The 67,343-nt window shown below is 29.6% G+C and overlaps 7 protein-coding genes across 18 annotated transcripts in view; 4 read left to right on the top strand and 3 right to left on the bottom strand.

The window, feature by feature from the left end:
* LOC114164501 (PP2A regulatory subunit TAP46) overlaps positions 1 to 2,482 on the top strand; it is a 4,326-nt gene extending 1,844 nt beyond the window's left edge. Inside the window, exons 3-9 of the mRNA XM_028049199.1 lie at positions 1 to 9; positions 141 to 245; positions 339 to 500; positions 893 to 928; positions 1,009 to 1,080; positions 1,424 to 1,701; positions 1,941 to 2,482. The exon at positions 1 to 9 is cut by the window's left edge and continues 78 nt beyond it. Coding sequence (XP_027905000.1) covers positions 1 to 9; positions 141 to 245; positions 339 to 500; positions 893 to 928; positions 1,009 to 1,080; positions 1,424 to 1,701; positions 1,941 to 2,187 — 909 coding nt within the window. The 3' untranslated portion in view covers positions 2,188 to 2,482. The remainder of the gene's footprint in view (positions 10 to 140; positions 246 to 338; positions 501 to 892; positions 929 to 1,008; positions 1,081 to 1,423; positions 1,702 to 1,940) is intronic.
* Positions 2,483 to 4,312: 1,830 nt separating this feature from the next.
* LOC114163812 (myosin-11) lies at positions 4,313 to 8,698 on the top strand. Of its 5 annotated transcripts, none has more exons than XM_028048160.1 (5): positions 4,314 to 4,693; positions 5,163 to 5,598; positions 5,867 to 7,050; positions 7,142 to 8,052; positions 8,253 to 8,698. In XM_028048160.1, exons 3-5 carry the CDS (start codon positions 5,904 to 5,906, stop codon positions 8,595 to 8,597), a joined length of 2,403 nt encoding a protein of 800 aa, XP_027903961.1. In that variant the 5' UTR covers positions 4,314 to 4,693; positions 5,163 to 5,598; positions 5,867 to 5,903; the 3' UTR covers positions 8,598 to 8,698. The 5 variants fall into 5 exon arrangements, with proteins under 5 accessions (XP_027903962.1, XP_027903961.1, XP_027903960.1 ...); XM_028048159.1 differs by having other exon boundaries at positions 4,314 to 5,059; positions 5,170 to 5,598; XM_028048157.1 differs by having other exon boundaries at positions 4,314 to 5,059.
* Positions 8,699 to 19,342: 10,644 nt separating this feature from the next.
* LOC114196283 (uncharacterized protein At4g00950-like) lies at positions 19,343 to 21,363 on the top strand. 4 transcript variants are annotated; one of them, XR_003606653.1, is made up of 3 exons: positions 19,343 to 20,092; positions 20,726 to 20,851; positions 21,046 to 21,363. XR_003606653.1 is itself a non-coding variant. In XM_028086881.1 (3 exons), exons 1-2 carry the CDS (start codon positions 19,547 to 19,549, stop codon positions 20,308 to 20,310), a joined length of 609 nt encoding a protein of 202 aa, XP_027942682.1. In that variant the 5' UTR covers positions 19,343 to 19,546; the 3' UTR covers positions 21,046 to 21,363. The 4 variants fall into 4 exon arrangements, 3 of the variants coding, with proteins under 3 accessions (XP_027942682.1, XP_027942681.1, XP_027942680.1); XM_028086881.1 differs by lacking the exon at positions 20,726 to 20,851 and adding an exon at positions 20,248 to 20,310; XM_028086880.1 differs by lacking the exon at positions 21,046 to 21,363 and having other exon boundaries at positions 20,726 to 21,039.
* A 9,698-nt stretch (positions 21,364 to 31,061) lies between these two features.
* Positions 31,062 to 32,802, bottom strand: LOC114164648 (protein RKD4). The gene is made up of 3 exons (XM_028049385.1): positions 32,536 to 32,802; positions 31,819 to 32,356; positions 31,062 to 31,458 (listed from the first exon to the last, which is right to left on the bottom strand). The coding sequence occupies exons 1-3, from the start codon at positions 32,631 to 32,633 to the stop codon at positions 31,294 to 31,296; spliced, it is 801 nt and encodes a 266-aa protein (XP_027905186.1). The 5' UTR covers positions 32,634 to 32,802; the 3' UTR covers positions 31,062 to 31,293.
* Positions 32,803 to 42,820: 10,018 nt separating this feature from the next.
* Positions 42,821 to 47,422, top strand: LOC114196182 (protein ABIL2-like). Of its 3 annotated transcripts, XM_028086740.1 has the most exons (11): positions 42,821 to 42,891; positions 42,977 to 43,107; positions 43,776 to 43,907; positions 44,117 to 44,199; positions 44,302 to 44,452; positions 45,787 to 45,886; positions 46,168 to 46,260; positions 46,356 to 46,398; positions 46,485 to 46,573; positions 46,745 to 46,890; positions 46,984 to 47,422. In XM_028086740.1, the coding sequence occupies exons 3-11, from the start codon at positions 43,803 to 43,805 to the stop codon at positions 47,152 to 47,154; spliced, it is 981 nt and encodes a 326-aa protein (XP_027942541.1). In that variant the 5' UTR covers positions 42,821 to 42,891; positions 42,977 to 43,107; positions 43,776 to 43,802; the 3' UTR covers positions 47,155 to 47,422. The 3 variants fall into 3 exon arrangements, with proteins under 3 accessions (XP_027942541.1, XP_027942540.1, XP_027942543.1); XM_028086739.1 differs by having other exon boundaries at positions 42,825 to 43,107; XM_028086742.1 differs by having other exon boundaries at positions 42,825 to 43,230.
* A 1,657-nt stretch (positions 47,423 to 49,079) lies between these two features.
* Positions 49,080 to 53,351, bottom strand: LOC114163798. 3 transcript variants are annotated; one of them, XM_028048124.1, is made up of 4 exons: positions 53,270 to 53,351; positions 53,084 to 53,149; positions 51,318 to 52,284; positions 49,080 to 50,008 (listed from the first exon to the last, which is right to left on the bottom strand). In XM_028048124.1, exons 3-4 carry the CDS (start codon positions 52,220 to 52,222, stop codon positions 49,528 to 49,530), a joined length of 1,386 nt encoding a protein of 461 aa, XP_027903925.1. In that variant the 5' UTR covers positions 52,223 to 52,284; positions 53,084 to 53,149; positions 53,270 to 53,351; the 3' UTR covers positions 49,080 to 49,527. The 3 variants fall into 3 exon arrangements, with proteins under 3 accessions (XP_027903925.1, XP_027903924.1, XP_027903926.1); XM_028048123.1 differs by having other exon boundaries at positions 53,084 to 53,318; XM_028048125.1 differs by lacking the exons at positions 53,084 to 53,149; positions 53,270 to 53,351 and adding an exon at positions 52,821 to 53,071.
* Positions 53,352 to 54,321: 970 nt separating this feature from the next.
* On the bottom strand, positions 54,322 to 58,395 carry LOC114162242. The gene is made up of 9 exons (XM_028046070.1): positions 58,303 to 58,395; positions 57,678 to 57,911; positions 57,220 to 57,451; positions 56,468 to 56,618; positions 55,978 to 56,200; positions 55,802 to 55,893; positions 55,339 to 55,474; positions 54,829 to 55,160; positions 54,322 to 54,612 (listed from the first exon to the last, which is right to left on the bottom strand). Exons 1-9 carry the CDS (start codon positions 58,347 to 58,349, stop codon positions 54,362 to 54,364), a joined length of 1,698 nt encoding a protein of 565 aa, XP_027901871.1. The 5' UTR covers positions 58,350 to 58,395; the 3' UTR covers positions 54,322 to 54,361.
* Between the last annotated feature and the right edge of the window lie 8,948 nt (positions 58,396 to 67,343).

The raw sequence follows: 67,343 nt of genomic DNA, 5'->3' as shown, positions 1-67,343 counted from the left end.
AAGTTAAAGGTGAGAGATGATGATCCATAGAAAGGAAACGCCTTTCATCAACAGCCAATTCAACATAATACGTAGCATTACTAATTAAACTTTTGAAATATTCATTTCAATCAAATCTTAGTGAAGACATCCTTTTGTAGGAATTTATCTCATTTTGTGAAGCAATGGAGCTGGTCCCAAAAGAGGAGTTAGAATCTTATATTGAAGGAGCACCAAAAACTGTTGTGGATCAGAGAGCTAGGAAGGTGTTATTTTTTCTTCATATTTTTTTGTTAGTTTAGTTATATAACATGATTTATATAGATTCAGGCACTGTAAGTTTGTATCCTGTTGTGCAGATTGCTAGGTTCAAGCGTCAGAGAGCTGCAGAATCAAAGTTGTTAGAAATAAAAGAGCGAAAGGAACGGCGTGGGCGTTCTACTAAAGCAGCTGCACTGTCCACACCTGTTGAGGCGGGAGAGGAAGAAGTATTGGATGATGACGGTGAAGAAGAAAGAGAGGTTTGTGTCTGACCTGCTATTTGTTTTGTGTGAAACTGTTAGTATTCTGTTACTACTATTTTGTGAGCATATGCTACATGCCTGTATAACAAAAAATATGTTTTAATTGATTCATTTGCTCCACACAATATAGGCTTAAATTCTTCTTACTTCTGACAGGACAACATATGTACTTAGCACCCACTGGGTATGTTTAAAGGGTTTGGATAAGTTCTTAAAAGTTGGTTGCTGGGACCTGTATTGGTTTTACATGTACTTGACTCTGGCTTGTGATTTATGAAATGGATTTTAGCTGTTTCAAAATGCCTGAAAGAATTTGTGTTTGTGATTGCAATATCGTGATTTCTATGAAGTATGAGTTATATCTGCTCATTCATTTATTTATTTTACAGGCTTGGACCACCACCATATCTTTGGCAATCTGTAAGGTTGGTTTGTACTTAGCAGTTTCTGTTTAAAACTTCTATTTCCATTGTTCTCATGTTTATCTTGTGCCATTTGAACCCAGGCACTAGATCTACTGGATATGTTGAAAAAAGAGGAAGAGATGCTTTCTGCTGTGAAGGATAGACAATCCAAGGTAGTAAAATGCTTGGTGTGTCAAATACTTCTGAAGCACTGATCTGTTACCTAGTCAGCTGGGGGCCTGTTGCTACCATTTTACATTGATATTATTACACAGTGAAATATTTAGTATTTTATGAAATGTTGTGTTAATCAAAACCTGAAGACGTGTTATAAAGTAGCAGAAATTGATACTCGTTAACTTTATTAAGACATCATAGCATGTTTCTCAAGCTAATTCTAGAACTCGGGCCAAATAATAGGCATATTTTACTTGAAATTGGAACAGAAAATTGTACATTCTTTCTGATTTAGGTTTAGTTTTATTTACTATTACTTGTGACTTTGCCATGTTTTAGGATGGGGCTGAGTTCTCCAGGGATGTTTTGGATGAACGTGCCAAGAAAGCAGAAGCTTGGCATCGTGATGCTGCAGTTCGTGCTCGGTACACTAAGCCCTCACCACCAATCACATGTGCCACTTTTGCCCAAGATGTTCTAGAAGGAAGAGCAAAGGCTTCAGAAGCACACGATCACAAGCACCAACCATTGATATTTGGACCTGCCAGCCTTGTGAATGGAAGCTTAACAACAGAGAGAGAAAGAATGGCAGCTCAGGTCTTCCAACCTAGTCATAGGTACGCATTATCCCCTTTATCAATAAAATGCACGCAGCCTTGCTAATGGAAGGCCTCGGAATGGGGAAATATTAGTGGGCTTTTAAACAGACATATATGCCTGAAAAGAGATGAAATAATTTTTATTTCCTTGTAACTTGGTTGAGTTTCACAAATCCTATGGGAACAAGGTTTAAGCTAATGATACTTACACTCTGCTTATATTTTTTGAGATGCTAAGTTGAATATTTTTTTGAAAGGATGCCAACTATGAGCATTGAGGAAGCTGGACTAAAAGAAATGGAAATAATGAATAAATGGCAAGAGAGAAATGTCAAACTCATGGAAGAAGCCAATTCATCTTGGCACAATGATAGGAAGTCAAAGCCTGGAGAAGACGATGATGAAGATGACGATGCAGCACAAGAGAAAGCAAGGGCTTGGGATGATTGGAAGGATGATAATCCACGAGGTGCAGGAAATAAGAAACTTACCCCTTGTGGGTAAACTCAGTTCTTCCCTGTCTTGTGAGTAAACGGGGTTAGGATAAATGTTTTTGGACGAAATCTCGTAATCTATAGTTGATATACTCGTAATTAGATTGTGTCAAGATTTTACGTGTACCATGATTTCATTTGATTACATGTGCATATTCTAGGAGTGCAACTATGGTCTTACTCTATCTTGCTCACTTTTTTTTTTGTAATTTGCACCAAAGGTATGCCTTGTTAATTGTTATATCAACCGAAGCTCATTATATTAACAAATCATGACCATCTTTCTTATCGAATTACTGAATAAATTTTTTATTATACCCAGAGAACCGATCCTTTTCTCGCTAAACAGCAAGAATTAACCATGGATCATATTCCCTCTCTTTGTTAATTTCTATTGCACTAGCCATCATGGTTCAGATTTTGCAGCATTGTGGCTGTAGAGTATTTTGGCTGCAGAAGACCAAGACCCTTTGGAGAATAAATTTCATCTGTTCATGTAGTGACACCTCAACTTCCGTTATCCAAAATTAGTTCTCATTTCACTGAAAAATTGTGAGAAGACAATGAAATTATTAATCCTACCTATTGGCCTACATATGTGTACAGTAAATGTGTGCGCATCTCTATGTTATAATAGAATATTGTATTTTCAAGTTTCGGCTTCAGTAGTTCTGTTCGATCATTCCACTACAAGCGTGCACAAAGATTTATGTATTTTGTTATGCATCATGATTTATTTTAGCTGATAGGTAGTGACTAAAACTACTTTTATAGGTAACCCATTTTTTTTTTCATTTTGTAGTACGCCTAACATATATTTGTTAGTTATACAAAAGTTAGAAAAGGGAATTTTAACTTATTCTCAGACCATAGAAAATTGCAAGAGATCTGCCTGGCACTTTCGCGAGATTCATCATAAAATTGTTATTTAAACAACAAATTATATAAAATAATTTATATTTAGATAAGTTAAGCACAAATGATTAACATATTAAACCGTCTAAATCTTATTGTGAAAAAAAAATTGAACGCAAGTTACTGAAGAGTATGCGAGTAGTTTTTTCTTGTTCCACCGATCATATTTTAATCTTTGAAAAAACCTTAATCTAAGCTCGTCGAGAACTAAACCTTTTACCTGCGGTGAATTCATCTCTACACAAAATACGTCTCCTTACATTTAAGAAAAAAAATTAAAAGAGGGATGTTAGTAGATTTCTTCCCAATGCCCAATTTATATACTTTTGAGTTAAATATATTTTTAGTCTTAAATTTTGATATTCAGTTTTTGTCTTCAACTTTTGATATATTTGTGTTTTCAAATTTTTAAAATAAATGAATATAATATTTTTAATTTAATTATGTTAATTTTTTATAAAATAAATTAACATAATTAAATTAATAGAATTATAATTATTTATTTTTTAAGTTTATAAATCAAAAATATATCAATGATAAATTCTAATTTTGTATTAAAATAATATATTTTGACATTCACTCATCAACGATTCAACGCTGCTACCATATCAATTTGCATGGGCCCAATATAAGCATCACCAAAAATTCGAGATCCCTGAAGGGAACAAAGGCTACGATTTTCTTCCTCTTAGGATCAAAATTTTCTCACACTTCGTTGTCATACTAAAACTGCTGTACTCAATAAGGTGGATAAATATCACATCAGCCTTTAGCCCCTCCAATCTTCTTGTCTTTGAAGTTCTTAAATCAAAATTAAAATAAAGAAAGTACATTTCTAAAATTCATGTATGGGAGAATTTGAAGCCGGCATTGCCGAGTTCACACTCCAATAACAGATCTTGAATTTTCTGCAAAACGTTAAAATTTTACATAGAAACTGCAAAAGCTCCGGTGAGTGATCTTCAGGTCAATAATAAAGGCAAAAATATAATATATGATATTGCTATACGCAAACAATCATTGTCTTTCCTCTTGATTCCAATAAAAATAAATCTTATAAAAATATCAGTGATACTTATTATGTCTGGCTGACTCTCCTATTAATTATTGAATAATCATTGAAAGAGTCTTCTAAACAATTTATTTCCACAGGTTTATCATTGGTTGCTTCAACTTAAGAAAGTGGTTGTGACTCAAAAAACTCAAAGTAAAAAACATGACTTTAACTATCGAAAGATCATTGCAATGCATTACATAAAAAAAGAACACATTTTTACCATAAAATTCCGCAGAAGTTCTGATTTTTTTTTCCTTTAGTTGTTTTACTATGAGCCCTGACATTCATAATTGATTTAGTTTGTTGTTGTATAGCTTTTGTATAACAGGGTGCAGCTTTAACAGATCTCTACTGTGAAAAGGAAACAAGTTAAAGAGAAGCATATCCCTCTAGTGCATTTGGGGTTCATGATGACCCTTTAACAACTTTATTGCTTGGAATATGTTTTGAGAGCGACATTTATATATTTTTGCCCCACAACCATGAAGGATCTGAGATTGTAGAATTGGTGAAGAAGATATTTGAAGTTCCTAACTTGTGAAAGGTATTATATTTATATGGATGCAAACAATTGGGCAGTAATAGTGGGATTAATTGACGGATAAGATAACTGGGTGGTCCAGAAAAAGATATCAATTCACTTGTTTGTATTGTTGTTTTTATACTACATATACTACCAATCACAAGAGGGACCAATTTTTCAAATTGGGTAAACCAAGTTACGAAGCAACCCTTCTTCTTCTGGATTTGTGTTACTTGTATACTTATACGAAGAAGGGAAATTCAAAAATATACTTCTTGTACTTTCAAATAATATGATAAGATAACTTATTTATGTCAAATTTTTTATACCCTGGTCTTGCAAATCTATTATTAATTATTCTTCTGTATTTTGATCATCACTAGACAGGTAAGCGACTCTGATTTAATTGAATATTCCATAGGCAAATTGATTTTGGATATGCATTCTTTTTGTTGCTGAGTTTCTCTCTCTTGCAATTAATGGTGACAAGCATCCAGGAATCGTGTGCCTTTTGCTTGCGAAAATGGTGAAGGAGTGTGAAGAGAGGGGGTTGGTGGTGGTTGGAGAAGAAGGGGAATTAAATTAAAATAAAAGAAAGGGAGGAGCATGTGGGGTTGAAATAGGGCAGTGTTTCACTGAAAACCAGGGAGCACAATTCATAGTTTTCTTTCTATTCATCAGTGTAGAGTAGTAGAGTGCCCTTTTTCAACCGAATGTGCAGTGTTACACGTGTAAGAGGGCATCCATCTTTTATGCATATTTGTATGGTCCTTTCTTTGGAAGATAGCTTTCACATCAGTTACATGAGGTTTGCTGTTTGGTGTGACGGGTGGAGTTAAATCGTCCACTGGGATCATGCTTTTTCCCTAGCTGCAGTTTCTGCTTCAGTGGCTTGTTTTTTCCCTGGAAGTTGCAGCAGTGGAAGTGTAAGTTGCTGAATGTTTTTTTAAGGAAACTGTTGCTTTAGTCACATTCTGCACCCATCAATTTCACCGGGTATTGCTGTTCCTCAATTATTGGACTGGCAATGTACTAAGCCTAGTTGGTTCCCAATTATTGAATCATTTTGTGATCTGTTTTAAATCAGAAGTGGGTCTATGCTTTTCCCCATATATGTGGTCTGAATCATGTGAGTTGTAAGGTAATGTGGGACTTAAAGTTTGCTGGTTTTGTTTTTTAACTTTTGGTTTTCAGTTGCAGAGGTGCCAGAGAATCCGATCTCACAGGAATAATGGGTGAGGAGGAAATTTCTGTTTTGGATAGAGTTGGGTGTGACAACAAGAGTGACACTGAAAGCATGTATCCCATGTATTTTGGTGTTTCTTGTGCATTCTTTGCGCTCCAAGTGCTCGCAGAAGTGCCACAGGTTGAAGTTCAAAGATGGTGTAAAATCCGTGACACCATGCTTCAAGGGAGCGCTCAGCTCTTGGGGTTGGTAGTGTGGAGGCTTCAGAAGGGAATGCCGGAGGGAGGAGAGTGCCGACTCAAAAGGGCCGAGAGAGAAATCGAGAATCTGAAAAGGATGAGGCACGAGGATGCCAAGGCCAATGAGAAAGTTGTGGGAATCTTTGCAGCACAGGAGCAAAGTTGGTTGAGCGAAAGGAGGAGACTCCGCCAGCAGATTGGGGCTCTACTCACTGAGTTGAGAGTTTTTGAGAGAAACAAGGATGCTGCTATTTGTGAATTGAGTCAGAAATTGAAGAACATGGAGGGTTTGGTGGAGTCAAGAGACAAGGAGATGGAACAGGAGGAGCAGAGGAGGAAGGAGCTAGAAGAAAAGCTGAACAAGGTTGAGAGGGATGCTGAAGAAATGAGAGACTCCGCCAGGCGTGAAGCTCAAGAGCATTCTTCTGATCTAAGGAAGCACAAAACTGCTTTCATTGAACTGGTGTCAAACCAGAGACAGCTTGAGGCTGAACTTGGTCGCGCAGTTAAGCAAGTGGAAGCTACTAGACAAGAACTTGCTTCTGTGGTGGAGAAGAAGGAGGAATCAGATTTGATGGTACAGAAGTTGTCTTTGGATATTGCAAAGTTTCACAAAGATTTGGAACAGAAGGATAAAATTTTGTCAGCCATGTTGAGGAAGTCTAAACTGGACACTGCAGAGAAGCAAATGCTGCTAAAGGAGGTTAAGTTATCAAAAGCTAGGAGGAAGCAAGCAGAGCAGGAGACACAACGATGGAAAGCAGTTTCAGAAGGAAAACACGAAAGACATTCCTTAAAAAGCATGTTGGTGAACTTGAGTTCAAGGATGGATGTTTTCCCTAGTGCTAGAGGTATGCAGCATAGTTCCACAGGGTCCTCACACATTGCAAATGAACCAGACCAACCTCCCCCCTTTCCTGATCACTATGCGCAGCAAAGAATTGGAGATTTGTGTAAGACAAAACTCTTCAAAGTTCTATTGTATCTGATTTTATTTGTTGCCAGTATTTCCCTTGACCCTTTCTCTCATTATTTGGTGTTCAGCCATTCCTGCTAATGCTAAACGTTTGGAGGATTGGATGCGAGCTGAGGCAGAAAGGTATGCAACCTTGATCAAACAGAGGCATCATTTAGAGCTAGATGCTTTTGCTGAGCAAATGCAGCTCAAAGAAGAGAAAGTTGAGGCGTTTCGCTGGCAGTTGTTGAGGACAGAATTAGAAATGAAACAGATGCAGGCACATGTGGAGGAGCTGGTCAAGGATGTGACACAACTGAGACATGACAAGATGAGATTGGAGACCTTACTGTTGGAGAGAGAAGATGAACTGACTTCCCTGCAAGAGAAATTTGTATCAAAATTAAGACCCTTGAAAAGTAACTCAAGTTTCCCACCACAATCTTCAGAACTAGCACAAGATGCTGTGTGGTCAAAAGTGAAGGTTGTGAAGAGAAAGCCAGGTGAGAAAGTGCTAGAAATGATGGAAGCTTCAGTTGAGGAAGATTGTGAGAAGGAAGTACACTGTCTGCCCAATGACCAGCTTAACAGTGGTAGTTTACTTGTTCAATCTCCAGAAAACGAGATTGAAGAAGAAGAAAAAAATGTTTCCAGGGAGGATAGTGGTACTCCTACTCAAAACCTGTCTCCAAACAAAGTAGAAGCTGATGCTTCTGAGAAGATAGCATCTAGCAGCCAGACCCCCAGTTCAACAAAACAGTCCCTATGGAAGATGGATCTTCATGCTCTTGGAGTATCTTACAAGATCAAGAGGCTGAAGCAGCAACTTCTTCTAGTTGAAAGGCTAACAGGAAAACAAGCGAATGAAGAACAAGCAGAAACCAGTGATGATAGCAAAGTTGGTATGAAGGCATATCTGTCCTTGACTACTCTGCTGAATAAACAAGTTGCAAGATATCAATCCCTCCAAGAGAAGACAGATGATCTTTGCAAACGGATGGTAAGCATTAATTCTATATAGTTCCATTATCTTTATATTATACCCATGTGAACATTTTTGGCATCATTTTGATACCCTTTTATGAGATAGTAAAAATGGAACAATGATGCATTCATTAACTGCTATATTATAAATTCTAGTGTCCAACTCCATTTGGCATTGCGAAGAATGAATGAATGATTTGTTGCACATTATTTCAGCACGGGAATGAGCTGTATGCAAGCCGTGGAGATTTGAATGGTGCAAGAGCAAAGGAGAAAACATCAACACTGGAACAGTTCCTGGAGGAGACATTTCAGTTACAGAGGTACATAGTTGCAACAGGACAAAAGTGGATGGAAATTCAGTCGAAGATTGTTTGTGGGTTTGTTGGGGTGGCAGAAGAGATGCAGAAAAGTTCTGGCATTGACATGAACCGATTTGCCGACAGTATTAAAAACCTGTTCCATGAAGTTCAAAGAGGTCTTGAAGTTAGGACAGCTAGGATTATAGGAGATCTTGAGGGAACACTAGCTCGTGAAGGAATGACATGTTTGAGAAGGTAGCAACGAATTCATGTGTTTATTTGTCTATACTATACCTATTACTCTACTTAATAATACCAATCTGTATACAAAGATTCCAATGCAAATTCAAACTTGTATCATTTTTCTTGTCTCCTTGGTTGACTTGAACTAACTCATAGACCCACCTTATTAAAAGGTGACAACAAAAAACCATTCTAAACTTCACGTATTTTCCTTATCTTAGGGCCTTAAATATTTTTGCTGTTTGTTAGGTTGGATAAATTAATGAAGATTTTAGTGTTTCCTATTCCCATTTATAACATACTCCACCAAATATACCTACCTATCATTATGTCGCTGACACGCTCCACCACATAAAGAGCTCTACTTTTGTAAATAATTTATGCTAGGGAATAAATAATATAAAAACTCTGAGCATTTTCACTTTAAAAGTACTGTCTATGAAATACTGGAATATCATGACATTATGATCTTTCTGAATAATTAACTTTTTAGGTGGATCGGTGTCAAATGTCATTGGTAATAATTAATTTTCATATACAAAATTTAAGCTTCGGTAATATATATATGTGAGAAAGTTACAAGAATACATATACGCATATGTACGATAACTTCTAGGATTTGTTAACCGATTAAATATGTGTTTTCTTTTTTAATTTTTAATTAAAATTGAAATTAGTGTCTTTTTAAAATTTTAAATTAATTTAATCTTTATTTTTAAAGATGTGTAAATTTAATCTTTTAATCAAATTTTGTTAACTATTTAGCATTTTAAACACATTTCACGATAACATTGAAGTAAAAATATATAAAAGATATAAACAACTCAAATATTATCATGAAATAGTATTTGAAACGTTAAATAAACTTAACAAAATTAAGTTAAAAAACTAAATATGTGTATTTCCAAAATCGCGGAACGTTGGATCAATATTTTAAATAGAAACTTCACTTAAAAGTTAAAGAAAAAATCATATTTAACTTTTTTTAATAAAATAAAAAAGAGAAGAATGATAACTAAATAATAAAAAAATCAAGCGTTATGAGTTTAATATACCCTTCCACTCATAGGCCTTTGTCCCTACTTCTAACTTCTAATCACAAGGTTTTTTTTTGCTAAACTTTTGGTAATCGCATGAGTTTTGATTAGACTACGTGAAATATTTGCATTTTTATTTGATGAAATAAATAAGGTATGGTATATGATGGCTGAGTGATGTAAAAGTTTTCTCTTTTTCAAAAAAGTTGTGAGGGAACAAATCTCATATCTCTCTCTTTTCCCCGTCTAGCTTTCAATTTGGAAAGTAGAAGAAAAGCATTAAGGAAAAAAATGAACAGAAAAGTGTAAGCACCAAAATTTGTCCAAAAAAGTGAGTTTCATTTTGAGGTGGTGAAAGTGTGGAAAAGACGTGTTCATTACAACATACTAATCTCATCTTTATTGGGCCACTATCCATTGGATGAGCCCTCAAATTTATCTTCTTGGGCTTTCAAACCATACAACATTTAATTATAATATAATTTGGCTCAATGCCATGAATATCCTTCATCCTACACTTCAAATAAAAATCATGGGATATGAGGCTATTGTAGGAATTTGCTTTAAGAGAAAAACATAAAAGGAAAGGGAATATTGGATTAGCATTAAGTTGAAAATAACTTGAAAACAAACCCACTTTAATTTTTTTTTTTCTCCTTTAAGTGGCTTATCACTTCATCTATATCTGCTTTTTTTTCTTCTTCTTTATCCTCTTTGCATACAATGCTTATCTGTTTTCAGTGTCGCACTATGAAGAGAAAAAAGAAGCAATATTAATTTTGAGAGAAAAAAAAAAGACAAGAAAATAGCATACATTTATTCTTCCCACCAACTCTCTGATTATGGGTACTTTCATATTTTTTGATTAGAGTACAAAGATTTATCAGCTGATGTACAAATATATAAATGAGACCGTTTCATGAATCCTAGGCCTGTATTTAATAATATTGGTGATGTCTCTATAAGTGAATCATCTCCTCAAAGATTATTTATTAGTGGTATAGATTCATTTTAGTAACCGACTTAAACAAATACAATATGAAAATATAAGAAATATCAACATGTACAGACTCAAGCTAGATATAAAAATTGTTGGAATTCTAAGTTTAAATTTTACATCGAATAAAATATAACAAAATTGTGTACCATATAAAAAATAATAATAATGATATTTTAATATATTTTTGTTGATTCACATTTAATTCATCACTCTAATTACCTAAATTATTTATTTTTATTCTTTTAAGTTATGTGTGGTGATGATTAATTAGAATGATAAATTAAAAATAGATAAAAAAACAGGTCAAAATATTATTATTCGCAATAAAAAAATCATCGATATTTTATGTAGGTTAAATTTATTAGTGATATCTCATATATTTCTATTTCTGAGATTGGTATTTGTGAGTTATGAATAAAACTATTTTTATTTTATAAATTTGTACACAAACAAAAATTGTAATCCTTTTCAATTTTCGTCATTTATTTATTGTTATTTTATAGGTTAAGTAAAATGTTAATAATATATCATCTAAAACAATTTATTCCGCACATTCTTCATTCTTGATTGAAATTTTTTAAAAATTCAAATTGAATATATTTTACTTTTTATTTAATGAATCATCTATTCATGATTTTAATACATTTTATCTAATAATATAAGAAGATAGAAAAAGTATTGCTAATATTCAACCAGGGAGATATATTTTCTACGGTTTACTGCTAATATAAATTAAAATAATATATTTTTTAATATAGTATTGAAACTATTAAAACACACAAGTTCGCTTTCAAATGTATTCATTTTTATTTTCTTTTTATAATCATAATTTATTATAAAGTTTATCAATGAAGTAGTTGTTAATTTTTCGTAAAAATTAACGTATATCATTGAACTATATTGACAATTCGAATCATATTTATCACTTAAAAAAATTATCTCTAAATTATAAGTAGTGTCATCTAATAATAACTATTAATTAAATTATTTAATTTATGAGTATATGTGTAGAATGACATTTAAATTTATAATACTATTAGTAAAAGCTAACCAATATAATTATTTTTTATTATTCTTAGTAAATTAAGTAATGAAATTTTGTTATGACATCACTTCTACCAATTGATAACCTACTTTTAAATATATTTTGGTCATTAAAAAAATTAACTTTTATATTTTTAAAGCGAGATACTCAAAGATAATAATGAATATAAAGTGTGTATAAAATTTTATTGGATGTAAAAATAATAGTTCCCTTAGTTATTTTGTTCTTTGTTCTTATACACAGGACTACTGGTAATATTTAAAAAAATGTTGAAGCATTTGTAATGGATAATAACTTTGGTTCATATATGTAGTGAGAATCTGAACCTATAAATAGCCTTTAAAAATTCTTAAGACAGTTGAGCCGACACTATACAGGATTGTATGAAATTTTGGATCAGAATTTTCAGAATCACAAGTTAAATGTTTTGGACTGCTGAAAATTCTGGCATGGAGCTTTTGGAATCATAAAAGCATGCATGCATGCATATTTGGAGTGCAGCATGAGATTGGGAGACAGTGGTGACGATGGACTAGGTTGTCACAGTCACCAATGAATCAATAGGCATGTTCTGTTCCCTGTCGGTGCAACACTGTTTCTACTGCCATTAAGTTCTCAGGAAGATGAAGATGAAGATGAAGATGAAAGATGAAAGATGTTGTAGTTTTGGTTTACTTGTCAACCTAACCCTTATGCCACAATTAACTTGTCGGTGCTATCATTTATATTTTTAACTTGCTAAAAACTCAGAGGAAATTCTCTATATAAATAGTTGTCAGATTTATTACGATGGAGAAATTTGAAAACGAAACCTTACTGCATATGTATCTTCCTCAACTCCTATACTACTATTACAATCACTACTCTTCTCAAACTATATACGCATGTTACATCGTTATTATCACACATTTCATTGTACGTGTTGTGATTGGCTTTAATCGGCCCTTTGGAGACCTTGACGGAACCTTTACTATGATGCTCATATTCAAAAATTGAAATGTATTCTATTTTAATTGTTTATAATTAAATTTTCTTCATTTATTAAATAATTTGTTTGAATAAAGAAATTAAAATATTTTATATTTCAATCTTTTATTTGGCTAAAATAATTAATATTTTTGGGAGATAAAATTTCATTTTAATAATTTATTTTAAGTTTAAATATGTTTTGAGTTCATGATAAATTTGGAAACGGGCTTGACGATCCAAATGGGTCCAATCAGACAAAGTTAGTCGGAAAATCCAAACGGGCTAGGCTGGGTAGGCCCAACAATCCAGATAGACCTGATCAACCTGACGACCCATACGAACCGATTATGCCCGTCCAATTTATCGATCCAGTCCGACCCAATTCGTTTGAGTCGTCGGGCCTGTCCGACCTGTTTTTGTCGTCAAGCTGGTCTGATCCGTCTAGACCATCTGGCAAGCCTAGCCCGTCATGGTTATCGGACTTGTCAAGTCCGTTTGAGGTTAAGTTCAAAGTGTTAGGATATTTGAATTTCTTCTAATTTAGTTAATTGAAATATTTAAAATATATATATATATATATATATATATATATATATATATATATATATATATATTTTAAATGCTTTTTAATTTCTTTATCCAAAAACAAAATATTTTAGGAGAATGCTAACCAGTGCCCACTGGTTAAGGAGTAATAAATGTGTTTTGATATCATCATTTTTACATTGAAAGCTGAATTTATTAAATACAGTAATTAAAATAGTATAAATGTACATAATAAATTTTATAAAGACAAAAATACCCTTTTAAATGTGTAGACAATAACTTACTGTTACAAAACAAGTTTTTGGAATTTTTAAGGTCTCTACTAAAAAAAATCAATTAAGTCTTAAATTGACACTTTAATTACTCTTTTTTTGTAATAATTTTTAGATGTTTAAGAGTATTTTATTTGTTGGTTTTTCTGTTAATTTATACTTTCTTATGTTATTTTTTTTTAAGTTTTAGATGTTTAACACTATTTTTTTGTTGATTTTTTGTTAATTTAAATTTTAACAACATTAAAACATAGTTATTTTATTATTTAATTAGTTTTTAAATTTTATTTGTGAACATTAAATAAAATATTAAATACATCTGTACAATATTTATGGACATTTTTGTCTTTTAAAAAAATAAAGTTGCATTAATGGTTATTAGATCAAGTTTTATTTAATATTACACTTATCTATGTATTTTTGTAGGACTCAATGTATATTAATTATCCTTAACCAATGTCTTAAGGACACTGGTTAGCAAGACCCAATATTTTATTATAAAAAAATTTAAACTCTTTAAAAAAATAATTACTATAAGTCACACTCTTAGTTACAAATTCATATTTTATATATATGTATGTATTTAAAAATCTTGCATATTTGTCTAGAACCAAACAATCTGTCAATACACATACAATGGATTTTAAGAAAAATTTTGCTTAGTTTAGGACTTTTGGGGATTCTTTTGGAAATAGGTTTGGTTTGTCATAGCTAGGTTTTCTTGATTTGTATGGATTTTGATTTGGTCTATCATACGTCTATATAATTTTTGTAATATAAATTTATTCTTTAAAAAGTATATAATTATTGAAATATAGGATGTCGTATATGTTTATAATGATATTTTTGTATGAAAAATTGTCCATTAATGTGTGAGAATCAAGCTTTTCTAGAATAAGAATTGAACAAGTATGTTAATTATGAGATATTGTTAAGGGAAACTTCTAAATAGTATTAGTAATTAAAAATTAAATTTTTTATCTTATGGTTGACATTTACTTGGATTTTAAAAAATTATTTTATACACCAAAATTATCTGGTAAAGTACTTACTATTTTATAGAATATATAAAGTTCTATGTACTTGATTTATTCAATAAGAGCTTTATTTGGATTGATGAAATTCAATGTCTATAAAATTAATTAATTTGTATCTTAGTGTTCACATAATAATGTAACCCTCACAATAACTAAGAATACCACATGCAATGTATTTATATAAGAATTGTTACTGTCAACATCACATGCTCATGTGGTTTTCTTACTAATTTTGTAATCTCCAACACCATGTCTTGCTTTTATAAGATTCTGAAACGTGTTCTATTTTGTTTCTTCTCAAATTTATTTCCTTGTTTTACACTTGCTAAGTAAAGACTCTTATGGAAGACGAAGCATAAATTTGAAAAGTAAATTCCGGTTCTCGATCGTTATCGTAAGTAACAATGCTTAAGATCATTCAATAAAAAATGGAATCTTCTTCCTATTCATGGTTTTGTAAGATTGTAATATTGTGTTTAGTTTAGGATTGAGTCTTAATTCTTTTTTTTCATGAACACTAAATCTATAAATAGGACTATAATAGACTTTACGTTCTGATTTAGATTTTATTTTACTTTTGTGATTACCTTGTCATTTGATTTTCTTTTCCTGAGCATTCATAGTTAATTAGTGGAAAAAAAAAATCGTAATGTCAGGAAAAGAAAGAAAGAATGTCACGAAAAGTAAAGGGACGAAGATTTATAATACCAAAAGAAGAATCACTACAAATATATCCAATTAGCAACGAAAACGAAAAAATAACGTTGACTACAAATATTGGAGTAAATAATATTGGTTATGTGAACGCAACACGAAAATAGCCACTACCTCATTAACCTATATAGAATATAATAAAAATGGTTGCATGATCCCATAAAAAATGTATTTACTTTCTTAATCTGTATACATACACATGTAAAGTGCTCTTTTTTGTATAAAAATTATTCCCTTTGCATGTGAAAAAAGGAATGACTAACACAAGGAAATTAGAAAAAAAAAAAGATTATTTGTTGTGCATATGACAACTGATAAATGAGCGGAGATTATTGGACTTTTCAGCAAAATTCTGCATTATTATTTAGAACTAAGGTTGAATGGTTAAACATAAGTGAAATATTAACCCATGATTGATTTTTTATTTGCATGAATTTAATTAATAATTTTCTTCACTCTTGCTATCTTTGTTTAGACTTACTATAAAAATTAATCTTTTCGTATGCGTGAATTCAATTTTACCTCTAGATGATTCCAATCACTTTATTTATTCTTATAGTTACTATTATTTGTATGCTAATTCATTGTCAACTACTTGCTTTTTTTTCGAAATTTTATTAAAAACCACCAAACTTTACTTCCTACTATAAAAAAAAAGAAAAAGAAAACCCAACACAGAATAATAAAAAAGGTTATAAAGAAGAAATAAACATTAAAAAAATAACATTATAACATAAAAAGAAGACTAAAATGAATCTAAATTATTTATATATTTTAAAATAATAAAATTCTATCAAAACATGGTTTTTGGCCATCGCGTGGGAACCATGGTTACAAATTACAATAATAAACCATCAAAAGATAACAAATAAAAGAAATAAAATTAGTAAATTGTGAATTCATCATGGAGTCTTTATTATCTCTTTGTTGTTGTGATCCTGTGTGGGATCAATTCGCACTAATTATTGAGAAATTTATAAAACCAAATTTCAATAATTTTGTTATACAAAGAATATATTTAACTGATTGAAAAAATTTATAAATTAAATTACTTTTCATAAAATTAAAATATCAAACCAAGTTTTATATTTTTCTATAATTTTAAAATTATCATGTTATATATAAAATAATGGTGCTAAAGAAGATAGAGTGAAAAAGACCTAGTATTAGTGCGTTGGTATTCTCTTATCCCTTCCTTTTGTTTCCTTTTCAACTTTTATGAGCTGGAACTTTTTTTTTTGTCGGATCCAACTTTTTTTCAGTGTTTATGTTACGTACCTTCCATCAATTCTTTTTGTAATATATATATGCCTTTTAATTATTATAGAATTTCAGATATATAGGATCGTGCATCTGCATTATGCTTAATAATTTAAAATTAATTTTATCCCATTTTTTTAAAAGAAAAAACACACTCATTGTCTTCATATCCAAAATCTATTAATGAAGCATGTAAAGTATTTAAAAAGATTCTGCTATCAACAATAACAAATTCAAAACTCCTTTACAGCCCTCAGATGAAATGAATAATTTGCATAAATTTTATTTTTATTTTTTCATTTCTACTTCATCATAAAGGCATGTACTTTTCTTTGACTCTGCTTGTGGCCATTTCATTTTGACAAGCTTCTCTCGTAATAATGGCATTCGGTCTGCATGCACATTAAGAATAAAACTCTTGTGTTTCTAAAATGTATCAAATAGAATTTGTCCACGTCTCTTCCTTCTAACTCAAAAACTATATAAAACTGGATCTTCTATTTAGATTTAGTACATGCTAAAAATCAATATATGAATCATTTCATACTTTAATTTATTAATATGATGTATAGTATATTTTTCATTAGAATGATTGTTCTTTTCTTTTTAAGCGCAACTTGTAATAAATTGCGGAAACATCTTAATCATCTTTATAATATTATTGAGCTGTGCGAAAATATAATCATATTAAAAAAATACATAAATTTTATTGAGTGTAATTAATTATAATATATCATGTCCAACATACCTTATTTTAAATTAATTGTAATATATCTTTATTTGAGAACATTATTATTTTTTAGATGGAATTGGTTCACCAAGAAAATAAAACTCCTCAGTATACGTATCTAGCTAACTCATCTTTAGGAAGATGTGTGCCTAACCTCATGATAATGTATCTTACAATATTCATAATTCAGTTTCATATACACTATTTCAACATAAGGACAAAACACATTTAAATAAAGAAATGGAGAAACACTAATTATACACCTACAACTATTCTTTTGATTACATTTTTATTATTCATAAATATTATTTAAATGGATTTTTCTTCTTAATTAGTTTTGCTATTTTAATTTTAAACCTTTGACAAATTTTAGTCAATAATAAAATATATATCATTGAAGTTGTTACTCACGTTGAAATATTTTATGCATTAGCCTATCGAAAAGGACAAAAACGTGTGAATAAATGTAATAATAAATTATTCATCCACCCTTCTTTTTCAACAATTGATCTGTTTTCTTCTTTTTCGAGTCACCAAATTCAACTTATAGCATTTTATTATCAATATTATTGCATAAAAATTGTTTATATTCATCATATGCTCTTCAAATTTGATCAAAAAATGTATTTATCCAGAAAGATTTGAACCTATGTCTCTAAGATGTAACTGAATTGAAAAAAAAAAAAGAAAAGAAGTTTAAGTGTGTGTTTAGTTCTACGTTAAATTGTTATAAAATTTATTAGAATTGATTTTCAAATGTAAAATTAGTACATGTTTAATTTTTAAAACAAATTAAAGAATAAAAAATTCATGTTGAATGAGAAGTAACAAATTATTACTTTTGTGTTAGAAAATTGATTCAGTCGAAATCAATTCTTCGCTGAACCAAACACATCTTAAGTTACAAAGAAATTCAATATTTTTGGACCGAAATAAGCTCCCAATAAAAAAATTGAAACCCTGTGAAAAAAAATGAGGATATAACCAAAATATTTTGAACCGATAATTATTTCACCGGAATTAAACCGACATTATATTCATATAAACATGGTACTCTCAAAGAAAATATTGTCATTGTTTGGGTACAACAAAATTTTATTTCTCTTGTTGATCAAAATTGATCTTGGGTTGAGGGCATCTCATAATCCCAATTCCTTCTTAAAGCCCACTCTCTAACAATTTTCATAATTACAAAAATCAACGGCAGTGTCATATTAAAAACTCCACCAAAACAAGAAAACAAATATCATCGATTTCGAGTATTTGGATTATAATTAGAAAAGTTTTAAATTGCACTATAGTTTAAATAAAAAGTTGTGTTTTATAGTAACCTCCTCTGCATACGGAGAAAGATTAGATTCACACAGAGAATCAAGGAAAGGCAAAGTGAAGAGAGAGATAAGGATTCATTTTGACTTTATAAAAAGAAATCATAGATGTAGTATTTAAGTGTTTGAAATTTATTTATAAATTACACACTAAGATAATCTCTTCAAGCCGAATCATACCTACAAATAATAAAAAAAAATATAAATAAAATTACACAAAAAAATTTAATGTAGTTCAGCACCTCAAGGTTTACGTTCATAGATACTCAAACATAATTTTTTGTAGACCAACCCTACAAATTCTTCATTGTACAATTTTTTTAAAAAAAATTACAAATTTTTCAATAACACACAATTATCGAAGTTTCCTCGCACCTAAAAAATTGATTAGGTTGGGATGATAATTCTAAAGCAACTCTTTATTTTTTGTAATACTTTTTTATTATTTTCTTTTTCATAGTACTCGATATAGAACTTTGATATATAATCACATGAGAACCAATAAAATTCAATATTATTTTTAATTTTTTTTTTCAAAGTGAAAGTTATGAAGGTGAATTATATATGTAAATGGTGAAAATTATGTAGTGATGTGAGTAAGGTGAAGAATTATGAAGGAGAGAGTGAAGAGTTGCATCTAGTGGTAGCTGCGGTTACCCTAAATTGGGGTAGAATAGAGTGTGACTTCTTCATTTCCTTTCTACACTTCTCATCTTTACTACCAAAAAGTCCACAACTAGGTCGCAAACCAAACACACGTAATTTATGTCATCTCCATGACTTTTCAAAGGACCATATTACACTCCTTACACTTCTCCACATCTCCATGATTCACACACACAAACACCCCTTTTCTCTCTCTCTCTCTCTCACTCTCTCTAACCAATTAACTCAATGACACGTTTCCATCTCTATAAAACCACACATACCCACTTCACTATCTCATCATAAGGTGCCCCTACCACCACGCTAGTTAGCTACCTCCACACTCTCACTCTTTGAGAGATAGAATCAGTAACAACAACCAATGATGGAGTCAGACTCGGAGAAGAAGTGTGATCATGTTCACGAACCAACCTACAAGCCGACAAAACTCCCTCTCTTAATCTCGCGGCCAAGCATAGCGCCGGGCACTCCTCCTCCGCCGTCGCCGCCGCAGACCACCATTTCGGTTCCTTTCCAGTGGGAGGAAGCACCGGGGAAGCCCAGGCATTCCCACACCGAATCGGAGCCCGACAACAGTGTTAAAAAAACACTGGAGCTGCCTCCGAGGTTGTTGTTTTTGTTGGACACCAACGTGGACGGGCCTTCCCATACAACCGTGTTGGATGGGCCTTACGTGGGCCGAGCCGTCTCCTTCACCACCTCCTATAGGACTCCCAGGGGTTACTGGAATTCCAACTTTGGCTCCTCCAGATGGAGCGGCTACAAGAAGATTACCACCGACGACGGCGAGGGCAGTTTTGACTTTTCACCTCACTGTTCTTCCACTACAATGCCAAACGTCAAGATCACAAGGGTTCCCAGAAGAGGAACCTTCTGGACTCTGTCCAAGCAAAGGTCACAGTTGTGGGTAAGTCATATCGCTTCGTTTTACCCTTGCCGGATATTATTTACAGTTATTTTCTTCATTTATTCTATATATTTCCAATCATGGATTATTGTGGCAAACTTTTTTAATATATATAAATATTTGTGTACGTTTAAACAACTTACACATTTTTCTAGTCGCTTAAAGGTACATGTTATCCAAATCATGCATACATAAAGCAGAGCCAGCTAAGGTATTAGGTATGCATTATGATTTTTTTTGTGGACAAAACTGCTCTTTGACTAAGACTATATAAATATTGATGTTTGCTTTAATCATATTATATAGGTAGCATATAACGCCACCGAAATTATAAAAGCTTATTGTCTTGTATTTTCACACTAAGAAAGAAAAAAAAAAGTTGGTGATTTCGATTTTTGAGAGTACTTTCCGTCTTTGATTTTCTTAAGATAAGTGTACCTTACCCTACACTTACGCAAGAATGGAAAGATTTGGTTACTTTTTGTGAGACGAGAAATTAAGACAGTCAAACGATAACAACGTTTGTGCTGGCCGAAGAAAAAGCATTGGTGTCGTTGCTTGTGCCACTAAAAAACACCTCAAATAAGTGTAATTGTTACAGTGCACAGATCATAAAGTTATTTCTACTTTCAGATATCCCTGCTACTTGCGATCGAGAAATTCTTGTTGGCTATGGGAAAAAAACAAAAAACATTTTGAGAACATCCCCATCATAATACTTTTGAAGATCTCGAAAATCATACAAGTCAATGATGACAGGTGATTTTGAAGGAACACTGTTTTTTCTTGGTTTAAATTTGAACTTATGAACATAAATTTTTGCATAATTGATTCGTCCATGTTGGTTGGTTTAGATTTTTTTGCTTGCACCGTCTGTGTATTTAATCGTTCTCTGTGGCAATGACTGGGTTAGGTTGATATCTCATCATCTAATTATAATTTTACAACTGCAGGCAAGCATTTATGAAAGCTTTAAGCAAGTGGTCCCATGGAAACGCAAGCAACAAACGCAGAAAAAATGTGCTTCCAAATTCGACACTGTTTGATCTTTTAGATTTTTACTCCTGTCAAATGTACTTATTCCACAAATTATATCCTTCTCACAAAAAAATGCTATTTATGTATAAATAAAAAAAAAATATTTTACATGTTGCACTCCTATCTCGCACCGTAGCGTATGGTCAAACAGTTTGTAAATATAATTTTGGTGGTAAACTTGTATATATATAATTACAAATAATTACTGAATTATCATGTTATTGTACAGCCATGTGTGTTCGAGATTAGAAATGAAAATTAATTAACTCTGTAAAATTGTATAAATAATATTTATGACAGTCATAATAGCAAAGCGAAAGTGATTGGTACTTATATTCTACCATTACGATAGCCATATTTAAGTAAATTTTACGCATAATTTATTTGGATTTTGGATCTCTGAATTATGTGCTTTTTTGTATTTTTGGATCGTTTTGATCATGAATTTGTAAAATAAGGTCGGTTGAATTTTTTTTTTAAAAAAATGGGTTAAGTTGTCGTGGGGAGGACGACTTAATGTCGTCCTCCCCCTAAACCGGTTTTAATTTTTATTTTTTGAAAAAGTGATGTCGTCGTGCCGGAGACCGGTTTTAGATTAAAGTCGTCAGAGTGCATGATGGTTTCACTTTTATTTTTTTTTAAAACGTTATTTTTGAGCTGTGACCAGTTATTTCAAATGGTAATTAATAGTATAAATCATAATGAAATTGCTTTTCTTGTTTGGGAATATTAGAGTGGAAGAAAGAGTGATAACAGACTGCCAAAAAGAAAAAGGTTGTGAATAAGGGTTGAAGTTCCAATTCACTATTTTTTTTACCATTAATTGCTTAAAAAAAGTTTAAAAAAAAAAAACATAAAACTGAAGTCGTCAATCATGAAGACGACTTCACTGTGTAAATTGACAGAACCGGACTGCTCTATGACGACATTGCCTTTTCAAAAAAAAAAATGAAACTGGTCGGAAGGAGGACGACTTCACCTTTAATGTCGTCCTCCCCCATGACGATTTGACCATGTTTTACAAAAAAAAAATTCGAAGAACCCTTTTTTACAAATTTGAGTTAGAATAGACCCCCAATTACAAAAAAGCCCTGAATTATGAGTAGGATGTCAGCGGAGGCGGGCGGATAAGATACAGGTAGCAGCTCCTCTGTACTCTACCTGTTGGATAAATATCTGTTCCATACACGTACTCATATTCGTCGGGTATTCATTATGTGGGTATCTGCAGAATTTTTTAATATTCATGGGTGCACATGAATATTTACAAAAAAAAGAAAATAAATATTTAATAACATATTTTAATCTTAAATTCAAATAAAATACAATACATAACATTTATAAATTTAGAACAAAGTCCAAATAACTCATTTAAATAGTGTTGAATGACCGTTTACAAAGAAATGAATTTTTTTTAAAACTAATTGATAAAAAATAACTCATTTAAAATCAATATGTTAATATTTTTAATTATGTTTTTTTTCAACTTAAATTAGAGTATAGCGGATACCGATATCCACGGGTACGGATACTATGATACTCGTACCCGTTCTGTTAACATGTGATATTAAAAATATGTGTACCTGTTACCTGTGGATATCCATTTACAATATTTATTTCTTATCCGTTATAAATTTTATCTGCTAATATATGCAGGTATGGATTCTTTTGACATCCCAGTTTATGAAAAAGACTTAATTTTGGTCGCTATTTTCCACCGTATCATTGTAATGTTATGTAGTAAAGTTAAGCGTTGACTTTGTTTACTTCGTATAGTTTTTTATTAAATGAAAAATAAATTACCAATATAAATAGCATATATTTATACCAACAGTACTATAATGCAACGTACAAATAAATAACTATAGTAGCATATACGTTACTTCGTTAAAAGTGTTAATAAAACAAATAACATAAACTACAGAAAGATATACGCACCAAACAAATAACATGAGTATTAGATGAAAAAGTTATTGGAAAAATATAGTATGACTCTCACTTTTTTTTACTTTCTTTTTTTTATTTTATGTGATTTAATATAAAATATTAATTAATATATTATTATTTTTTAAAAAAAATTTAATAATTTATACTAAATCACGTCATAAAATAAAAAATGAGAATCGTACAATTATTTTCAAAAGTTATTCCTTTAAGTTCTTTAATGAAAGTTATGTCTAAAAATTGAAGTCACACTTTCAACCCAATGCAGGGTTGATGGGAAAAATCATGTTAGAATCAAGTTAAGGCGTGTCAAACGTACATCCAGAGTCTAAATACACTTTTAATAGGCCGAATACTTAGCTGATACCTATATAAAATGTAGATATGTGTTAAGAACAAACTATTATTTAATAAAAAATTTCTTTAAATAAAATAGAGATCTTCTTAAGTATCTTGCGACCAATTATTAATGTTTTGTTAATTACTTTTTATTAATTACCTACTGACTTTGAAATCAAGCACTTCTGTTCAATTATGTTTTACTTAGTGTTTCATTATAATAAAGTAATATGAAGCATCATTCGCTTTAAAAATTAATATTATGGGTTGGTTATAAATTTTATTAGAAATCGTTAAGTAGACGAAGAGAATGAGTTATTATTGTGTTTTTGAAAATTGAACATTTTTTATGTTTTTTAATTACTATTTTGGTCGGATTTGATTCATTTTATCTTAATATTTTTTTTCAATTAATCTCATTATATTTTAAATAGTTAAATTGACATTATGATTAAATTGACATTAACGTCATCATGTTTAAAAGATGATTGTGTCGATATAATTGGACATACTTCTTTCCATATTTATTCTGATTTAGTTTTTTAAAATAATAGATGAGGTAAGATTTTTTTTTTAAAATTATAAATATATTTGATTTAAGCGTAGAATAGGATGATTTAGGTTGAACCGTACCCTGTGGTTTTTATTGCTGAAATTACAGGTCTGGTAGCTTGTAATGGCGTGTATTAGGGTATATTAGGGTCTCAAACGTAACTCACAATTCAAACTATTTCCATTTCTAACTCCTCTTTGTTAGGTCGGTCCTCACCACAAGCCATGAATTAAGAAATGAAAGTTAAAATTATATTCATTTTTCGATATTTTACTTCACTAAATTCTTTTTATTTTATAGACAATCAACTATAACAGTTAGCTAAATAATTAAGCAAAATCACATCGTAGAGGATGCGATATTAATGATTAAAAATAATATTTAAAACAATCAATACATGTATAAGTAATTTAAAGTATAAATAAATCAAGGAAAAAGCTTTTTGAAAACTACGCATAAAATAAAAGAAATAAAATATGTTTTGGTTCCTCAAGTTTGACTCAATTTTGAAAATGGTCCATAATCAAAATTTGATTATTATTTGGTTTATGTACTTTCAAAATTATTATTTTTAGTTCCTATTTTTGGATGACGTTAAAAATAACAAACGGCGTGTTACGTGTTTTGTTCTTTTTAATAATAGGGACTAAAAACACGTGGCACGACATTTGTTATTATTTTTAACGCCGTCCAAAAATAGGAACTAAAAATAATAATTTTGAAAGTATAGAGATCAACAATGACTAAATTTCGACTAAGAATCATTTTTAAATTTAGATCAAATTTGAGAGATAAAAAACATATTTTTTCCAAAATAAAATGCAGGAGATAGGGGAAAAAGTTCTCTATTATTTTTTTATTGCCAGACTTTAAATAACTAAATATTAATAATGCCTACATAAGTGAGGGTATCAATATGTTGAATGTAAGAAACTTGGAATTGCAGTAATTAATCTGACTAAAACCTAATTCAAAGTCAACAGTGACCTTCACAGATAAGATTCAAAGCTTGCAATTACGGTTCGACTTAACAGCATAGGCTTAAATGGCGTGTCTTGCACGTAATTTTCTTCAGTAATTATAAAACGCTTCTAACTGTTATTTATTAATCAACACTTATTAAGAAAATATAAAAAGTCTGAATGTTATACTTTCATAATTAATTAAAACAAAACCCTCTTTTTAAAAAAATAATTAAACTGTGTTTCCCCCATTTAATTATTTTCATGCTAAAACTTGCGAGTATAATGTTTCTAAAACTTTAAAAAACACGGAAATTTAAAGATTACATTATTATACATATAAATTGTTATTTTTCAATTTTTTTAAAAAATGTATGCACTTATACATATTACTGTAGAACCATAACAAATTTTAATTTCAACAGTGACTTTTCAAACACAAACGCTCTTGCATTGGGTTAATTTAAACTCGTTGAATCAAACTATGATTTTTTTTTTCTTGATCGATATACTCTTGAATACTTTTAAAGATTACATAATGTGATCAAGATATGTCATTTTTCCTTCACCAATAATCTATACACCATGGACACAAGTACAACAAGTATAAAATTAATAATAATAGAAATAATTTTCTTTTATACAAATAATTGAATAAATAAAATATTTAATTTTATTTTATTTTTATTATTTATACATATTTCTTTAAATTTTAAAAAACATGATATTTAAATTAATACAAAATAAAATAAAAATAAAAATAATATATATATATATATATATATATATATATATTAAAAAACTGTTATCTGGCTACAAATATCATAGCTAGAGAGAAATAGTTGAATTTAATAAAAATTAAATAAAAAATGTATTTTATTTTTGAGTCCTAATATTTTTATTAAAAGTGAGATACATTAATTAAAACATAATATAATATTTGAATGAAAGATAATTTTTAGATTTTTTAAAGAGTGGAAGACATTCAACTTACTTCACTTTTAACATATGCAAAACAAATTGTATGACCAATGCAAATAACAAATCTTGTAGTTGTTTTGCACACTTAAAATTAATCATATTTCCTCTTGAGTCATATCAATAACGTCTTCAAACAATTATTATTTTTTTCATAAAAAAATTGTAAATATATAACTCGATTAATCGTCTGAGTATAAATTTTAAATCAATAATACCTATTTAAATATGATCTCTATTTAGTTAATTTTAATGTGCTTAACTCTAATACAATATTAGATTTATAGAAAGACTAATTATAATATTATTATAACATAAAGCAGGAATATTACTCTACTATTTGATTCTTAATCCATAAGATTTATTGTGAAGAACAACTTACAGTTGATTAACAGTGCATTTAAAAAATTAAATACTAATTATTTTTCGGTTAAAAATTCTTCAAAAACTAGTTGAAACCAATCCATTAAAATACTTGGTTTTTAGGTTGAGTGTATTTAAACGAGTAAAAGACACTAAGTAACGAAGGTATTGTATGTTGTTGAAAATATAAATGAAAAAAACATTTTTTGTGAATAACTTTTAAAAAATTGTTAAATTCAAATTTATTTGTTACCATGATAGCTGAATTTTGATATAAACAGTATCTAATAAGATCAAAATTGAGCGAAGAAATAAGTCCTATCTTATTCATAAAAAACAATTAAAGTTGAAACGGAAACACAATAAAAGAGGAGTCTTTCTTCCTGCACCTCCAAAATTTCTTCTACACCTCCAAACTTTCTTAAAATTCTTATAAAACCCTTTCACCATTTAACAAACTCCACAAACACTACACCCCAAAATTATGTAAACTTCTGGAAGTCAAAATATATGATTTTCGGAAATCAAAATATATCACCGGAAGTCGACTTCTGAAAGTCAAAAATCATCACCGAAAGTCAACTTCTGAAAATCAAAAATCATCACCGAAAGTCGACTTCCGGAAGTCAAAAATCATCACCAGAAATCAACTTCCGAAAATCAAAAAAACATTACGGAAGTCAACTTCCGTATATAAAAAAAGTTATATATTTTATTTTATTTAATTTTTTAAAATACGTATACAAAATTATAAAAATTTTAAATTTTAAAAAAATTACTTTAAAAACTAAAAAATAATACTAAAAAAATACTAAAAAAAATTGAAAAAAAAATTGAAAAAAAAATTGAAAAAAAAATCAAAAAAAAAAATAAATTCAAATAATAAAACTTTAAATAATTTAAAATATATATATATAAACGGAAGTGGGACTTCCGAATATATATACAAACGCAAGTCGACTTCCATATATATAAATATATATTAAAAAAGTTTTATTATTTTAATTTAAATTAATTTTTAATTTTATTTTTACTTTTATTTATTTTATTGATATTATTATAATTATTTATTTTTATTTTTTATGTATATTATTTTATATTTTATTTGAATTTTTTAATTTTGTTTAAAATATAAATATTTCATTTTAATTAAATTTTAATTTTTTAATTATATATTTTTTGATATTTTTAAATTTAAATTTATTTTTGTATAATTTATTAAAAATGTAATAAAAATACAAAAGAATTAAAAAATGATATTTAAAATAACATATATAAATAATCAAATTTAAAATAAAAAAATTCGAATATTCTTAAAAATCAATTTCCATGATATGTAGTTTATTTTTAATTTGATTATTTATATATTATTTATATATGTTATTTCAAATATAATTTGTTTTAATTTTTTTATATTTTTATTAAATTTTTATTAAATTATATAAAAATAAATTTAAATTTGAAAATATTAAAAAATATATAATTGAAAAAATTTTAAAAATTTGATTAAAATTAAATATTTAAATTTTAAGCAAAATTAAAAAATTCAAATAAGATATAAAGTAATATACATGAAATATATAAATATAATAAATATAATAATATCAATAAAATAAATAAAATTAGAAAATAGTTTAAATTAAAATAATAAAACTTTAACTAAATATATATATATATATATATATATATATATATATTCTAAATTTAAAGTTTTATTATTTGAATTTGAATTGTTTTTTAATTTTATTTTTTAATTTTTTATTTAGTATTTTTATTACTTATTTTTTTTAAATAATTTTTTTAAAATTTATATGTTTTATAATTTTGAATATGTTTTAAAAAATAAAATAAATTAAAATATATAATTTTTTTTATATATGGAAGTCGACTTCCGTAATGTGTTTTGACTTCTGGTGATGATTTTTGATTTCTGGAAGTCGACTTCCGGTGATGATTTTTGACTTTCGGTGATGATTTTTGATTTTCGAAAGTCAACTTTCGGTGTTGATTTTTGACTTTCGGAAGTTGACTTCTGGTGATGATTTTGACTTCCGGAAGTCATATATTTTGATTTCCGAAAGTCGACATCCGGAAGTATTTTTGGGGGTGTGATGTCCGTGAGTTTCTTTAAATGGTCAAAGGGTATTTTGGAAATTTAAAGATTTTTTGGAGGTGCAGAAGAAATGCTTGGAGGTGTAGGAAGAAAGACCCTAAAAGAGCGGGCCCTATAAGTTAAAACCCACTCATTCTATCCAATTACAAAATCCAAATACACAAATACTGATATGGATAGTAAGAATTTTATGTTAGTTTATTTATTTGGATAATGGAAAGAAATATGATTTTTAAATTCAAAATTAAATAATATAAAACATAATGCAATATATATATAATATAAAATAGAAGATTTATTTATTTATTCTATGCATATACACATTATTTAATATGAGATAAAATGAAATACATTTTTAAGTTTTTATTATCTTGTTAAATTTCTGTTTATATATTAAATTGCATAATAAAACATGACATTTAATATCATTATTTTTTATTTTACATTTACTAATTAAAATGCTTAAAGATATTTTTCTTGATTGGTTTGCATGGATTAGGCTAACCAAACTCAATTCTTTTATTGCATATTATCGTAAATATATGCGTTATCTTGTGTACAATAAATAATTATATTATAGAAATAATAATTATGGTGATGAAGATTTTTTTTAATAACATAATTCTGACAAAGACTTTCTATATCATATAGTATTTATAATATTTATCCTAATAATATTATTTATTATTTATGGACGAAATTCATTTTTTAAAAATATTGTGAATATTATTAATAATATATTATCTAGGTAAGTCCAACTTTTATTGTTTCTACTGTAGACTACAATACAGTATTTACATAAAAGCAAGTATTTTAGTTTTTATTTAAAACTATAAAACTGTAGTTGGTAACTGAAAGAAGTTAAAATTAACTTGCTAAATTATGAACAGTTAATAAAATTATACGATAAAGAAATGGTACATTTAAATTGAAAAAAAATAATATTGATATGGTATTTTTATATAAATATTTTATTTTTAAATTCGGTCGACAAAATTGTGTATATTTATAGTTTTAGTTTTAATTGATTTTAACTTTTCTATTTTTTTATCTTGATTAAGTGTTAAGTATAAAATTGTTTTAATTACGTTTTATATATATATATATATATATATATATATATATATATATATATATATATATATATATATATATATATATATATATATATAACATTGTCTATTTTATTCATCTTATATAAAACTAAAATATTTTTCAATCAAAAGTTCAAATAAAGTAAATAAGAAACACTTTTATGTAAATATTATCTTTCTTAATATTAATAAATATTATTGAATAAGAAGACAGTGTAATAAAAAAAAGTACCATTTATCAATATACCCGTGTATTGAAGCCTACAATTAAAATAATAAAATATTGCAATTAGTATAACGGTTAAAATAAATTAAATGGTATAAAAAATAGTTGAAAATTAGTAATAACACTATTTATAAAGTAAAATAACTTGTTAACTAATAACGAAAAGTAGAAAATAACCGAAATATTTAATGAATTTATTTAGTCAGATTTATTTACTGGCTTAATCGATCTTATTCAGATTTATTTAATCAATAAACATAAATTTAAAGTAAAAAATAAGAGTGCGTAGTTACTTTATGAGGTAATTTGTTTGTATTGTAAATGTTTTTAGACCTAATAAATTTGAGAGTTCTCAACATCAAATTTCAATTTGTTTGTTTGAGGCAATATTCCATATATATAGGTTTTATTTAAAAACTAAGTTGTTTGTTTATGTGGTAAAAGCATTTAGACCAAATGACATGTGATACACTATAATTCCCAAGTCCCAACAAAATACATCTTCATCCAACATCATAACTATCAAACAAAAAATCACATTCAAATGCATCAAAATAGAGAACCATCATGCAATAACTCACCACACATTTATGCCTCTCTATGCTAAACAACTCACATGAAATTAAAACCACTCTTTGTACTCTTGTCACATTTTTTTCTATACAAACCCTTCCAAAACTATATATACACTATCTTTTATAAACCAATTTCAGGATCATTAAACTCATAAAAACAATTTTAAAACCTTTTTTTATAACCTTAACATTTGAGTGAAAATTTCCATACTATAACAAAGTGCATGTTACAAAAAAAGATGTTCCTAAAATAATTGTACTTTATTATTAATTTTTTTTAATTTTTAGCATTATATCATATCAATGTCACTAGAACGGAGTTAAAAATATCACAACTAATTTATGTGCAGTCGAATGAGTATTGAAGCTGTAAAAATGTCTTCTACTCAATATCTTTGCCCTAAATGAGTAGTTTTGTATGAACTTTAAATTTTCTTCAGAAAAAAAAAACCGTAAATTCAGCCAACAATTTTATCCTTAAATATTGTCGGAAACCAGTTTTAAACAAATTTGATAAGGCGTCAAGATTTTGTCCTTAAACATGATTTTTGTAAATTAATTAAGAAACGTATTTGTAAGATACTCTCCTAGAAGCAGGAATTTGGTCATAGGATTATAAAAGATGTTAACAAATTGCATAAGCTTGGTTAATTAAACCAGTGGTGACTCAGTTATTTTGGGAAGAGAAATCAGTTAATCGTTTTAACCGGTTTCTGGGTAGTTGTAGAAGAATAAAGCATATAATAATAGTAGGAATTAATGGACAATAATACTTCACAACAATAGCAACTCATATCATATAGGTTCCAAAAGTAAGATTGTAAGTATTAAAAGACATGATGTAAAGAGGTCATGAACAACATGAGTTGTGAAGTCAAATCAGTTTCCTAATTCACAATATGAACCTATGTTACCTAGTAGAGTCTCCAACATCCTATTTTATGTAATGTTTCAAATCTCTATATACTCCTATTCCTTTCATGTTCATCCTCGAATTCCTGGCATAACCATGAAGGTCAAGCTTGGAGTGTCATACCCATAAACCTTCTCCTCTTGTAATTAGCTTTGAAACAAGCTTGCCTCAGCTTCTTGGCTTTTGCATTTAATTCCAGACCTGGTAATTTTTCCAACAACCTTTTATGCTTCTCCAACATGGAAACCTCGTCTGCCAAACCCAATTCCTGCACCACATACCAACCACTTTCAGCCATTGACCACAGAAAAGTAATAAAATCAGTGGTTAATTAGTTTTCACGTTGGTTTTCTTGTCACCTTCACTGCCCTTTTATGGGGCACAAACTATTCCAAAACAGTACAACCTACAAAGTTCTTAATTATGATTCCGCGTGGGGTCCAACTCCTACAATTGTAAACTCAGGATTTCTCAGCAAACAAAAGCAACATAGTTTACTGGTCCAGTAATTAAGACACGGGAAATAAGGTAACAAAAAGATAATGTTGTTTCAGTCGATGCTCATTAAATGGTAGAGATATACTCACACTCATACATAGGACATGACAAGCATGTCTAGGTACATTACCTTAACATTCTCGATGAGTAATTGCAAGCTCTTGAGTTTCCTATGGGGCCACCTCATGATGTTAAGCTCCCTGCACCTTCTCTTCAACATGGTTAACCCCACATTCATTTGCTTAGCAGCTTCATTAATGGGAACATCAAAATGCTTCATTATCTCCTCAAATTCCAGAGCACATGGCTTCTTCTTCTTCTTCTTCTTACTGTTACTACCAGCACGAGGCACTAGCATCTGCTGAATATTCTGCACCTCCTCTTTCTTCACACAAATCGCAGACCCATTTTCAATCGCCAATAAAGCATCCCCAAAACCCTTCTCGCGACCGCAATGATGACTTTCTTCGGGAACAACAACAATGTTCAAGGGCTTCTGCTCCACCTCCTCCAAATCTTCACCCAGGGGTGGGAGGCTAAAATCGAGGTCTAGGTTTTCCAAATCTGGGAACTCGTTCAAGCAAAGTTGCTTACTTGAATACGGCAACTGCTGTGTCCAATCGTGACCGGAAAAACCCTCTAATGGTGGAAGTGAAACCTCCGTCGTTCTGAAGTCAAATACACCATTAAAATACCACTCATCCAAAAAAAAAAAAACAATATAGTACTGTTTATCGTATAAGACAAAATAAAACAAAGAAAGTTCCAATCAACCTCGAAAGTCACGAGAAACTGTTCCATAGGAATAATACTAAGCAAAAAAGACAGTGAAGAAAGAGGAGCTTACTTATCTGTAGGGCATAGTTGAGCAGAGAAAAAGCATGAGCTGAAAGTCTGAGGAATGATTTCAAGATTGGGGAAATCATGTTCGGAGACAAAGTTCATATTGGAGAGAAAGAGCAGATTGCAAATGGGTTTGGAGGGACTAAGGAGAACGCGGAAAAAAGAGAGTATTTATAAACGTGTGTGTCTGTGTGTGAGGGGATGTGTGGTTTGGGAAAAGAGGGGGTTACGATTTTCAGACCAACTCTTCTTCAGTTTAATTTTGGAGACATTGAACCCGCTACCTTAGATACATCATACTCATACTCATATTCATATTCATTTGACTTTGCATTAACCTTAATTACTAATCAAACAAGTCATCACAACCAGCTTTATTCATCCAATCTCACTCATCTCCTACATCTGCTGCATGCTTATCTAATTTTAATCACAGATTAATAATTTCGTTATAGAGATAATGTTCAGAATCTGAAACAAAACTTTTCTTTTGAAGAATAATCTTCCTAACAAATTCATAATTAATTATCAAGAAAAAAAAAATCAAACCCATATTTGTTATCATGTGATGGAAGTAAGAATGTTAGTGGTGCGAGATTTGTGATTGTTGTTTTGTTTGTACGTGTATGAGGTGTTGTAAAAACGTGTTTTTCCATACATATTTTGTCATCATTTAGTGTTTTAGGAAATGATGCCATGTTCATTGCTGTTCCTACGGTAACGCATGGAAACTATTATAAAATAAAATGAAACTATATTCATAGCTTTCCATAGCTTTGTGTGGTGCAGTGACCATATTCTTCCACTGATTTTGGGTATACAAGGGTGAGAAAAAAAAAATAGTAAGAATGAATTTGATGTCAATCAGAAGTTTCACATTGATTAAAAATTTTAGGTTAATTTAGACATGTATTTTTCGTTTTTGTTCAGTTTTGTCACCAGACAATTATATCTTAACAGTTAAATTTTGACAATTTTCTCTTACCTTAGATAATATATTTTAAGTGATTTTAAAATATAAAAAAATAAAAAAAAAAGAATAAATGAGTAGCTACTTAGAAAATGTCACCTCAGATGGTAAGAGTAAGTTGTCAAAGTTTAGTTGTAAAAAAAAATTTCTTTGTTAATTTAGTCTTAATATATGTTTTTTTAATCAAGTTCTAATTTTTGTCAATTTTAATCAATTTGATTTTTTTTGTTAGTATCGTTTAAATAATTAACTAATTAACTAGTAATGAATGTGTCTTTCATGTGTTAATTCGTGTTTTTTTTAATTAATTTTTTAACTATTTTTTTATATTTCTTTATTTTTTTTAATTAAAAAAATGTACATGTGTCAAGTCGACATCGTGCCATATGTCAGGATTAGTGTCCGGGTTAATATTTTGTATTCAACTTGGTCTCTGTATCCGTTATTTATTTTTTTCAATTTAGTCTCAATTTTATTAAATCGAACAATTTTGTCCTTTTCCAAATGGAGACCAATTTTAATGTTTATATAAATTTTATACTCATATTTTTATTAAATATTTTTTGTTTAGGGTTAGGATTACAATTGATTTAAAATTAGAATTAAAAATTGAAGAGTGAGGATTAATACTATTGGTTTCAAATTTTAAGACGATAAAATGTTAATTTTAATATAAATACTAGTATAACATTTATATAAAAATTAAATTTAGTTTCAATTTGGAAAGGATCGAAATTGTTTTATTTAAAAAAAACTAAATTGAACAAAAATAGCGAATATAAAAATTAAATTGAGTATAAAACATTGATCTTGACATGTAACACTGATCAACCTAACACGTGACATAATGCTCGTTTGACACATGAACATTTTTTTTAAATTAAAAAAAAATCCAAAAACTTGCAAATTGATATGTGATAGACATAGTTTACCGACCATTAATTATTTAAACGATGTTAAAAGAAATTGAGAAAATTTGGGACTAATTAAAAAAAATGTTAGAATTGAATTAATAAAATTGGACGAAAGTAAGGATCAAATATATAATTTAACCAAAATTTTAATATATTATTATAGATGTATAAATTTATTATCTTAATATTTTAAGTTTAAATTGATATTTTATCTTTTATACGAATTTATTTCTGACTCATTGGTGCGAAATTTTCTTAATACATTAATAATGGGGTACAAATTGTGGTGTGGATAGTAAAATAGGTTAGTCTGCTGTATTTTTGGGCACAGAATATAGTTAGGACTAGCTTTAGGTCCGCCCCCATCACGTTGTCAGTTCTTTCTTTTAATTTTAGTTTTGTATTCTATATTTTAACAATAAATATATTTAATTATATTAATATTTTTTAAGTCTTTAAATAATTAATTAATATTTTGAGTTCAATAAATTAAAAGATTATTATTTTATATATTAAATTATTTAATTATTATTAATAGTTACAACTTAACTGTTTATGATTTGAATTATAATAATATAACACATTTATATTTCAAACAATAATACAAAAAAATTAATTCTCAGTTATTTTTAAAAAAAATTGTCTTAATTAAAAACAGATCAGGCTAAAATTTAATTCTCAGTTATTTTCTTAATTCTCATTTCCAGTTAAATTAATGACAGGTGGATAAACAAGCTTTCTTAACTTAATATAAAAAATAAAACGTACATTTTAGTTATTTAAGTTTGCTTATATTTTTTAAATAAATTGTCATTCAAACTAATATAAATTATTGAAAATTTATTTTCTCTTTGATATATATTATTTATGTTGTGTCATCAAAATATATTAATAAATATTGATTTTGATTTTTAGAATGTATTAAAATAATTAATAATATAACACTATTTAGTATATATAAATGCAGAAGAAAAAAACATAAATTATTACATTTAGTTATATAACAAGATAGAATATTGTCAATGATATTAGTTCATTAAAAGCAACCATCTTTGGTATCTTATAATTATTCATAAAATCATATACAGATAGTTGTATCGGTAGAGATACGTAATCATGGTTTAAGTTAATGCGTAAGATGTATAAATAATAAAATAGTAAAAAAGTAAGAATATTTTAGTAAAAAAACTATTCACTGTATAATTTAGTATTGTTTTCAATATTAAGAAAACCTTAAACATAACATAATGAGATGAAAGCAGTACTTCGGTACGCGCTTATTTAATCTACTGTTTTTAATATTAAGAAAACCTTAAACATAACATATATATTTTAATCATTCTAAAAAGTTAAACCTGCACCCATCGTATTAAGGTGATCAAAGAGGATGACAAAAATACACAAATACTTAGATTTAAGTCGAAAAAATATAAATGATTAGTAAAAAAACTGAGAGAAAAAAAACGAAAAATGTAGTTAGCCAAATATTTTAATTGATATAATGATATAAATTTTTATGCATTATTATTTTATAGAGTTGAAAGGGGATATTAAAAGTATATGAAATTGAGACATTTAATCTTATATCATATGCTAATATAGCCCACGAGAGTAACACACCAAGACAAGATTTTTTCTTGTTTGAAACATCACAACCTTTAAGACTTGTTCTTATGAATTGATTTACTATTGACGAGAATTAGCGAAGATGGATTTGCGTTGATTATGGATGTTCGTTTTCAATTATTTGCGAGTGATGTAAAGCGTGTATTTGCGAGATTGTTCCATTCTCCCATCTTACTTGTTGAGCGCAGATTTAAAACCATATTTTACCATAATAATCCTATTTATCATAACCTTATTTTCATGTGTATGCAGAAAAGATTCTGGTTGACGGTAGAAAATCAGCAAGGGTGGGATGGCTTTGGCACCTCCATGATGAGATTGTGGTTTTCTTCTGAAAAAAGCGACTAAAACATTTTCCAGACATGTATTTCCTTCGCTGTCAAAAAGTTTTGAATTTTTTAATTCATATGTTAATTTCTAAATAAAACGAAAAAATAAATAAATCAAGATGAAAACAAAATTATTTTAAAAATACATTTTAATATCTAAATATTTTAATATTTATTCTTATACCAAATGCATTTTATTCTTTATTTGTTATAATAATAACTTTTATTCAAAACTATTAATTAACATCTTCTCTAAAAAATATTATTTCAACTCTTCCAAAGATTATTTTATATTATTATTTATTAATAAGGGTAATTTAGTAATCTTTAATTTCTATTTATTAAAATGTTTTTTTATCTATTACATCAATCAAATCCTTTCACAAAAATTATTCTCAAATTCACTCTACAATCATCCCCAAATCCATAAAAAAGAACAACATACATATCACCTTCTAATCAACCCAAATAAATCCTCTCCCTCTCCCTCAAATCATCACTCCCATGAGAACACACCCTAGATATAAAGTTTAACACAACTTTAGAAACACGAGCAAGTACACTACAACCACAGAAAAAGGTAAAGACATCTCAACTTCCTAAAAGACAAGATGAAACAATAACAACTTCACTGAGACTCTTGATTAAGAATATCTTGACTTTGAGGACTAGTGTATATATATTGGCCAAGTATATCCCTACAACTATAAGGTCAATGACGTATCAGCCTAAACCAAAAGGACATACGTGTGTCACTATTGTAATACGGAGCCACCTAGACAAAAAGACAAATCACAGTGATTATGAATAAGTAAGTATATTAAGAAAACCCTAAGACAACTTAATGCTGCATAACCTAGGGCCAACAACCAGGACTCATCCAAGTAGTATAAAAGACATTGTTCATGAGGTAAGTGATGAATCTCATTTTATTACAATCACCTTATAAATTGCAACAACTAACTTGAGCGTCATGTCTTTGCAGACATCTCTACTGTCGAGAACTCTAAGCTCTCATCCAAAAAGGACACCTCGATAAAAAGAAGTGAAGAAGAATGATGACTTGAAGAAAAGACTCAAGAGTGAACCAAAATATTGACATAAAACATCTAGACCTTAATAAAAATTTGTTCCTTAAAATATATTTAGTCTCCATATAAACAAATCTTATTACTATTTTTGTAAATTATTATGAACGGACAAAACACTAATGTTATCTCAGTTAATCATGTGAAGTGAAAAAAAAATCCTGATTATATGAATAGAAAACTAAATTAAGAAAAAATTACCGTATAATTTTCTGTTGAACAGACATTATTTATATTTACCTGCAATAAAAAAAGTTTGAAGTTATTTCAATATATAGAGAAAATAGTTGTAGAGTTTGTTGTTTAAAAAATATTTTGAAAGAAAATTAATATTTACTTCCCACTCTCTTTTCCTAAAATAACTTTTCAATAATTTTTTATTTAATATAAACAATTTAAATTTTTACGCTTTTATTTTCTTTTTTACTTTCACATTTTCCCTTTTCAAACCAAACAAAGTTAAACAAATTTAATTAATCCATGTATATTATAAAAACACCGAAACATAAAACAACAAGCTAGCATATTTTAGCGTTACTTATAGAAACACAGTTTAAAACTATCCATGTATTTTGAAATCGAATAATTTCTTATTTAAAATAAATAAAAAATATATTATGACATATTAGTATTATGATATAAAGAAAATTATTCAATATTTTTAACTAACCATTTGAAAAGAAAAAAGAAAATAATAAAAAGTGTTTTCTTGTTCTACCATTTCCTCGTTCTGATTGAATGGACACGTCTTTGGTTTATGGACCTAAAAGACAGCAAACATGAAGAATGATGGGCCTCTCAATGTTAACGAGGGTATCTTCTTTCTGCACCTATCATTTCTTTTTATACCCACCTATGAAAATGGTACATTTAGTAAAAGGTGGTGGTATTTTGAGACTTGGAAAAATTTTCACTTAATAATTTAAAACAACACCTTAATTATATATATATATATATATATATATATATATATATAACTTTTTTAACTTAATTTACTATTACAGTTCATTATATTATTAAAATAAGTTGTCAAGTGAGTGTTTTATTTTCTCTTGAGAATTTCAAAATGTTTCCTTTATACAAATATCCTTTCATTATTTAAATATAAAAAAAATTCATTCTTTATTCACATAATAGTCGCACATTTTATCAATTTGATGACCTTTGACTTTATCCACTAATGATTTCTTACGTTATTTATTATTACTCGATCGACAAACATTGACGTATGTAACTTATCTTCTTTTCTTCTCTAAGTAAGTTATTTTCTTTATTAGTTTTCTCTTTATTGATCTTATCTGTTGTTTTTCTATTAATAACATGTTGAATATATTATAAATTACTTGGGATAATATTTTAGATAGGTTCCAAAACAATCTATCTGAAAATACATCATGGATTTGTTATTATTAAAAGAATGTAATTAATGTCTTAAGAAATTAGTTGTACAAAATCAATTACTGAGATTTCTAATTTACATAATGTATAAGATTATTATACATTTCCAAATAAGTTATCCAAAATAATGACCCATAGCAACCACAAACTGAACCATATAATCCATAATATTGGAAGAATAAATATTGTTTTTCATTCTTCCAAATTATGTCATTTAAAACTTAAAAAATATAACTTTGGATTTGGTATTCGAAAATTTAAGAAAAAGACAACATAGCATGAACACCGGAAAAGGAAGGGAGAAAACCTGAACCTACACTAGTTTTATTTTTTTATCAGCAAAAATAACCTACACTTGTATATCACTGAAACCTACAAACCAACAATGAAGAAATATAGTTCAGAGGTAGAAGAAACTATGAGAGTTTTTTTTTTTTCTTCTTTTTCTGCAGCTTAATCCAAAATAAAGTGTTATTTGCTGCTGGACCCACCTATTTCCGTAAATCACGCAGCTTTTGCAGACCGATTCAATTCCCACAAATCACGCACCTCATTATCAAAACAACAAATTCATAACTAAATTATTTTTTATTATTACTTAATATCGCCTTCAAGGACGCCGATACGATCAATGCATAAAGTTTGTGGAACAATTATATATTTTAATATTAACGTAATTCTTACATTAAATATATTTAGTTAATTGGGTTTCTTTATCAATTTGGAAAATTTAACACTGAAATAATCCATCTAGTGTGGCTTGTTAGCATGACGCCATTTCAAAAATTGTATTATTATGACACAATTTCAATATAAAGAAATCCGGTTAAGTGATACTACTTTGGTTTAATTATGGTATAATCATATTACACTAATCCAAAATTTTCATATTAAAATCATGTTACGACTTATAACTATTTTTCTATCTCATGTCTTAAAAAAAAAAGAGAAAATGAGCTTTAAATCCTAACTTAACAACTTCACCGAAAACTGGTAGGATAAATGGTTTGGTATTTTATTAACTAAGATTTGAATTTAAATCTTAAAACATCAGTTTATTCTAAATGTGGAAAGATTGAGTATATTATTCCTTTTTTTTGTACTAAAAATAATTGTGAAAACAGAAGTGTTTGGACTTTTGGGCATTTGTGGTTGTCACGACAACCACCCTGTCGTTCGCCATTGTCTCATTTCCTTCACCAATCTTCAAACCCTTGCCTTATCTTTTCCAACTAAATTACTTTTAATTTAGTGTCCTTTCTGTATAAAATAATTTGACAATTCTAAGTATTATAATTTTGGTTAAAATACTCTCATAGTTCTCGTTTTTGTACCAAAATCTCAATTTGATCATCATATTCTTATTAATCTCAATTAGGTCTGAATTTTTTAGAATGAGTAACAATTAGGTCATTTTCGTTAATATGAAATTAACACCGTTAAGTAGGTGTCACATCTTCTCGTTTTTTTGAATTTTTTTAAAATTTTTAAAAAATATTTATGTCACGTGTCAATTTAATATAGTGTCACGTGTCAATCTAATATGGTGATACATGTCAAATTATTATATGAATCTCAATTTGATCCTCATATATGTTAATTTGATTTGATTTTAGTTCTATTTTTTTTTAATTTTCAATTTTATGTGCTACATATTTAGACCAAATATAATTTTTATATAGATGTCATAATGATACTTTTATTAAAAGTGATATTTCTTTTAAATATTTTTAATAATATTAAGTTTATTTAAATTTATATTTTACATTAAACTTAATTTAAATTTTATTTTAATAAATATATAGATTGATAAATTTATATTCAAAATATTTGTATAATATTATATATCAACAAATTGTATACAAATCTTAGAGTTGACTTAAAAATAACAATTTTATAAATTTAAATGTAAAATTTTAAAACAATTTTATAACAAATTAAAATAAATATATTTAAAATTTTAATATTAAATAAACTTAATATTATTAAAATATTTAATAAAAATAATCATAATATTATATAAAATTTAATATTATATAAAAGTTAAATTTGGTTTAAATTTGAAATTCATGAAATTGAAAATTTTTAAAAAAATTTGGGACCAAAATCAAATCAAATTAACAAATATGAGAACGATATTCATGTAATAACTTGACGTGTGTCACCATATTAGATTGACATGTGTCACGTATAATGTGACACGTATCATAAATATTTAAAAAAAAAATGAAAAAAAAAACGAGGAACTGACACGTGATATCTACTTAATGACGTTAGTTTCCTATTAATGAAAAAAAAAACTTAATTGTTACTCATTTATAAAAATGTAGACCTAATTGAGACTAATAAAAATATAAGATCAAATTAAGATTTAAAACGAAGACCAACGAAATATTTTAACCTATAATTTTCTAATACTTTATCTTAAGGTTTAAATATTAAATTGGGTTTTCTAGTATATCCATTTTATTGTTTTAGGGTATTTTTAATACAAGAATCAATCCATGACTTTAAAATTTAAGTTTTATAACACACCCTATTATAATGTGCAGGCTTAACATAAAATTTACGAGTCAAGTCACGAAAAAGACAAATATTTTTCAAACCTTATGAAATTAGAATTTAAATAAAATTTTATTAAATTATAGATGTTCTTGTGTTAAAATTAAGAGAATATGATCTAACAAAATTAGATCTACTCCACTACATGATTACTGCATTAAGTTTTTCATTTTGTTTATTATTTTGATATTGCAATATAGTGTTATTCTATTTTGGACCATATTGTTAGAGTCTTGCTTAAGTAATAACTTAAGAAAGAAATGTTACATAATTTGTACACATGATATCGTGTCGCCTTATGAATAATTTTAAGACCAACTAAATAACTACCAACTTATAAATTATTTTGACTACCATAAAAGTGTTTGATAAAGGTAATTATGATATTATTTTCCCTATTTATTTTGAAGTATTATTATTATTGTTTTTAATTCAAATTAAGAAAAAATTAACAATATAAAGGTAAAAATATTTTAAAAAATAAAACTGATATTTATTATATAAAGACAAAATTGATTTGATATGGAAAGTTTATCCTATTATTCAAAATAGTATTTAATATTTTTGCATTATGTATGTATGCGTACGACACATACCAAAAGAAAAAAAATAGGGAACAGAGGAGGTGCATCATAGCATAGCATAGGATGCAGGACAGAAGAGTAACACTTGCGTGGGAATGAAGAGTGTGGCGGTGGAGCAGTGAAGGAGGGACCCTTCGTAACGCATAAATAAATACACCAATTCATTTTTTGGTTTTTTTAATAAATCTCTCACATTCTTCTTTTCATAATATCATTTTAAAAGTTAGAAATTTACACTAATTAATCTATTTCTTCAATTTTGTGATGATTTAGATTTTTAATATAGTTAGTCATCCATGAAATTGTCAAATTGTCAAATACATCACCCAATGGAAATGATAAAAGAAAAAGTCATTCCTAGGATTAAAAGTGATATTTAAAATGTGAAACATGTCTTAATTAAAATAAAAAAGTGGTTCTTTTTAGAGTGCTTTGTAACAAACAATAGTTAACACTAGTTATCGGCTTGTTGCGTGTGGAATGATGGTATGTGTTAAATTTTGCATTATTCCTGTCACTCACGTCATCCACTTTGGACGAATACAAGTCAGAAAACCCGCAAAGATAAAAGTAAAACCTTGTGTTTACTTGTTACTCCTTTATGAAAAACCAAACACGCCCTTCCAAAATTAAAGAGAAAAACAAAAGGAAATTTAAAAAAAAACAAACTGGGGCCATCGAATGACAATGATGCGAAGTGGGGTTGTCTTGGTCAGTTTCTGCTTCCCAAAGCAGCAAGGACTCATTTTTTCTTTTTCCCTTTCATTTTTTTTCAAAAAAAATTGATTTTTTTAAATATCAGGGAATGACATATAATTAAAAATTATGTGGATTCCTCGGCCAATGTTCCGACGTGCTCTCCTCTCCCTCTCTTCTCTACTCTCCAACTGTATGTGTTGCAAAACTTGACCTGTCCCTTTCCTTTTTTGCAGTCAAAATCCCAACACCTAACCGTTTTAGTGTGAGTGCTGTAGTGAAGGGTCATCGCAGTGTCTTTTATTTGACATTTGGTTTCCAATGGCAACTGGGTTTTCAAACTTTCGCTTTCCATGTTCCTCTTCACCACTGTGACTGCAGCAAGAAACTCCTTCAAAAGGGTTGCTAGGTTGGTTTCTGCATTCCCGCTGTCTGGTTTGTTTTCTTAACTGCTTAAAGTCAGCAGCTTGGTTTCTTGCAATTGGTTTTTGGGAGCTGTTTGGAGAAGGGTTAATTGTTTGAGCTTGGAAAAGTAACCACCTTCACTTACCCATGTTTGCTTCCTTGTTATGTTGGACTTGTTTGTCGGGAATTTTGCAACTTTCGATGTTTTTAAGGATTGGGTCGGGTTTGCTTTTGAGGGTTTATTTGTTTAGATTTTAATACAATGTGAGTGTTGCAGAAGATTCGGCAAAAATTGTGGAATTTTGCCTTTTAGTTTAAAATTTTCGCTTCTGTTGTTTCAAAATTGTCTCAGAGAATTGTGTTTAATATGTATATTCTAGTTCAGACAACTATATGCTTTGTAGGATAATCAGCTTTTGGTATCTTATTAGTTGTTACAGAAGAGGTTGTCTTCTTCTTTATCTTTCTTCTCAGCTTCCGTTGTTGCTATTGTCTATTTTATCAAGAGCTTTTACCTTTCACTGTCTTGGTCTAAAAGGTGTTTCTGATTTTGGTTTGATCTGTTTCTGTTTTCCTTTGGCAACACCTTTCTTTTTTATCCTCTTCACTCTCACAACTTGACTTTGAAGTTGTTATCGTTTTTTGTTTTTTAATCTTTCCTTTATGGACTAGGTGGTCCTTCTTCCTTTACTTTCATTTATGGGGAAGATCACAACTTCTGCAACCCAACCTGTATCTCAAGAAGCTTCCAATTATGATGAGGTTTTTATGCAGCAGAGCTTGCTCTTCGATGATAGTTTGAAGGTACTTTTATAATTTTGTACTTGCTGTTTAGTTGGGGATATTGGTTTCATTTTTTGTTAGAGCTTTTGGATTCAAGAGGCCTTGTTTTCAATCTTAATACTTAAGATCATTGTCTAATGCATCTGTGGCTTTAATTTAGAATATACTTCTCAATTAAGTGCGATAAAGTGTTTTACTATTTGTTTTTATTGTTGCATCTCTGTTCCTAGGATTTGAAGAATCTGAGAGCACAATTATATTCAGCTGCTGAATATTTTGAACTCTCTTATACCAACGATGACCAAAAGCAAATGTGAGTTGCTTTGCTAGAGCTGGTCCATATTTATGATGATGCTGCCATATCCTTAGTATCATCTCTTTATTGTTGATTTCTTTTTCTGTTCTATGTTGGTAGAGTGGTAGAAACATTGAAGGATTATGCCATCAAAGCTCTAGTAAATACAGTGGACCATTTAGGTTCTGTGACCTACAAAGTAAATGATCTGTTGGATGAGAAGGTCGTTGAAGTTTCTGTTGCAGAACTAAGAGTATCTTGTATTGAACAGGTATACCTAATGATCTCCATTTCGCTTCAGATGGAGAAAGTGCACTAAAGCAATTCTTATATAATTTCTAGGATTAAAAACTGATAGCACTGTCATATTGAATGAGCAACGTGACTTGTTAGTCACACTTTTCTTGAGATGAAAAACTGATCTTTATTGCATGCATAACTCTTCTTATTTCACTGATAACCTCCAGGACGTTGATAAATATCTAGTTATCTAAATGTCTTTATTGCTTGGTGCTGTATGTTGTATTCATCAGAGAAACTTCTACTAAAAGTTATCTGCATATATGCTAATTGAAAACTTCAATTCAATTATCCAAAAAAGAATTGAAAGTGGAATTTATACAATCTGAGAGCAGTTTCAGGTCTTAAAGAAACTCAGAAAGGTTTTGTTCGGTACTATAAATAGTAATTTTGTAATGAACTTGATGATGTGTTAAATTTGTTAAAACAGAAAGAAGACATTCCAACAAATACTTGTTCCACGTTTGATTTAAAAAGTGGTCAAGGGAACCATAATAGAAGTAGCATAGGGCAAAATTCTCAATAAATCAGTTGATAACTTTTCAAGCAAAACAGCACCAAAAAGCAAAAAATATCTACTACTTTTTTAAACCTCTCTTATACCAACAAATAACAACCGCTGAGCCTAATAATTGAACTCTACCCAGCACTACCCTCTCCTCCATCAAAGCTGCTTGTGTTGTGCATTAACTACAAAGCACCTCATAAAACAAGTTATGCTATCACTCAGCTTCTTGTACATGTTGTTTTACTTGTCCTGTCCCTCGGTATGTCTCAAATTCAATCTTGATAAAGTTCATTTTTGTTCTCTTGCAATAGCCAGTACAATAAAAAATTGGACAGTAAAATGATTTAATTACATTAGATAATGGTAGTTGGTGAATTTACCTATAGAAAACTGTATCTGGCAAGAACGTGATAGGTGGTCGGTGGCTGATATTGATGACCACAGTGGATCTATACCTGTCTAAGAATTATCTATATTTTATTCTCAAATTTTTGATTAAGGCATGCTTTGAAAATACCAAGCCCCATTCAATTCTAAGCAGAGTTTTTCATCTGCAGCTGTGACTTTGAACATTGTCCTTTGTTGATATTAGGCTTAAATTCACTGAGTCTTAAAAGAAAATGTTAGCCTATTTTTTTAAATAGCCATGTCAAAATTTATTATTTAAACGTTACTATTATTATAACAGTGGAACTAGATTGGTTAATTTTAAAAATATTAAAGGACTAAATGTGCAATTAATCCTTAATATTATTGAAGCTTGAATAATAATGTGTTTGCTTAATGTGGTACAACAGAGAATAAAGACTTGCCAAGAGTATATGGATCATGAGGGGCGTACCCAACAGTCATTGGTGATTAGTACTCCAAAATATCACAAGCGTTATATCCTGCCAGGCAAGTACCTTGCATTTTCATCTTCTCTTTCTTCTTATGGTGCTGTTTCCTTTTTCCATTTCTATTATATTTTGTTTCTTTTACCATTACAAAGTGTTTTGTTCCCAAGTCCGATGAGATAGCATCGTTAGGGTCAATCACCGCATTCAAGATATTGTCGGCTTTGGAAGGTGGAGTTTCACCCCTGATGATGTCACTCGACTGACTTGGGATCGGAACACATAGTATGTTTATGATGTTGAATGATCACATATTCACATTCCTTAAATTCAAAAGTTCAGTTGGGGAGACCATGCATGGTGCCAACTACACAAAGTCAAAATATGAGGGTTACAACCTAGATGATGAAGATGACTGGCCTCACTTTAGGAATGGTATCTCTTTGTATCCTAATATTTTAATTCCCCTTATCTAAGGATTAACATTAGATATAAGCTCATATTCCTCTTATTGATTTTGTATCCCAAAGCTGTTCGAGCAACAATTAGAGAAACACCGCCATCTACAGCAAGGTAACTACAAATTCCACATCTTATTATAGGATTGAGTTGCTCATTGTCACAATAAGATCCTGAGGCAATTCTTTATTTTGATGCAGAAGAGGGCGTTCTCCATCACCTTCTTTACAACCTCAGAGATCTGGAGCTTTTTCATTCACTTCTTCATCCACGCCTAAAAAAGATTTAGGTTGTACGCACATAGTACACTAAGATATCTTCTTGATTCTTGAGTTTCTTTTTATTACATCTAACGTCTTCCATATTTGATCTTTCTATTTCTTTGCCATTTTCACATAAAAGATGAAGATATAAATCTCACCATGTCTGTATTTTTACAATCTTGTTGCATGCACTGAAGAGAGGCGATCGGTTTCGCCATATCGGTTCCCCCTTCTGCGCACCGGATCTCGGTCAAGTAGGCCTACTACACCCAAGATAAGTAGACCAACCACACCAAATCCGAGCAGACCCACCACACCAAATCCTTCCAATGCTAGACAAAGGGTGAGTTACACATAAATCATGGTTCTTTGCTTAGCATATCACCAATAACCTCAGAGTAGCTTATCTAACTGTTTCTGTTTATGCTTTCACCAGTACCCTTCAGAGCCACGCAAATCATCTTCAATGCGATTATATGCCGAAAGAGACCCTGCCAAAGACGTAGAACAGTACCCCAGTAAGAGTAAACGTCTCTTGAAGGCCTTACTAAGTAGGCGCAAGTCTAAGAAGGATGACATGCTATACACATACTTGGACGAGTACTGATACGGTAGAACCTATAGAAAGCAAGGGAACTATTCAAATATGTCATAGAATCTTTGAAACAAGTCAAATTTTGCTTGCTAGTTTGATAGGCTGCACTTCTTTGTCGTTTAAATCAACATTTTTATACAGTACTTTTCCTTTGTCTTTGTTTTACTTTCTGTAACTAAGCACCTCAAATTATGATGTGTGATAGTGTAATAGCTCAAGCGTTGTTCTGAACAATGAATGTTGTTATATAATCAAGTAAAGTTGGCACCATTTATCTTTTCTTCTTGTAGCAAGTTGAAGTTCAGGGCTTTATGACTGTTCCTGCAACTTTTTAGCCATAATGGCTTATGGAAACAAAATTGTGGTGTAAGCAACAAAATGAATGGAAATTGGATTTGTAGTCGTTGATCTGGAACATGTAATGTTGAGTGTGTATATTCTGTTTCTGTTGTTGCTCATAAGAAACCTCTAACAGATGGGAAACTTCGCGGGTCAATTATTTTCACTGTTACAACTAATCTTGTGTATGTTAAATGCAATTTAATGGACTTTTGCATTTGTTTTCGCTATTAAATATTATTGAAAAAAGTGAAAAAATGCCAACATGTCCTTGTCAATGCGCATTATTTCTTGCAACTAAAGTGGATGACGTGTGTCAATTCGGATTCGAAGTTCCAGCCAACTACTACTTAAAACCTACTACCATTTTCGTTCTAAATAAATGCATCTAGGAATTATCGTTATTTTCAAATAATGTTTACACCAAGCGATGTTCTGCAACTTTCATTTAGCTCAACTGAAAGGAGAAGCTGCATTTCAACAATAGCTTTTAGGTCCATTAATGCAGTTTACAACTGTGAATGAATACTTCCATTGCCAACCAGTAATAGTTTTTGTTTAAAATAAACTTTTCTTAGACATTTCTAGAAAACAAAAAACAAAAAAATTAAGTTTATCTATCAAATGAAATTAATTCGTAGATTAAGCAAATTTGTAAAACTTTTCATATTCACCTGTTAAAGATAATGACAAATTTTGCAGTTAACACAGGAAAGGGTGCTACTCATGAGGACATTCAACTCCATCCATTAAACATCATCATGCATCAGTCACTATGTTGTGTTGCAATTGCAGGATTGAACTCGGTGTGTGTTTGAATTTGCGTCAAATTGATATAAAATTTATTAAAATTGATTTTCTAACGCACAATCAATATGTGTTTGGTTTCCAAAATTATTTAAAAGGTAAAAAATTCAGTTGAATGAGAAACAACTAATTCTTACTTCTGCGTTGAAGAATTGATTTAACTGGAATCAATTCTTTAACGCTGAATTAAACACACCTTGAATCGTAAACTAGTTGAGAAATAACTGGTGTAGATTTTGAGAGTTTCAAATTTCAGACTAATTACCTAATAATCAACTGCTAAGGTTGCATATGCATGTACAATGAAACCATTTCTTCATATCTACAATCCATTTCGAGGTCACTGTAATTGTCATCTTAGTTATTCAATACAAATTTGTTCTAACTAATTATTGCTTTAAATAAAATTTTCAAATAAGAAGATAGTAAATAATCTTCACAGACATGGACAAAGGGAATCTTTCATGCAACACGGCAAATCTTTCCGTTCCCCATTAGAATATGTGGTGTGTAGAGGTCATATGTGTTGTATAATATTATTAGTGATGGTGTAAGTTACAGAAAGTACAGTGAAACCCCTCTAACAACATTGGTAACAACATTATTATCACCGGAAGATCATTGTTTTCTAAATGTTTATCAGTGTATAACCGTAACTCTCCTTGAAGATCAAGTTGATAAGAGAAGTCAAAGACTAGTCTCAAATCACAGAAAAAGAATTAAGGACTGCATTTGCAAATACAAGAATAGGATTGGAAGAAAAGAGGAAGACACAAATAAAAAACCAGAAGAATAATAAAAGGAGTTATAGAAGAATTGAAAGCTAAAGGATGAAGAGATACAAAACAAAGTGAGAGAGAAACAGATTGAGCACCTAATATGGGAATGCCATTCATCTATGACCCACAGACCTGACAAACTATTTTGACCGTTTACATATTTCAAGTAACTAAGTACATTTGGTACTTAAAGCAAACTTTATACATGTCTACTTAACGTATTCTTTCTGCACTACAACCACGACTAAGCCTTTTCCCAATAGGTGGACGTGGATCTTTCTACACTATATGTTCTTGAATATATACAACTAATGGTCGCAAATGTTTGAGGAACATGCACAAATGTAGGCATGGAAACCATGGATAACATTATATATCCACTCATGTGAATCTTTTCGGCACAACAGAACTCTAATTCCAGAAAAGCATAGCAGAAGTATGCGCTGAACCAAGATGCAATTTATAACGTTGGAAACATCCATCCCATGGTCCAACCGAGAAGCAAGCCAGCACCGGCAAGGCCTACTCCGACCGCAAAAGCAACAACACACTTTGCAATCCCACATCTTCTGTTACTATTCTTCCGCTTCCCAGCTTTGTCATGATTCTTCTTAAGCAGCATTCCCCTACATGGGGACCAGGGTAAGGATGCTGGAAAGAGATTTAGCAATGACTGGTTTTTGTTTCGGAGTTGCAGGCAGAGGTTTTCCAGCTGCAGCATGTTGAGCCACTGCTTGTAAGCAAAGAGCTGTGATGCCTGTCGAAAAAACAGACTCAGGATGTGCTCCTTCTCGCTGTAAGCTCGCTGTGCTGCTTTCTCAGCCTCTCTTGCTCTTGTTTGAGAGTAACACAAAGCTTTTAATAGCTCAGACATGCTACTGTTCTCAGAATTTGTGTGGCATTCTTTGTTGCTTGAACTAGAATCTGTGCTCTGGCTGAAACTGAACATACGGAGCATAATTTGTTAATAAATTGATCATAGAATACTCATGAAATTTCAACTCGATAGTATAATGGTTATAAGAAAAAATTCCCAAAAACAAAGTCACCAAGTCTGTGTTTAGTATGCTTCCTAAATTCCTACATAATTAATAAATGAACCCGCGTTTCATCATGAGTCAGGAATTCAATATATCTACTACAACAATTATGTTCTATCATTGTATCTTAAATTTCCAAGAATGGAGCGTCTGTGCACATCTTTGAAGGTCATAAGGAAAAACATATCCTTTAAGGGATCGAAATATAGCTTGAAAAGAGAGCATTCACATATATTTCTAAAAGCTTAGGAAAAACCATGCTTCAATTGTTGAATTAAATGAGTTAAATATGTTTTTAGTCCTTCAACTTTTAGTGAAAATTGGAATTAGTTTCTCTTGAAAATCTTAAACCAATTTAGTCCTTTATCTTTAAAAATATGTGAATTTAGTCCTTTAAACCAAATTTTTTAAAATTTATTTGATGTTTCAAATGCGTTTCTCAATTAACATTGAAGCGAATATGTGTCAAACAGTGTAAACAAACTAAAATACTATAATGAAATGTGTTTGAAACGTCAAATAAACTCAATAAAATTTGGTTAAAAGAACTAAATTCACGCATTTACAGAATTGAGGGACTAAATTGGTTCAAGATTTCCAAGAAAGACTAATTCCAATTTTCACTAAAAGTTGAAGGAGCAAAAACATATTTAACCCGAATTAAATTCATAAAATATGTTATTTCCAAAACATGTTGGTAGTTCTATACATTCATACAATTAGTTGGTTATCAGATACAAAAATAGGTTTAAATTCAATTAAATTTGTATATCATCAAATTCCCTGATAGCATGAGATAGATAACTAAAACTACTTTGAAATCGGTAACGGCAAGCAGTCAGAGCCAAACATAGGTAGAAATAAATAAATAAAATCTAAAACCTGCCCACATAAGTAATTATAAGATGGCATCTTCGTGATCCTTATCTGATATATATCTGATATATCAAATGAAAAATGTATGGTTTGGAACCGATAACTAGCTTCAGTCTCCAATAAATAGCAGTGGAAACAGCATACATACAAGGTACCTCAATGTAGTTAGCATCTAAATAACATTGCAAACACAAGTCATACTTAATAGTTAATTAGGAAGTTCAATATTTTAGACACGAGAAAACATCAAATTTCTCACAAAATAGACCGACCATCATGGCAAAGATTGCAGAAAACAAGTAAAAAATTGTAAAGTATGGGCCCTATCCATTACCTGGAAAGCTTGCTTGAATCCTGAAATGAGCAGTCAGAAGTGGATATTCCCGTTGTATAATCATCTGCAACAGAAGAACCGGACTCGGTTTTACGATTCAAAGATGATGGTAGAATGTTATCATGGTCAACACCTTTAGGGTAGGGAGGTCTCAGACTAACATGCTTAGTATGGGGATGAGGGAGATCACAATTCTCAATATGCTCAAGTGACTTCCGAGCAACCAAGGAAGCCAATTCATCTTTTCCGGCAGTGCGCCACCAAGGGCTAGTTTCCTCAGCTCCCATCAAATGTGATTCTAGATCACATGATGTCATTTTAACTTGTTCAGAGACCAAGAAATTGGAAATATCACAATCCATAAAACGACTGTCTGAAAAACATAGTTCCCCCTGATCTTTTTTCTTAGGAGTAAGATTTAAATCAGTATTCAGTGAAGCCTCAAATTTTGGCATTCTGGTATTGCTGTTTTTCATACACGTAGGAGAAACATGCCGCGGCTGCTCTACAGATAAATTATCAATTTCCAAATCAGACAAAGTATCTAAGTCTTTGATCAATTGATCTGTCCCACTCTTCACGTTTCTATTAAGCAATTCAGCATAGAAGGCACCAAATTCAGACTCGTAGGAATTCAGATGTTGACATGTATAATTTGTTTCATCACCCAAATCACTCTTCACATGTAGCCACCATTTCATTTCTGGTAGTTTATCAGAATTCAGATCATGGGGCATGCAAACTGAATGGGCATGAATGTGTTCATTAGTAGAATCACAAGGAACCCAATCAGACACTAACTTTTTTGAAACTGGTGAAGGATGATCCGAAGTATTTAGGGGAATCCGGAAATCTTGAGTAAAACACTTAGCTGCATAAGGTGCCTTCCCTTCTGCTGACGCCATTACTTACTACTAGTCTCTGATAATGACCTTTTTCAAGAGGCAACTTTTGGTGGATCTAGCATCTGTTGATTCAGTAAGACAAACTCAAAACATTACAACATTACAAACAAACTACGTACGAGACCAACAAATTACCAATCTTTCAATTTAGCTGAAAAGGTGTGTGAAAGCAGAAGAAACACAGGAAAATTAGGTCCACCAGCTCTTACAATTCTTGCCAAAATCCCCACAAAAATCATTGTAGAATGTTGATTATTAATCATATTTCTATTTCCCTATCATTAACAGAGAAAGAACATTCATCTTCAAACACAACTCAAGCAGGAAAGCAAGAAGACCAAAAGGTCAATGACTCAACTAAAATTTTTGTCAGTAGAAAAGAAACCCAAGAAGAGCAAACTTTCCCAGGAAGAACTAAGTTACAACAAAACTAATTGTCAAAGAACCGTTAACTGGAGTCATGAAAACCCACAATCATTAAGTAGCTTTTGACAAGAAATATAACCAATGCAACAGTTAAAAAAAAAAAAAAAAACTTTGGTTGGTTAATTGAGAGACAAGGAACATGTCGATTTTGGGTGTGCAGAATTCCGCTTACAGTTTCTGGAAGAACTGAATGCCTCAGATAGAACATCACATACATGTCAACTTTCTCGAATTCTCTTGTCAGTTACAGGCCTAAACTATGAAACCCCATGAAAGGGAAACAAAAAAGATCTATCTGGCATAAATCCCAACAAAAGAAGATAAAAGGTCCAGCGAAACTTGACAGTACAAACTACATGAGATCCCAAAGAAGCAAGGACAAGAATATTCAGTTAACTGGTTATAGACACAGAGAGAGAAAAGGAGAGAACTTGCCTTGATTATCATCAGAAGTGAACTTCCTTGTAACACCGAAACATGTTTGAGACTTTGCTTGTACACCTGTCCAACATAGTGCGTGTTTTGCATTTGCTAGAAATATTGATGTAAAAGCATGGTCTTTGTATTTCCAACCATGTCAAAAAAAAAAAAAAAAAGAGAATCAATAATTGTGATACTTACACCCCATGCTCCCAAATATCTTTCTTTTTTGTTCCCTTGTCACAGTCCCATCCCATGCTTTTTGAATTTTGTTCCCTCATCCTTCTATTCCACTCTTTATATAACATCAATTGGTGTGCCCTCAATAAATATATTTGCTTTTTCTATTATTATGATGATTGGATTTTTTTATAATTATATAATTGATTTTAAAATTATTAAATCAAACTAAAGAACATAAAAATTGTATTTTTTTTTTCATAACTTCTTTATTCTCTTACGTGTCCAGTGTCCAGATTTTCTCGGAAACTTTGTCGCCATCGTTCTCAACGTAGTTTGCAAAGGCTTCTAACCGTGACACCTGCACAGTCCCTTGTGACTCTTCTTTGAAAATATTTTGCTTATTTCTGGTAAATAATTTTAATTTCTCTTACATCAATTTTTATTAGCTTTTATCATTTTTATGGTAGGCATTCAACATATTTTACATTTTAAGGCATTAAATACTTCATCTCTTTAAATGTACCACAATTATTTATGCCATTACTTGTTTCTTATTTCTGTTCCCTTCCAGAAAATGGGATCATTATCATCCACCTACTTATGTTCAATCGTTTTATTTAATCAGTTATCCGTTTTTCCTAATTAAGAAAACGATGCTTAGATTTGCATCCTAACCATTTAATTAGTTGCACGTCACTCTCGTATAGGATAATGTCCACTCAGGACTTTATCTCCACAGTCCTCACCCACCTTTTGCATTTTACTAGTCAAATTCAACTTCAAACAATTTGTTAAGCTCTCTCTTTAAATCAAACGCATGCTTATCAATTACTTTTATATCCACAATAATTTGTAATTAGATGGAGTAAAATTGTTTCACACTACACAGTTAAACTCTTGTTTTAGGAGAGTCTGAATTGGCACACTAAACCCCACCCAACCGTGAGTCTTATGTGAATGTTGGTTAAGCTCCAAAAAGAAGCACTTAGGATTAGCCATCCGTATACGTTCCTCTCACCTGAAAGTAACATGGAAACACTTGGAAAAATACTTAAAGCACGAAGGAAGGATAATCATCAAAAAACAATCATAATCATCATATAATACCCCTTAATAATTAACCATCTGGTTATATTTTTTCCTAAGCACAGACAATCTTCTGTGAAGGGTAAGCTTTTCATCTTTTTTCCCTAGTTTATCCAAGTAATATACAATTTTTTTCAGGGTAACCAAAACCTCCTCACTTTCATATCCAAATTCTCTTTCTTGGATATTCAGGATCCTTCTAAGCAGCTCGAGTAACTCACTGTCATCCTTACCAAGTCTGGTTTGAATAGACACCAAACAATCCAAAGCCTCCCCTGCCATGCATAACATAGGGTAAATATCAATTTCATCCCAAAAGATTAAAATAATTAGGAAACTTAAGCCTCAGTTTTTCCCTTTGGTGCAAGAATTGCATTACTAAGAGCATCAGTGAAATGCGTCACAATTAATTGAATGAATTGAATAATGAATAACTTGATTATATTAATTTGAGCCTGACCAGGTTTTCAATGAAGTAAGGGAAGGCTTACCAACAGGGAGGGAATTTTTTCCAAAGGCCTTCTCACGGATGCGCAAAACCTCCAGAGCAAGTTTCTCTGCTTCTTCATCATTTTTCAAATGGTAGAGTGTAACTGCAAGATGTAACATAGGAAAGCTGATGGACTGGTCATCAGTTCCCTTTTGCTTTATCATGATTTGCAAACTTCTTCTCAACAGGTGCTCGGCATCTGCATAATTCTTTGACCGTGAATACGAAGTTGCAAGATTTATCATGTGTGTCACCAGGATGGGGTGCTCCTTTCCTTTGTACCTCTCAGTGATCCACAAACACTCCTCTAATACTTCTCTGCCTTCTTGTCCTCTTTGAATTAAACAAAACAAAAAGCTTCAATTCAAAACCAACCAGCTTTGACGTTTTAATCTTGTTTTCCTTTATGCTTCCTTTTTTTATTTTTGGCTTTTTAAAGAGAAGGGGATTTTAGGAGGATGATATAGAAAAACCATTTATATAAAAACAAAAGGTGATAGGGGAAGCTTACCTCCCAGCGGCATGAAGTAATTCAGCTAGATCCACCCTCATCTTTTCCAATATACTGTCATCTGGTGACAAGTAATTTGAATCCTTCATGACCTGAATAGCACGTTTAAACAATTGTATTGCTTCATCTGATTTCCCTGCAAAATTTATCGTACTCACATCAATAAGTACATAGGTTTCAACTCCCCAATTCTGAAATAAAAAATAAATAAAAAAACAAGGACCATGCATGCGTTTACATGTAAATAACAAACAAAGTAATTTCCATATATAAACTTGAGACCAAATAAATTTGAATGTGGGTGTTTATTCCACCACTTCTACAGATACACCATACATGAAAGAAATTCAAATCAACACTAAGTTGATTGTGCGACCCGGAGAGAAAGCAAAATAAAGGGATATAAATATAAATGGAATATACAAAGAACAAATAAATTGTTTGTGCAAGTTTACAAAGTTACCTTGGGCACTCTTAACACGGGCTAGGGAACTCATAGCAATTCCAATTCTTCCATCATTTTGTCCATATAATTTGGTGTATATGTCGAGAACTCTAGAAACCAAACAAAAATATAAGTAATATAGAAGACATCAGAGTCAATAATGCACTAGGAATGGAAGGAGAAACTAAATTAACCTAGTAAAATGAGTTTCAGCATCATTGGCTCTCCCTTCTTTGAGTAAAAGATTGCCAAGGCTGAGTAAAGGTACGACCAAATCCTTACTTTCGGCACCTCTACTTGATCCCAAAAGAGTGATCACACTCTGGTAAATCTCTATTGCTTTTGTTGCTTTTCCGAAAGAGCCAAGAACTTTTGCCATACCCAAATAAGGTGTGATAAGTAAAGTACTATCCCTACCTAAAAGAAGACATATATTATTGAGAATATTAAAATTTTGACAAAAAGTGAATTTAAAAGCAAAGTTGGCTTCACGACAGATAATTTCTGCTAAGGTATCTCGAGATAACTTCTAGCTAGACATGCACAACTAAAAAATCTCAAGAAAATAGCTCCAGATTTGTAATCAAACAGATAAGCAACACAACATAACCACAGTCATAGTCCATAGGTAAATAAAATCAAATACTAAATAAACTAACATTACTAACTGAAAATTGTTCTCACCGTAGGTCCCCTCCATAATGTATACAGCCCTCTGATATGTGTCCAATGATTTTTCAAACATGTTCAACGTTGCATACATACTTCCCATATGCATAAGTATTGAATCCAGACGAGGTGCATCATCCTTCAAATTGTCAACAATTTCTTTCATCTGGCCATCATTGAAAATATAAGAATGCACTCCACAGAGAAAAGGGAACAACAGAAAGAGGTGTGCAAATGTAACACTTAGCATTTCAGCATAAATGTGAAACTTAATTATTTTCAATTTTCATTTGGGTATATACAAACTAAGACATACACTGGAAACTATTTCATTACAAGGGAATCAAACATGTGATACCGATATAAAATTAGTAGCCCTAACCCCACTTAGCCTCATGCAAGAATGTCAATTAAGAAGAGCGATAGAAGATAATTTAACTGCATGCATTTTTGGTAAGCAATGGCCTGTTATTCATTCTAGCTCCAGAAACCATGAAAAATTCATTAACTCATGTTAGAAAACAAAAATAAACAGACAATTGACTTCTTCATTGTACTCTTACACCATCTCATTATAGTAAAATCTGGTGATGTTAGTTCTTCAGAAATTGGTACGCCGAAGTCTTACTCAAGAACAGTAAAAAGTCATGCAGAATCTGAGAGTTCAACTAATGACATACCATGCAGACGTAAGTTAAGTTACCCAATCAGACAAGATATGAAACTGACAAAAGAATGCACAATAACAGAAGGAAAGGGGGAAATACCATATCCAACAAAGATCCAACAAATTTTAAGTCTCCAACAGCCATGTAACCTAGTGCTATGACATCCAAAATTGCAGCTTCTTCTATGCCTTTAGTACCTGCATTCAGGCTCTCTTTGACTGCTTCGTAATTCGCAGTTAGCAGGTCAATAGCATCACTTTTATTTCCCATCCTAATCATTCTTTTAACTTCATCAAATAATTCTTCCAATTCTCTTTCTAAACTGCCAATTCTGTAGGATGTGAAATTCCCAAAGCCAAGGGACATTGTCAATTAGAAAAACGAACAATTTAAGTAATAAAGATGGAACAAAGATGCTGTATCCTTAGACGATAAAATTCCCATGTATTGGTAAGAAAATTAAAGAACAAAACTGAAATTTGGAAATACTTCAAAATACAGCAAGCATAAACAGTAGAAGAAATGGAAAAGACAATATCATTTGAACCAATTCCCACCTCTGCTGGTCATCTGGAGCTGAAAATCCAGAATAAGCATCACTATGTGGGCCTGTCCCACCACATTCCAATGACCCAACTGAAGATCTTGAGATGCAGACCCGAACAGAAGCAGTCTTAATGGGAATAAAGTAAAGCTTTTGACTGTAAATTTGCTTTTGATTACAAACTGAGAAGCATGATATGCTTTTCAACTCACACAATGATAGCACATGCGGAAGCTTTTTGCTTGTCCTAATAATAGAGAGCAGAAGGCATTAAACCAAACCATCACAAATTATTGTAATCTGATATGAACTTAAAACTAAGAGTCGACAACCAAAAAAATGAGGATAAAGTAACCAGAAACCATTATTTGCATTCATGGATTAAACATGCATCCTAGCCGAAAACTCACCTGAATTATTAAACGAAATTCTGCACTGAACAATATTCATTTCTTTCAGTATTGGTATGTTTTTGAGTTAGTAAAGTGCACAAGTTTCAATTAATAAAGTTGAAATTGTTATCCCAAAGTGATTCATTGCAGCGAAGAAAGAAGTGGTAAAGAACGGAAGTAGCATAGTTGGGAGAAGCAGAGCATTAGCACAACACAACTTAAGAACGGAAAGTGTAGAAAGATAACCTGATTCCGGTGAGAGAGTTCGAAGGAAGAAGGCATGAACCTTTCATCGTCTTCCTCTTCCTCCTAGGATCAAAGCTTAGCAATTAATGTGAGAAACGGATAAAGCGCATGGTTTTTTTTCTGTGGGCTAGTTATGACATTTTGGGCCTCTACTTAGATATTCAACTCAAAATAAATTGTTGTTTACACCTCCCAACTTTATTAATGTACACTATCTCACATAGTAAGATCAGACTCTTGTTCCTTCAGGCCACCAAAATATTCGTAGCATTTATCTAATTTTTATTAAGTAGAGAAAAGTTACAATAAAAACATTTAACCTTCTAATTTTTTTTAACTGATTCGTAAACTGATTCGAGCTCATAAAGAAAAATAATTTTTTGACAATTGACAACTGATTTTTAGATATATATGATTATTATAAAAATACAAATTTAATTAATGAAAAAAAAAGGAACAATATGCGAGTAAAAATTGATTAGGTGTCCAGTGTTATTATTATCCGAAAAGACAGATAAATGAATGACCTTTTTGCCTCCATGAAACTCAACCCGAATGATTGAACTAGAGTAATTTTATTCATTTTCTATTTCATATTTTGATGCTTATGTTTTTCCAGTTTTTGAAGTTTAGTCATTCACACGTTTGATGAGATGATAATCATTGAAAATCATGCAATAAAAATAGTATGGTATACTCATGACGGCCAAAATACTAATTCGTTATTTTTGTTACCAAAATACTAGTTCATTTAGTTACAAATTTCTTTGAATATAAAAAATATAATTTGAATAAGAATGGACGACGTGTTGAGATTTTACAATGTCACTAGAAAGAGTTGTTTAGTATTTTACAAAATAAAATTTATATTTACTTATATATTAAAATTTTGATTTTATTTTCAAAACGATATAAAATCCTAAAGAATTATATTTTAATATCTATCTAAATGTGTGAAAACAAAACTCTTAATTATCTAAATATTTATTAGTCTTTTTTGGATATGATAACTCCTATTTGATTGTACTACAAGTGACTTGATTCACTTAACAAAAGTCACACAACTTAAATACCTATTAAAATCAAATATGTCATTAGCCATCTGTGTTATGTATGGTAACTGTCCACCACAATGCTTGTTGAGCATGCTTTGGTATTTAAAAAATATACAGAGATGTCTCGTTGGGAGAGAGAGGAAGATTTTGTGTATAAAAAAAATATCATTATTTGAAATTTTGAAATGAAAATTTGTGGTGTGTGGCCAAATAGAGCCGGGGTGTTTAACCACAATCTATTATTTTATGTGGGTGTGTGACCAAGTATACATAAGATTTCACTATAATCTTCTATTAGTATGTATGTAAGGTTGAGTAGAGGTAGACATATGCCATAATCTACTGTGAGTTGTTGCTTTTATCTATGTATAACTATTTTTAAGAAGGAAAGTGATTTTAGGATATGTATTAAATAGAAATTCCTTAATGAGATTAGGTGGTGAGAGTTTATGGAGGTTCCTATAACTTGGATCGGTATGAAAGAGAATCGTATCATGCAAGTTGTATGGAGTTAATCATGTCATATAAAGGGGGCTTAGTTCCCAAGATGTAACTTTGTGTGAGTGGGTGATTATATGATAAATGCATAATCTTTGAGTCTAGTTCAACATACAAGTCTTTTGAAAGTAGAGTCAACCATCAATGATGGTTAAATGATTTGATTATGGAGTAATGTTAATTAAATGATGTATGTGTGATTTTGTGTATGGTTATTCATAGGTGTATTATTTAAAAGAAGAGTGAAGTATATTTTTAGTCCCTGAACTTTGATCTAAAATTGGAATTTGTCCCTGTCCAAAACTTCAATACGTTTTGGTCCATAAACTTTAAAAATGAATGAACATAGTCCTTTTAACTCAATTACGTTAATTTTTTAGGTGTTGAACGCATTTCTCAGTAGATATTGAACCATGAATGTCTCAAACAGTGTAAACAACTCCAATACTAACATGAGAAGCGTTCGACACGTAAAAAAAGTTAACATAATTGGGTTAAAAAGACTATATTCATTCATTTCTAAAGTTTAGGGACCAAAATATATCGAAATTTCAGACAGGGACGAATTCCAATTTTGGGTCAAAGTTCGAGGACTAAAAACATACTTAACCACCCTTAAAAGAATGCTTTGTGAGTTGTGTCTTTTAATATGTGATAATCATGTTTTACATGAGAATATATGATAGTTAAAGAGGTATAATTTGTTTTGGTATACATGTATAAAATTTGTTCGCAACTTCATTTCTTAAAATTTGTCGGTAAAATAACATTTTGATTCCTAACAGGCTTTTTTGTCGATAAATCCCTTGATAAAATGAGCATAAATTATTTTGTCGAATGAAACGAAATATGTTTATACATTAATTAGGTATGTGTGAGACAAAGAACAAAAGTAGAAGAAGGAGGAAAATGAGAAGGTGAAGGAGGAAGAGAAGAAGCAATAGAGTCGGAGGCGATGCATCAACATATATGATAGCAATGCAATGACAACATCAACACAATAGTGGAATGACGGTAATCCATTGGTAATTTTGATTTACTAACGAATTTTAGGCATTACTGAAGAATTTTGGTCGTCAGTAATATTAGTTTTTTTTTTGTAGTGGATTTTTACTCAAACTTCAACATGTGTTGTGATTCACTTTGTTCCAATATGTGGTCTTAAGATACAATAAACCTTCTTTTAATTTGTCAACACTTGATATTTTAGTTTATGTGACTTAGACCATAAGTGAAACTAGAGAATATTTGTTACATCTTATTCTTCTTTTCCCTTCTCCTTTGTCATCACATTCGTCGTGAATGTCGACAACGACTCTTCCACCTTATCTTTCTCCTCCTCCTATTCTTCTTCCTCCTCCTTTCCCTCCTCCATCTCATCTTCCTCCTCTTCTTCTTCTTCCTCATTCCTCCCAATCCTCCTCTTTCTCCTCCTCTTTCACCATTGGCATTTGTCACTCCCTCGCTACCATGCATTGTTGCCTCCATGATTATCATTGTCACTATTGTCGTCATCATTCTTTTGGCTACTGTCACCACCTTGTCTTTTTCTTTCTTCTGCTCCTCCTTCTTCTTCTTCTTTTTATTCACTTCCAATTAATTTATCTCAAATATTTCGTCAAATTTAGTGAAAGAATTTATGTACATTTTCCTTGCAGATTTATCGACATAATTATCAATGAATTTTAAAAAAATATAATTACTAATATATTTATTGACCAACTTTACAAAAGTTGAATTACTAACGAATTTAACCTCAGATTTTTTAAAAATTCAATAAAAATATAATTATCAACGAATTAAAAAGAAAGTCATTACTAACATATTTATTAATGGATTTTATCAAAAAATGTTACGGACAAATTCATAATTGACGAATATTTTTATTGATAATAAAAATTTTAATTCATCGACAAATTTTACTAATAGATCTATTATGGATAAATATTTCCTTCAATAATTAAAAATTTAAAATATATGAATAAAATTCATTAACAAAATTTATTTTATTGATGATTTTTTTAATGTTAAATTGTATTTTCTTGTTGTAAAATAGTTTATAGTAGGCCAAATTAAACTCATTCATAGATGAGTTAGGTTGATTTGTCCATCAAATAGCATCAAGTGGTGGATTAGATCAAGTCATAATTCCTTTTGATAACTATATTATATTTTTCCTTTTGATAATTATATTATTTTTCATTTATTAATGAAAATTATTAACATAGTTAACATGTGGACCTAATTGAAAAAAATGAAATTTGTCTTTGTTATTAGATAAGAATTTTCATTAAATAAGTGTCACGTTAAGATTTCTTTTTGCAGGCTGACTATCACATTTTTAATTTTTTAGGAAAACTTAAATAAAATTAATAATTTTCAAAATTAATCCATTTCCCTCAATAAATATTTATACTGTTACAGTTAAAAAATTACTTTATTTATTAATTTATTAGTTCTGAAAATGATAATTTTTCCTTCCATTTTATAATATGATAATAATAAATGTAATGATTTCTACAAGTAACATATAATTATTATTATGTTTTCTAATAACTTCTCCCTTTCTGAGTTATATTTTTCTATAAAACTTCTATGTATAGTTTATGAGTACCTATTGACTAACTCTAATATAAGTTAAATTTGATACATAACAACATATATGTATTGCATTGATTACATTGATAAATATTAATGATATTATTTTATGGTAACTTCCTTTTGTTTGGCTGAGATATTTTATACAAATTTCATTAAATAAAATAATAATTACGAATTATTATACCTTTCCTGCTCTTACTCTACATATATAAATACTGATATATTGTAAAGTAGAGATATAAGCATAAAAAGTCAAATAAGAGAAACTCATCTTCGTAACCTCATCTCAGAAAAATGATGTCTAGAAGAATCACTATGAATTCTATCTTTGGAATTCTGTGTATTGCTTTACTTTTGACTTCAGGTAAAAACTTATAGGATGCATTTGTTATTTAAAGTAAAGTGTTGATTTTACTTGCATTTTGTAATGAAATTGCATTGATTTTCAGTATCGGCGAACGTAGTGTGTCACAAGGAAGGGAATTGTCCAGATGCAAAAGCTTGTTTCAGTTATTGTGTAGGTTTAGGGTATAAAGATTATGGTGGTCTTTGCACTAGTCAACGCTTTAATCTATGTTGTTGTGTAAGTGCGGAACGTCCTCCTGCGATTGTGTAATACAAGTTACCAAATAAACATTAATAAAATGTTTCAATTTATTGTATCATTTTATCATTGTTCAATATAATAAGAGATTCATGAGGGAAAGTAAATTATAATCGGATTTGTGTTACATGATTATATCACATATTTTCAATAGAATTGAGTTTAGAGGATGAAATTTCGTTGCACGACTAATCACTTTTGAACCCAATTTAAAAGAAACATGTTTGCTTTCAATTTTCTTTTTAACTATTACTTCTATTAAAAAAAAGGTAAAATATCAATATTTTTAATAATTATGACTATTATATTTTATTTTATTTTTGCAAATTTTAAATTTCTCAAAAATTCAGGAACCTTTTATTCATTTTCTATTATGCGATGTCTAGGAATTACAACGGGACCATGACGAGTTTTGTTATCCCATTGTATTCACTTTTTTAAATATATATATATATATATATATATATATATATATATATATATTACATGCTAAATAAAAGATTTATGCAATTGGATACTTAAAATTCAAAGTCGAACATTCTCATTCATGTAAAAAGAATGTCAGTAAATAAAAACATTAAAAAGAATACAAATGATATAATTTGAGACTTAAAACTATTTGATTAACTAAAATTAATAGTACACTATAAAAAATAATCACATCCAAAAAAGTGTAACCAAGATTGTGATAAGATGACAAGTACCAAAATGTGATGAATTTTGTAGATACAGAATAAGTCATATCATTAGAAGAGAGGAGTAATGTGTAACAAAATAAAAGATTACAAACAAATTAAAGACTAAAATAATGTTTCTTCTTTTTCTCTTATTTTCTAAATTTCATTATTATGTTTTTTTATTAAATTTGATTATATTACTTTAATAGATTATTTTTAGATATTAACCGATATTATGATATAAATAAGCATTTATTTTACAAATATGGAATATTATCATAGTCTAATGTTCTCTCAAGTCATTAAATGACAAAGCAATAATAAGAAAGAGATATGTCAACTTGATACAAAAATGTTGGAAAATTACATTTTACAAAAAAGAAAATAACTATATCCCAAAAAATTTATTTACTACATCGGATGCAGAAAAATAAGTAAAGATGATAACAAAAAGAGAAAAATATTAAATAATATATACTCAAATGTACTTTTGATCATAATATTTTTCTGAAATAATTTATATTTATATTTATAACTAAAATTATGATAGTAGTTTTCTATTGAACTTATACGATTATAAATGGCTTAAATATGCGGTAACATCTTATTTAATAAAATTATTTTACTAATTAAAGTATTATATAATTAAGAAAAAAAGTACAAATAATAAGTATATAAGCATCGATCAGTTTGATCGTATCCTAATTCAAATTGATTAATCCAGTCTAATTCAAATTTAATATTTTAGGATTTAAACTTGACTATTTAATTTATCGGGTCAATTCGGGTTGTTCAAATTGCAGGTTAATTTAGTCAAATTTTTTGGATTGCGAACTTTTTTCAAAAAAAAATAATAATTTTTTTTTGAATAAATGACATAAATGTAATGAATCTTTAACTAAAAAAATGACATGTATAATTTTAATAATGACTATTATAATAGACTATAATTTTATATAATTTACTATTAAATTTTAATATAACAATATAATATTAAAAATAGGATAAAATAACAAAGTGTTAGAAGTAAGTTTAAAATCTAACTAAATCCCAATAAACCGATTTGTAAGATTAGGTTTGCACCTCACTTATATACTATGAAATTGTTTTATCTCTAGTCAATGTGAGACTTCCAACCCAAAGCATTATATATAAGTTGTGATATTTGATTTAAAGTAAAGTTGGAATTATACTTGCATTTTGTAATGAAATTGCATTGATTTTCAGGATCGGCGAACGTAGTGTGTCACAAGGAAGGGCATTGTCCAGATGCAAAAGCTTGTTTCAGTTATTGTGTAGGTTTAGGGTATAAACAATATGGTGGTCTTTGCACTACTCAAGGCCTAAATCTATGTTGTTGTGTAAGTGCGGAACGTCCTCCTACGTGTGTAATACAAGTTACTATATAAACATTAATAAAGTGTTTCAATTTATTGTATCATTTTATCATTGTTCAATATAATAAGAGATTCTTGAGGGAAAGTAAATTATAATCGAATTTGTGTTACATGATTATATCACATATTTATCAATAGAATTGAATTTAGAGGATGAAATTTCGTAGCACGACTAATCACTTTTGAACCCAATTTAAAAGAAACATGTTTGCTTTCAATTTTCTTTTTAACTATTACTTCTATTAAAAAAATGGTAAAATATTAATATTTTTAATAATTATGACTATTATCTTTTATTTTGTTTTTGCAAATTTTAAATTTCTCATTAATTCAGGAACCTTTTATTCATTTTCTATTATGCAATGCCTAGGAATTACAACAGGACCATGACGAGTTTTGCTATCTCATTGTATTCACTTTTTTAAATATATATATATATATATATATATATATATATATATATATATATATATATATATATATATATATATATATATATATTACATACTAAATAAAAGATTTATGCAATTGGATACTTAAAATTCAAAGTCGAACATTCTCATTCATGTAAAAAGAATGTCAATAAATAAAAATATTAAAAAGAATACAAATTATATAATTTGAGACTTAAAACTATTTAATTAACTAAAATTAGTAATACACCATCAAAAAATAATCACATCCAAAAAAGTGTAATCAAGATTATTATAAGATGAGAAGTATCTAGATGTGATAAATTTTGTAGATACAAAATAAGTCAGATTATTAGAAGAAAAGAGTAGTGTGTAAAGAAATAAAAGATTACGAAACAAATTCAAGAGTAAAATAATGTTTCTTCTTTTTCTCTCATTTTCTTAATTTCACTATTATGTTTTTCTTTATTAAATTTGATTATATTACTTTAATAGATTATGATTTAGATATTAATCGATATTATGATATAAATAAGCATTTATTGTTTACAAATATAGAATATTGTCAGAGTCTAATATTCTCTCAAGTCATTAAATGACAAAGCAATAATAAGAAAGAGATATGTCAACTTGATACAAAAATATTGGAAAATTATATTTTACAAAAACAAAAATAACCATATCCCAAAAAATTTATTTACTAAATCGGATGCAGAAAAATAAGTAAAGATAATAATAAGAAAAGAAAAATATTAAATAATATGGACTCAAATGTACTTTTGATCATAATATTTTTTTGAAATAATTTTTATTTATATTTATGACTAGAATTATGATACACTATTAGAAATTCTCATATTATATGAGATTTTTCTTGCAAATTTGTTAAAAGAATTTGCAAGAAAAGACTTTCTTCTGTCATTTTTTCTAAGAGTTTTAATTGGCAGGTAATTCCTTTGTGGGTAATCATTTCCTACAAAATTATAAAATTTGTAAGTATTTTCGACAAAATTTGTTGCAAAAAGTGTTTTATACAAAATATTTTGCAAGATAATTTCTAGCAATTTCTTGCATATTTTTTTTCACAACAAAATTTGTAGGTATTTCCTACGAAAAAAATTTCAAAACAAAATTGACAGGAAATATGAGTTTTTTTAATAGTGATAGTAGTTTTCTATTGAACTTATTCGATTATATATGGCTTAAGTACGCGTAACAACCTATTTAATAAGATTACTTTACTAATTAAAGTATTATATAATTAAGAAAAAAGTATAAATAATAAATATATAATCATCTATCAGTTTGATCGTGTTCCAATTCAAATTGATTCATCCAGTCTAATTCAAATTTAATATTTTAGAATTCATATTGGACTATTTAATTTATCGGGTCAATTCGGGTTTCTCAAATTGTTGGTTAATTTGGTTAAATTTTTTGGATTGCAAACTTTTAAAAAAATATATATATAATTTTTTTATTTTAAATAAATGACAAAAATGTAATGAATCTTTAACTAAAAAAAATGACATGTATAATTTTAATAATGACTATTATAATAGACTATAATTCTATATAACTTATTATTAAATTTTAACATAACTATCATATTAAAAATAAAGTTTTAAATTTTAAATGGATTAAGTTGGATATCCACAAAATTCTAACTCATTACCCAAATATGACCACCATTATCCATTTTATTCAATTTTTTTATTATCTAACATTATTCGCTTATCTAATTCAACTTGACCATATGCTTAAATTTATGAGTACTTATTTAGTAACCCAATATA

This window comes from Vigna unguiculata, chromosome 9, assembly GCF_004118075.2.
Source record: "Vigna unguiculata cultivar IT97K-499-35 chromosome 9, ASM411807v1, whole genome shotgun sequence".
Taxonomy (NCBI): Eukaryota; Viridiplantae; Streptophyta; class Magnoliopsida; order Fabales; family Fabaceae; genus Vigna; species Vigna unguiculata.
Note: the sequence above shows the minus strand (reverse complement) of the source record. Positions and strands in the feature narration are given on the sequence as shown.

Bases quoted from the DNA above. Each gene is read 5' to 3' on its own strand.
- LOC114163798 (XM_028048124.1), bottom strand. From the start codon at position 52,222: ATGGCGTCAGCAGAAGGGAAGGCACCTTATGCAGCTAAGTGTTTTACT. The intron at 50,009-51,317 runs GTAATGGATAGG...CCGTATGTTCAG, and splicing joins GATTCAAGCAAGCTTTCCAG to TTTCAGCCAGAGCACAGATT.
- LOC114196283 (XM_028086879.1), top strand. From the start codon at position 19,547: ATGATGGAGTCAGACTCGGAGAAGAAGTGTGATCATGTTCACGAACCA. The intron at 20,093-21,045 runs GTAAGTCATATC...TTACAACTGCAG, and splicing joins AGCAAAGGTCACAGTTGTGG to GCAAGCATTTATGAAAGCTT.
- LOC114164648 (XM_028049385.1), bottom strand. From the start codon at position 32,633: ATGAACTTTGTCTCCGAACATGATTTCCCCAATCTTGAAATCATTCCT. The intron at 32,357-32,535 runs GTAAGCTCCTCT...ATTTGACTTCAG, and splicing joins CAACTATGCCCTACAGATAA to AACGACGGAGGTTTCACTTC. The intron at 31,459-31,818 runs GTAATGTACCTA...TATGTGGTGCAG, and splicing joins TACTCATCGAGAATGTTAAG to GAATTGGGTTTGGCAGACGA.
- LOC114162242 (XM_028046070.1), bottom strand. From the start codon at position 58,349: ATGAAAGGTTCATGCCTTCTTCCTTCGAACTCTCTCACCGGAATCAG. The intron at 56,619-57,219 runs GTATTTCCCCCT...AATGATGGCCAG, and splicing joins TTGGATCTTTGTTGGATATG to ATGAAAGAAATTGTTGACAA. The intron at 55,894-55,977 runs GTTAATTTAGTT...TTTGGTTTCTAG, and splicing joins GCTGAAACTCATTTTACTAG to AGTTCTCGACATATACACCA.
- LOC114196182 (XM_028086740.1), top strand. From the start codon at position 43,803: ATGGGGAAGATCACAACTTCTGCAACCCAACCTGTATCTCAAGAAGCT. The intron at 44,200-44,301 runs GTGAGTTGCTTT...CTATGTTGGTAG, and splicing joins AACGATGACCAAAAGCAAAT to AGTGGTAGAAACATTGAAGG. The intron at 44,453-45,786 runs GTATACCTAATG...GTGGTACAACAG, and splicing joins GAGTATCTTGTATTGAACAG to AGAATAAAGACTTGCCAAGA.
- LOC114163812 (XM_028048161.1), top strand. From the start codon at position 5,904: ATGGGTGAGGAGGAAATTTCTGTTTTGGATAGAGTTGGGTGTGACAAC. The intron at 7,051-7,141 runs GTAAGACAAAAC...TTTGGTGTTCAG, and splicing joins GCAAAGAATTGGAGATTTGT to CCATTCCTGCTAATGCTAAA. The intron at 8,053-8,252 runs GTAAGCATTAAT...ACATTATTTCAG, and splicing joins ATGATCTTTGCAAACGGATG to CACGGGAATGAGCTGTATGC.